At 31.4% G+C, this 70,044-nt stretch overlaps 3 protein-coding genes across 3 annotated transcripts; 2 read left to right on the top strand and 1 right to left on the bottom strand.

The window, feature by feature from the left end:
• Nucleotides 1–28,086: 28,086 nt before the first annotated feature.
• LOC105192886 (heart- and neural crest derivatives-expressed protein 2) lies at nucleotides 28,087–36,398 on the top strand. Its single transcript, XM_011157174.3, has 3 exons — nucleotides 28,087–28,814; nucleotides 32,778–33,451; nucleotides 35,651–36,398. Exons 1-3 carry the CDS (start codon nucleotides 28,733–28,735, stop codon nucleotides 35,783–35,785), a joined length of 891 nt encoding a protein of 296 aa, XP_011155476.1. The 5' UTR covers nucleotides 28,087–28,732; the 3' UTR covers nucleotides 35,786–36,398.
• An 11,924-nt stretch (nucleotides 36,399–48,322) lies between these two features.
• LOC120356867 lies at nucleotides 48,323–50,031 on the bottom strand. Its single transcript, XM_039457083.1, has 3 exons — nucleotides 49,769–50,031; nucleotides 49,327–49,616; nucleotides 48,323–48,346 (listed from the first exon to the last, which is right to left on the bottom strand). The coding sequence occupies exons 1-3, from the start codon at nucleotides 50,028–50,030 to the stop codon at nucleotides 48,323–48,325; spliced, it is 576 nt and encodes a 191-aa protein (XP_039313017.1). The 5' UTR covers nucleotide 50,031.
• A 12,287-nt stretch (nucleotides 50,032–62,318) lies between these two features.
• Nucleotides 62,319–63,821, top strand: LOC105192905. The gene has a single exon (XM_011157196.1). The coding sequence runs from the start codon at nucleotides 62,319–62,321 to the stop codon at nucleotides 63,819–63,821; it is 1,503 nt and encodes a 500-aa protein (XP_011155498.1).
• The last annotated feature ends 6,223 nt before the right edge of the window (nucleotides 63,822–70,044 follow it).

Genomic DNA, 70,044 nt, shown 5'->3' with positions numbered 1-70,044 from the left:
AGGAAGAGCCGGGCCTCATCAGGAAAGCGATGTCTCACTTTCCGTGTTATCTTTTCCCACTTGTTTTTCGCCTTCTCGGCATCTCGATTTGCACTTGCGCAGTTTGCATTTGTGCCGTCAGAAGAAAAATATATGTGTACAAATAAAAATTTATTATGACTGGTATGGTTAATATGTGTGTAGGTGGTGTGAATACGCATACACACACACACACACACACACACACACACACACACACACACTTTTTTTACACTTTCATGCACTTCCATTCAAGAACACACATGCTCGCGCGAAGCCTTATCTTTTTCCATGTCCTTGCCATGGGCTCTCGTTATTGCAAAATTTCAATAACATTCTTTAAATAATCATAACTCTGCGAAAAAAATTGTAGGAACCTCAATCACACTATATTGTTCTTGGAAAGCTTTTTTGAACGAGCCTCCCAGCAGAACAGGGAGTCATCACGACGTTAAAATGATGTCAAAGTGATTGCAAAATGATATTAAAAGTCACTTTTCGATCAATTACAATTTACTTTGATGTCATTTTGACATTATTCTGATCACTCGTCTTCATATATATCATTTAAGATTTTCTGTTATTCTTTTCCTCTATCTCTAAGGATGTCAAGATGTTTTAAATAATAGATTTAATGATCCTTTTATAAATTTTAATTTTATATCCCGAAGTATTCAGAAGCAATTTAATAAGTGTACTTTTGGCTAGTACTATTTATTGCTTTTATGCCCTAATGAACTTTGTAAACACATTTTATAAATTATATCTTAAAATGTCATGTCTTATTTATAAGCATTATTTATAAATTATTTACGCGTTATACATCCTACATATGAGTGGTTGTATATTTCCTCCCTATATGATGTACCATATGGCAAACATGTAAGAGTCTTTTAATCTTTTTTTTCAGTTTTAAGAAAATAATTATAAATATTTTGTATTTCTAATTTTTTTATATGTATAGTAGTAGACAGTATGATGATTTTATATATTGTAAAGTTTATTTTCCTCAAATATAGTAAATATATTGTATGTAATACGACTTGATAAAGTAGGATGTTAAGTGAAGGCTATTTTTGGACCCGAACCAACACCTAAGTTATTTATTAGAAACTGTTTATGGAATCCTATAAGCAGAAAAAAATATTTATTTGTCGCCCAGGCCCAAGGAAAGTTACAAAAAATCAGAATTTATGATTGCTGAAGTAGTCATATGAATGTTTTTTAAGCATTATACTATTAAAATAAAATTAATTGCGCATTTATGTGCTCAAAAAGTTAGTAATAAATGTAGAGAGCATGGGATTTTGGTATTTGCATAATATACAGGATGTCCGAAAATTCTCAGATCCTTTAAATAATACTAGCTTGCGAAAATAGACATTTTTATTGCGAATATAATAAGACGACGTGATTTTTATAGATTTTTGCGTGCTGAACACAAATCCGTTGGCTATCACGTTACGATTTTGAGAAAAATGATATCAAATAGATAAAAAACAACAATTTTAAAGGTCTTCTTGGTATTATAACAGGAGTGCCCAATCTTTTTACATTTATGAGCTACTTTTTTTTAGTAGAGCAACTTCACGATTTACTTATGTATGTCTAAGGTGTAAGAGAAAAAGTATACACAACTATATAAAATATGATTTAATAGTTTATTAAACATATTAATAGGGATAGGTGTTAAAATTATGAACAAATTAATAAGAAAAAGATTAATGTAAAAATTATAAATTTTATAATAGAATTCAAATAAAATAAAAATCAAAATATGAACGTATAATCACATTTAAAAAAAGGAAAAAATAATGCAAATATTAATAAGATCTTTGATATTGCGTTGACTTGGCAATTTTTTGAAAATTAGGATTATAAGAAGACAAAGATAATTTTAAACATTGAGCAAGATGTTCATTAGTTAAAGAATTTCTGATTTTTGATTTTACGATATTCATATCTGAAAATGCTGATTATATTCTATTCTAATAGTTCTTGCAGTGCTATAATTTTTTAAAATTATTTAATTGCAATTAACTAAAATAATGATTTGAAATAGACGTAATTAAAGAAGAAAGAAAGATCTACCAAAAGAACGTTGCAATCGACCGGTAGATCGCGATCGACTGGTTGAGCATCTTTGTATTATAGCATCTGCAGCAAAATGTTTTTCTAAATTCCGTTTAGACTAAGTGAAAGTATAAGCTTTCAGCTTTAAAATTTATTTTGTTTCATTTCGCTGAATCTATCTACTAGCTATAGTTACTAGCTATAGTTGGAAAAAGAAAAATTATAAATTGTGCGCGCGTATTACAAATATGATTGCTCGGTACGATATATGTCTCTTCAAAGAGTTATTTCAAACGTATTTTTGAATAAACATGAAATTTTGACTAAACATGAAAACATTAATAAAATTTGGCTATCACATCACATAAATATAAACAATAGAACATTATAATTATTCTTGTTTTGCTTGATACTATTGTTTTTGTGATATTATTTACTTTTTAATAAACAAAGTTTAAAGACTCATTTCAATAAATCTTGACAACGTCCAATTTCAAATTTTTTTTTCAACAACTGCACGCATGATTTAACAATAAATTTTCTACTATGTAGATTTTGTTCCAAGAGTAATAAGTTTATGATGGTACTAACCACATGCGTTTATTAATGTAGCCTCGCTATCTCATATTAGGAACCTATCCCAAAATAAGTGACTATGCCCGATTCTTGAAGTAATTTAGAGACAAAAATTCTAATACAAAAATGTCGAGACTATAATACTTTCCAAATAGAAAATGATTGAAGTTATAAATTGTAGCGACTAAATTTTGCGTGGCATGACAACATAGTCCGGGAGGTAATGACACACTTTATAACCGATATTGACAAAGCTGATTTTCATTTATACAATTGCTTTCGAGTTACAAATGAATAAAATGACCGTTAGACCACGCACCGGCGGGGGGGGGAGGCTCGTAGTGTCTCAACAATGTAAAACAAAGTGTAAGAAGTTGATATCGACAAAGCTAAAATTCTTGTACTTATTATTGACAACATGAAATGTTGACAGACCCGTCAGCCACGGCAGCTGCGGAACGTCGTGCGTCAGTCACTCACACTAATATATGAAAAAAATAAATCAACTGATATCGACAAACCTGAAAATTTTTTCAGTAATAGTTTATACAATAATCTATACATTAATCTATAAACACTGAAGCAAAAATTTGAAGCCTCTTTTGCTTCAATATTGTATAATTTAGTGAATAAAAATCGTACAACGCTCAACAAAAACGTAAATTAAAGGTAAAGATTCACGCTTTCGAATGCTGTAAACTGCATTTGTGTGCGATTTTTAATTCACGTCAAATTAACTTGCAAAATACATAATAAATTTTGCCCCATTTTTATTTTTATCCGTATAGCTCCGTAAAAAATCAATATACGTTTTCAAAGTCGATATTAAAATTGTATGTAGAAACATTAAGCTGTAAAATGGATTTTAAAACATTTGATTTATCACTTTTGTTGAGATTTATCATGTTACACATTTTTTTAGAGAGTAACTGTGATCTTTTAATTTTACTGTTGAACGCTCACTTAATCTTTGCTGAAGTCGATATTTGAAAACTTCGTAAAAAAAAAAGTATAAAACGATCTTCCAGGGCTCATTTTAAAGGGCAAAACCTTTCGATTATTTAAGTTGATTTTTCTCGAAGATTCTTTTACACTAGGAAGTGAAGGAAGAAATTCAAGAAAATGAGGCCATTTTTGTTTTAGTGTTGCCTAACTCAGAGAAAAAAAGTCGCACAACCCTCATAAAAAATGCGGATTAAAGGTAAAGATTCACGCTTTTGAATGCTGTAAACCGCAGTTGCATGCAATTTTTATTTCGCATCGTGGAGCTTTGCAAAGTTTGTAAAATATTTTGAGATTTGACGCATCCCCATTTTAATCCGCGTAACTTCGTAAACAATCTGTAAATCGTTTAATGATTTATCAATTTCAAAACTAGAGATTTCAAGTTTTAAAATGTTTTTCTTAAAATTTTTTTACGATCATTTTTGACAAAGTTACAGTCTTTTGAATTACGCCTATTTTTCAGAGTCAAAATAGGTGTTCATATTATTTTGTCCAATCTCTGTATGTTAGATATAAATTTTGTAACTTTAGTCTAGTTCAATGGCCTTGAATGTGCTTCAAATAATGTAATTAAATTTAATGTATAGCATATTGTGTACGAATTCGGTATTTAAAGTTACATTATGTATACTGAGAAAAGTCGAGCCATTTGCACTACAATCATTATGACAGCGATTTTAGAACTTCTTTAGAACAATTTAGTGGATAATGCATAATGCTTACTAGCAACAAATAAATTGTTTTAAGAAGTTACTTTTTAAGTCAAAGAAATTATTGTTAAATATTATTTGTTATAAAATAATTAATTTTTTTTTTAATGAATTATATTTCATAAAACGTTCAAACCTTGTTTTGTAGCACTTATTGGTATATTAGATCTATAAAAAATTATTAATTTATTATTTTTTGTAATTAAAAGTGTCTATTAGTTAGTATGTCACAATCTCTCTCCTATTTTACAAACATATCTTTTTTCCTTTTTCAGTAAATTACGTTCATTTTATATATTTGTTGAATTTCTAGCCTATAAAGTAACTGATAGAATTTTATGGCTATCAAACTGGTGGTAAGACTTATATCGCGTCAATATTTACTGACAATAAGTTATTTTAACAAAATGATATTTTATTACTCACTTCTCTCCTATAATATTTAGAAGTAAACTGTTTCATTTGACATTTTTATAAATTAGCTAATTTCATGTCTTGTATAAGTTGCATAAGTGATCTCTTGAACAATAAGATTGCTGAATTTAAAAGTCATGACACACAAAAAAAGCTTAAGCAAATCAATCAATCCCAATCGAGAATGTAAGGTGTAACATTATATAAGCAGTAGTAAATCCAACATACTGATTTTCTTACTGTTTAAGATGTTTTATTGCTTAAGTTTTTTGAGTCATGGTCTTAACAACCTTATTTTTTTTCTTTTGGGACATATTAAATATTAAAGTTATTATTAGCCTATACAAAATTGTAGACAATTAAATAATAAATTATAGAATCTTTAGCCATTATTATCTTAGAAATTATTTTTACAACGCTGTACAACACTTATTTATTTTGATAAACAGTTACGTATCGAGATGGATAATGTATATACGAATGTTTAATGTAACTTCTCCTTTTGGTTTTACATGTGTACGCTATAAATAAAACGGCTATTTATACGGCTTTTCTCGCCATATAAATATATATTTTGTCACGTTAAGCAAGCATTTAAATATTAGATATAATTAAATATCACTTTTACATAGTAAATATTTATTTAAAAACTTCTAAATTAAAAAATTTTCGTCAAACAAAAAGATTATAGTTAACGCATATGTTCAGTATGAAGAAAATTGTATATTATCTAGTTATTTTCAAAACAAAATTTATCGGTAAACAAGAAAATGCAAAGAAGTTAAAATATCATATACGTTATTTGTTTAAAACAGATCGCGTTAGATTTCTGTTATCCACGTTTAACAATATCACTTCATACTTTATTACAGCCTTACGGTTACTACTAACATCATTTTCCATTCAGTGGTCTTTATCAAAAACTTATGTAAGACATGTAATTAGCTAATTTTAAAAAATGTCAAATATGACAGCTTATTTATTCTATATATTAAATAATTATTGTGCGGTAATATCTGCATTCTATTCTGTAAGATTTTTAAACTGTTAACAAAGTTTCTCTGTTTACTTTTGTTGTAAACTGTTATTATGTCTAAGCATGCAAAATTTAACAACAATTGGTAAACTTAATTGCTTGTAATTTGAAAAATAATAGCCACGACATTTTGTTTATAAATTACTTTAGGAATACGTCTTAAGAGGAAATACGATAATAAAGCACGCAGTATGATAAAAACTAATACAACCAAATTAAAATAACGTACAATAAAATATAAAACAATTGAAATATCAGACACAATGATTATAATTTCAAGTTACATCAAAAAACGTTTCGAAATAAAAACATCGAGTAAAAGAAGACTTATCGTAATTTATTAATGAATAAAAATCTTTTTCTACTGGAAATCATAAAGAAAAATAAGTATAAAAATGAATAAAATTTCGGTTGAAGAAGACTTCGCATATTGGTCAGAGGAAAAATATAAGTGTCGAGTTACATGTAAGGGATACGGGTGATCGACGCCCACTGGTACACTGATCTCGAGTAATACGAAACGAGGGCGTAACTGAGTATTTCTTTATTCATTGTGTCTTCTTCGATTATATTTGTCTTCGTCACTTTTTAAAGCTACAATATAAATTGTAATCATTATTTCGTAAGCTGAGGAGCTGGCGATTCGATTATTGGAACAGTGAATCAAACTTTGTATCTCTTCTACTTTGTAAGTGACGAAATTAGTTGGTCATCATAAAATGATTACACAGATTAGCAAATTAAATTTTAAATTATTAATAGTTAAATTAATGTAATAGCACATTATAGAGCGTATCATAGCTGTTATTAATATTATTAAAAATTTACTAGTCAGTTTCTCTTTAGTCTGCAATCTAAATCAAAATAAAGTATAATAAAATTCAAATCAATTCCGAGTATGGTAAAAGATGCTTTGAAGTAAAATCATAGACTAATAAGTTTAATTATTCCGCTATCGCAATTGCTTGCTCGTTGTCGAACGTACAAAACAAGACAGTACGTTGACAGCACGAAACTTTTTTAAGAGTTAATTCGATTCTCGACGATGCGATGTATCGATGGTATAACGGGTCGTGACAGGAATTGGTTTTTTGCCAGCGCAAGTAATACCAGCCTGGGAAAAGAACAGATAAGCCACTCAAATCCATGAGCGCAGTTTCAACTTGGCTTTATTCCGAAGCATTCATGATCGGTGTTATTTTCGGTTCGTTTTGACGCTAATTACGACACTTGTAGAATGAACCTTTATCGCAGAATCCTCGAGATAAGTGGACTCCGCCAACACTTCAAATCTGAGACGAACGTACGTCTCAGATTCCAAAATTAAAATTACACTCATAAAAGTTCGACGAATTCTATCTATATAGCGAAGACATCCGTTCACTGCAATTTCAAGCAAAACATCCATGATAAATTACGATCGTCTACCGATCTGTTTTCATCGAAACGAAGATTTCGCTTGATACATGCTAAGAAAATTAGTATGTCGTTTTCTACTCCATTTTTTTTTTTTAAAACGTATTTTATTGACTGTTTTGATATTAACAATGATCTTTTATTGTACTGTACCAATATTTCACAAATGGACCATAATATTAGCTTCAAGAAAAAATGTACAGTTTGTAAATTAAATAATTTCTAAAATATTTTGATTCAACAATATCAAAAAAATATTGCCATATTAATTATATCAATTGAAATTACACCGCGTTTTAGACACAATACAATTAAAGATGAAATAGGCCTATATACGATCATACATTGACAGAAATATATGGTGAGATAGACCAAATGTTCAAGTTAAATAGTAATCAAATGAATGTTATAGTTGTAATTACTAAATATATGTGTAGTTGTTTTGACCGAACAATTTGTAATCTTAACTAAATAATTGTTTTCATACAATTTATGACCAAATGTTTCATTAAATGTCACTAAATTTTTGGTACCAGTAACTACAAAATTTATTTGTTCAATATTCAACTTAACGTATGGTAATTATTTCTCTCAGTGTAGCAGATTTTTGGCGCTGAAATAATATGCTCTGTAATTCTATATACGTTTTTGATTCTTTTCAAACTATATGTTGTTACTTTTGATTTCAAACACAGCTCTTAGATTGAATCAGAATAAGCAATATCTCAGAATTAAATTGACAAGTCAATTTTATATTACTGATGCTAACATAACATCTTTATGATAAGATTCCTCCACACCAGAAGAAGTAAAAAATCTGTTGCAAAAAATATTACCTCGGCCAGATCTGAACCTGGATCTTTTTTTAATCTGTAACACGTCTTTAAGAAATTGTATATCCCGATTATATTTACAATTATTAATGTTATTATAAATATTTATTCATAAATTAATAATTAATATATATGAATAAATATTTATAATAACACATTAATAATTGTGATTACGCACCCATACCCGCGCTGAATCTCATTAGTCTTATTTTCAATTTATTGTTTAATTTCGAGAGTCCTGATTTAATTACATATTCATTGTTTAAAAGTTATTATTTAATAATATTATATTATTAAATTTATAAGAAACTATAAACATTTTTCCTTTTTAATTCCAATGTATCTGTAAGCAAAAATTAATCAAATTCCTGTAGCAGTTTGCGGACTACATTAAAAGTTACATACCAAAATAATCAACATGCTCGATAAATTTTGAGAAGCGCATAGCATCTTCTGAAGTAGTCTAGGCATGAATGAAACTTGTGACAGGATATAGTAAAAGTAAAATTCAAAAAGAAAACTAGCTTGCTTTAACGAGCGCAACGGTGCTTATGATAAACAAGGGACACGTGTACGACACGGGCGTGCTTATGTACTTTCCGGCGATATAACGTCACCAGAACATCAAGTTCCAAGATCTGGGACGAAAGCGTCGTGCACGGAATTACCGCGTCATTCTTAATAAAAATTCTCTATCTAAAATTCTCATAAATATTTATCAGTATTAATATTTTCTACTATTAAGCATAATTAATAAAATAATATACATATATATTTGTTTTCAAAATATATTTTATATAAATCATATTGGCTTGTTAAATGATAATGTTGCTATAAACATTTTGACAGTCTAGCAATCAAGTTAAATTCATTCAATAAAATTTTTTAAATAATTTAACATAATTATTTTCAGATCTGTATTTCAGTAAAATTATTCTTTCCATGTGTGTAATGTGTAAGATCTATGAAAAATCATTAATTTGTGATTTTTTTATAATTAAAAGTGCCTTTTATAACATTAGTTGTTTGTATAATGATATTGGTATTTCATGACGTTTTCGCTATTTTACAAATGCATTCTTTTTTTCTTCTTTAGTATAATATATTGTGAGTCATGTTCGTTTTATACTCGATAAACTTCTACGTATCGGGTGATTAGTAAAACTCTATGGCTAACAAACTAGTAATGATAAGAATTGTGTTGCATTAATATTTATTAAGTTATGTTAAAAAACAAAATGGTATTCCATCACCTCCTTTTTTTTAGTTATTGGAAAACCACTAATTTATAGAAAAAATAAAATCTATATTCCAATTAACATTGATTGTATTATATAAAATAATTTTCATAATTAGTGAGTAATTTACTTAATAAGAAAATTGTTTTTTAATTAACAAAATACAATTCTTTATTTTATAAGAAAATAAATAATAGTTACATTACATGCAAACACATGGTTTACAAAAATTAAAGAAAATTTCTATTTAGTATATTTTTTTCTCAATGTAGCAAAGAATTTATGTCCGAAAGCAATCATAATTGAAGTTAAATCATTAAAACGTTTAACAAGAGTGACTTTTTATACTTAAAATGAATAATAATTAATCATTGGCTAATTTAATATTATCAATATTTTTCTATAAGAGTATCATCAAATTTATTTACAATTAGAATAATAAATGCAGTATTACCGGTTGAAAGCAGTTCTTAGTGCTCAATAATTTTTTCTAGGTGAATTTTATAAATATTTACAAGATTCCCCCAAACTGCACGCGTCGCAATTTTGCCGGACTTAAAACACAGCTTTGAAGAAGAATCTGAATGTAATATCATGAAATTAAATTGCTAATCAATTTAATTATTGACGTTTGTACGTATCTCTACTATCCCCCTTAATCCCGAAAAACTGTAAAGAAATTATTGCAAAAAATATATGTTTATAAAATTCACCTAGAAAAAAATTATTGATCATTAAGAACTGCTTGCGACCGGTAATACTATATTTATTATTTCAATTTGTTATTACACTTTCCGGTCATTATTTGTATTGTCCACTTATACTTAATTATAAATGTTAAACTGTGTGCTTTAATGTATCGACTAATTTGTTTTTCTCCGGGTTCGAGTTTCCTCCAATTTCATCAAAAACCTCAAAGCTCCAAGAAAACACCAAGATTAGGAATGAAGTAGCCACCCAGTTTGTGAATGGACCTTCGTAATCGCTTCCTCCCCACAGGAACTTTGTTCCCGCCACAGAATACCGAATCTTGCTAATAGTATCCGCGGTCGCGCAGCAAGCCGCAATCAATATTTAATTATATATGATATTCCGGGACGAGATCACACACGCATGCCTTTCCATTTCTCAGAGAAGGTTAAAAGTCGGAAAAAGTGTATCAGGTAAGTGGACGAGCAATCGTTGTTTATACAGTTTCTGTCAGAAAATTAGAGGCATCGGACCGCCGATAGCGGACCACACACGAGCTCAAGCGCGTGGCACACGCAATTTCGCAGATGGCACATATTTAGGTTTGTAAATTAAGCGACTGCCGGTTATTAATTTCACTCCTCACTGAACGACAAACCAGTTTCGTTTTGATGAATGGCTACGTCGCGAAAAGTACGTTTCAAATCAAGCAGCTTAAGGGCCTCTTTCACCAATCTTGGTTAAAGCTAAGTGAGAGGTTAGTGTCTATTGGAATTGACCAATTGCATTTGTTATTTCACGCAACAGACAACGCGATTGGTCAATTCCAATGGACTAACCGATCGATTAGATTGGTGAAAGAGTTCCTAAGGTGAAAGAGGCCCTTGACTAGAGTAACAGTTTAATTTATTTGCATCTCGTTTGCAATGCAGATATAATACATATCTGTATTGTATAACTTTTGAAATCATCAGGAATAAATTTGAATTATTTAATAAACGCTCTTCGTATCTTAAGACTGATTTTTGTCTTTGTTTGGCGTATTACGTTTTATTATGTACGAGACAAAGACAAATAGAGAAAGACATACATACTTTTGGGATTTAAAAAACGATTTTGAAGTCAGACCTCAGCGTATGATTCATCGAATGACAGTGAATAGTTTGTACACTTATATTAATCCATGATATATCAATTGTTTTTCAGTACACTATTCTGATTAGAGAGTATCTCTTCTTAATTGGTCAAAGAGTACCTCCCTCTTAAAATTGGAATCACTGGATTACAGTCATAAGTATAGCACTGCAAGTCAATAAGATTTCATTGATTCAGATTTAGAGAGCACATTTTGTTTCTCGTAGAAACAATATTTTTCCTTTTGTTTTGCTTATGTTTTAAAAAGCTGCGAAACTGATTACAGAATTGGATTTTGCAATTTTGTTCTTAAAAATATTATAATTAATGAAATTATTTGCTCCTTGCTGCAATGACGGTGCAGGTACATTCGTGTTTAATATTTTATCTCTTTTTTGTCTAATATTTTATCATGAGCTTTTAATTTGGCTTACAAAACTGTGCAATCCGCTACAGAATTAGATTTTGCAATTTGGGTCTTAAAATATTATAATAATTAAGATTAATGCACTTTGACTACACTATAATAAGGATCGATTAAGATATCAGAATAAATTATTATTTTGCTTGTTTATTAAAAAGAAAAAATCGTTTTGTTGCAAGAGATTCTTTTGATTATCGTAATGTTAGCGAGATTCTTTTTTAGTATTTTAGCCGTAATTTGGTTGAACAGTCCTTACAAAAAAAAAAAAAAAAAAAAAAAAAAAAAAATCGTTCACCGTTTTTCATATGAATCTGGTTTTTAGTACGTTTTATCATTTTTATACTCTCAAGCACGCGCAGTTTGTTGCGAAGAAATATGACGAGTATATACGAATATAATGAGTATTGTTAAGTGGATTATCCGTTTTACTCGGTTTTCAACTGATGAGTGATAACACATTAATACGTTTTTTTTTACTCACAAAGAAAAGAATCAAGTAAATTGTCCGTTTTGATTACCCGTTTTTTTGTTGATAATTGGCAATACGTTTCCTCTTTTATTTACAAGAGGAAGACCAAAGAGGATATCCGCTGATTTCGTCGAAATTTATTTAAATATATTTTAGTATTTACTCTCTGTTAATTCATGGGTAAGTGCACTGAAGAAAAAGACTGGTAATAACTACCAAATGTATAGTGAAATAGTGTCAATTAAATATTTAGTCAATGTGACAAAAAATAATTTTACTTTTCTGAATATTTAGTAACTTATACCAGGTTTGATAACACTTACTAAATATTTAGAAAAATAAAATTATTTTTGGTTATATTGACAAAATATTTAATTGATACTATTTTACTATACGTTTAGTAGTTATAACCAGACTTTTTTTTAGTGTAGTACGACGAAATATTGAAATATTCATGCGAAAATATTGAAAATTTTTAGTGCGATATTTTTTGTCCTTTTTGATATTTTTTGTCCTTTTATTATATAATAATAATTATAATCTCTACTGAATCGGTGCGGTTTCAAAATGTACAATATATGTGAATGCTCGTGAGTGTTAAACGATTTTATATTTATGCTGAATATAATACGTTTTTACATCACAAATTTAGACACATGGCGCTTTTATCAAAAATACTCATAAATATGCGTTATTACTACTCGTATGCAATCCGCTTTAACTATTATAATAATCTTGAAAAGCTCTACACATAATATAATATTTATTACTTTAGTATACAAATTAGACAAGAAGGAGACTTGGTTTACATCGAAGCTAAAAACATTTATCTATCTATTCATTTAACGTTTTACGCTACCTATATCTAACTACACTTAAACCTAACCTATTCTATGACTTAATATTTGTATATTGCCTTTACATTTTTACATTTACATTTACTATTCCTTATTACATCTTGTCTTTATCCTATACTTTTCATTCGCTATAACTTAACCTTTCTATTTATATCTACTTTTACTTTTCTTTGCATGACTTTACAATCTTCTTACTTTATCCCCTCCTTGGATTCACAGCCTTTTTACAGCCTCCATTTTGTTATACAATTGAAAATCTCTACATCAATATTTTTGAAATGGTTAATTTAAAATCTGCACTCATAATTGGAAAATTTGAAATGACAGAACCAACATGTAGGTCAAAATGACTACCAAGAGAAATATTAAAGTCTGATTTTAATTAAACTTTACACATTTTTAAAATTTCAACTTCTTACTAAAAATTCCTATATACTAAAATTCAACAAAATGTGTTTAATAGAAAAATTTGTACAACAAAGAATTAATTATTATTATTATTATACGCTGTATTACTGGCTAGGGGACATACACATACATTATAATCTTACTCTTTAAAACTCCAACAAATGTGATATATAATATATAATAAAGAGACATATAGTAATATTAGATTATTTTGAGGTAATTTGAGAAATGTGATGTAAACATTAATTATCATACATTACTTGAGGCGGTGTGCAATAATTGGTAAAATCATTAACGCTTACGCTTGCACAGTTTCCGCCAGATAATTTATCCTTAGGTTTTAGATTACCCTCGCGCAGTGATGAAGATCACTATTTTCGGTTTTCCAAGTTGGAAGAGTTACGTTCTCGCGCGTGCTCTGTCTTTGTCGTTTCTATAGAAGCTCCATTAATACTCGGTAACGCAATAAACTATATTTAGGGGGCGGCATGGCGTACACGTAGTATGATTTGATATCTCGTGAAACGCCACATGGCCCCACTGAATTTCTCTTTTCCTCTCGCTCGCTCCTCCCCCCTCGCTCTCTCACTCTCTTGTTTTCGATCAGCCCCCGTTGCGTCGTTACTGCTGTCTCTTTTCCGCCTTGTCTCCCTTTTCCATCAAAAACTTTGCCATCCGCCGCCGTCTGACCCATTCGCTGATCGAGAGATTATTTTTCTAATACATTTCTGACCTTTTGCAATCGAGAAAATCTCGCTCGAAAATCGGGCTTACAAGCATCGTGTCATATGCAGGTGACAAAATAGAATATAATAATTTCTATTGAAATCAACATCACTTGTTACGTGTCGGCTTCGTTTGAACAAAAGTCGAGAAAGTTTTTGAGCAATTATGAAATTCATGCAAGACGAATGTAGATTTTAACAGACTTCCATACTGAAAAAAAATTGTTAACTTGACTGAATGTTTGAACTTGATAAAATTTATTCAGTTCAAATACTTCAAGTATTTATAATATTTGAAGTAATTATAATATGTAAGTTATAAATATACATCTAAATACTTTAGCTATAGATATTAAAAAATTGAAAAGTCAAGCTAATAACTTTCTTTTTAGTGTAATAATCAAGATATTAAATGTTTAATAACTAAATTATGATTTTTCATAGATCATTCTTGTTTTGCAAAAAAATTTTTTGCTGTAATGTTATGAATAATTAGCTATAATATTTATGATTTTAATTATTAACAGATCACAAGAAACAAAATTTAACTGTTTGTGTTATCTTTTCAATAAAAAAAAGAAATAAATTGCAACCAATTAAAGTTTGTTGGAATTTGTTAAATCTAAGCAAGTGCATTTATTATAATGAATAAGTTGAGAAAAATTTATTTTTAGATCTTACTTTTAAATAATATTTAATTATAAATTAACATATATTGAGAAAAAAATTAACTCTTGCACTCTTTCAACTTTATTAAATTTCTTTAGTTTAAGTATTTTATGTACTTTATATAAATCTTTAAACTAAAAAAACGTAATCAAGTTAATAATTTTGTGTGAGCGTGCGTTCAATTTTACCGTAAAATCTGAAATGATAGATAATGTGATATTGATATAACTATTGTAATTACTGAATAAATAATAACGTCAGAATTTGTTATCTCAATTTCTTAAACATAAAATGCTTATTGTTTTCTTATGAAGCAGATTAAATAATAGATAATAATAAGCAGTATACGCTTATGGCGTATTTAAGTAATTTATAAATAAATTCTTGCTAAATTAATTTTTTCCTGTCTTTCTTCCGATGTACGAAGAATTTCGGTAATTTCGACACATAAGGTGCGACGTTAAGAAAGAAAAAGAGAGATAAACGGAAAGAGGAACCACATGTCATCGATGGAAAAATAAATAAATTCTTGTAGCTGTGCAACGATACAGTGCAGAACACCGTGGCTTACCTCCCTGTTTACGCTATACTGCTCTTTTCCGAAAGAAATGGCCTACTTAACGACGGAAATAATAATTAGTGAATGTGTCGACGTTCAAAGGCCCGGAAATCCCAGCGCCACGAGACTGGCACGCGTCCTTTGTGTATTCTTCTTCTAAACAACATTTTACTCATCCGATATGTACTACGCCGCGTTGTACATATATATTTTGTAAAATAAAAAAAGATAAAGAAAACTCACGAGCGCGTAAATCCATTAAAACTCGAAACCGGATGTGAATCATTGATTCCGATCATCGGTATTAATCATCAACTGTTTCATCTGTACTGCATACAGAAAAATATCAATTCCATTGCTAAAAAAAAATAATTATTAAACTTATTTTTCTTTGTTTAAATATCTTTAACAAGAAATATTTTTTTGACTAACGATTTGAGCGAAAAACTGCAAAATAAATTCAATTATTTGTATAAAGATAAAATCTTTTTGCATTTATTGAATCCTAATTTAGATACTAAATTCTTAATATTTTAATACACTGAGAAAATTTGTTAGCTTGACTAATCTTTTCCACTTGATTAAATTTTTTTTAGTTAAAATATTTCTCTATTTAAATACATATCAAGTTACATTTAAATATTTATACAGAGCAAAGAAGAAAGTTATAGTGGAATATTATTCTGGTTTCTTAAAATGACTCAATAAATATAATTCTTATAAACATTTGTTTGTTAGTGTTATAAAGTTCTACCAATCATCTTATAGGTAGAAGTTTATCAGGTATATAGAACAAACGTAATTTACAATTTGTTGAAGAGAAAAAAAGAAAGTGTTTATGAGAAAGTAAGTAAGGAGAAGGAGCGTAGCATATACTAACTAATGTCACAAAATCATTTATAATTATAAACAATTATAAATTGAGCGTTCGTAGATTTTAGACACTAATAAATGACACAAAAGATTTGAACATTTTGTGAAATATTTTATTCAAAATTTAATTTTTTAAATAATTTTTTTGGCTTAAAACGTAATTGTTTAAAATAATTTCTTTGCTGCTAGTAAGCAGTTGCAACACTACTATTAAATAAAATCGCAAGACTAGTCATAACATTAATAATGCAAATGGCTCATGGCCCTCTTCCGTAATATAATTTTATATACTGAGTAACATACACAAATTATGTCAAACATTAAATTCAATTATATTATTTAAAAGCCATATTCAAGGCCATCAAGTTAGATTAAAATTAAAAAATTAATATTTACCATATCTCTCTTAAGTAGAGAGTATTTGTAAATATCGTTGCTATACCTGCAAAATTAAAATTTAATTTTTATAAAAACGCAATAAACATTTAATGGCCGGTAAATATCCTACAATTATATAAATAGACTAACAAAGTAATTTAAACCGCTTTTCTAATACAAAAGCGAATTATACATTTGAGATATCATCTCACAATTCCTCTCTTCCTTTTATATTTTGAATAAATTTGATATTCATGATAAACATATGATAGATTTTTGCAGGTATATAAACTTACAAACATATAAGAAAGAAAAGAGAGAGCAATCGTGATGTAGGGTGATAAGATATGATACCTCGTATAATTTGAATTTGTTGAATTCTAGAGAAAGCTGTTAAAATTACTTTATTAAACGTTATAGAATGGTTACATATCAATGTTGACTGTGTTTTTCTAAAAGAATTTTAAAGTGTTTTTTACAGATTACTCTTCATGTAATTTTGAGAAGTACTTTAGGTATTAATTTTCTAATTTTAACCTGGTTTGAAACTTTAAATGTGATTTTTAAATTGATGGCTGAAGCTGAAACGTACGAATTAAAAGTATCGAAAAAATGTACATACAATGGATGTACTAAATCATTACTAGTACGCAAACTTTTAAATATCTTGACTTGCTTGTAACATGAGATTAATTTTGAAATTTTCAAAAGTCCAAAAAAAAATCTTAATTTAACAATTATGTGACATAATGTATATATAAATCCGATATTACATATTATATTACACTACTTACAGGAGAAGGTCATAAGCCACTTGCATTATGACCGCTTGCAACTTTACGATGGCATTGTAGAGGTTGTAATACTTATAAATGCAGCAAAGAAATTATTTTAAAGAGAATTATCTTTTGCAAATAAAAGTATCTTTTATAAAATGTTTATAAAACCTGTTTACTTTGTGCCACTTATTAGAGATATTTATCTGTTTGTAAGATATGTATTTTTACTTTTACTTTTGGAACTTTGAAAAAAAGAGAAATAAAAAAATAACAAAATGTCGTCAGTTTAAGGTCAAGTTAGTTTTTCTGCATAAAATTGAATATTTAACAGAACAAATAGAACAAAAAAATAGTAAAATGGAGTAATAATAAAAGTTCATTATCTGTATCTTGAGGAGATGGGCCGGGATAGCGAATATTTGTTTTATCATTACTATTAAATTGATTATCAATTATGCGATATTATTATTCTTGTTCAACTTATAGCTATGTTTCAAGACCGGAAAATTTGCGCAGTTCGATATACTTGAAAAGATGTATGTAAGAATCACACAAGAAATATTAGCACAAAGATCTAGCTGTAATCGAATAATTTGTTATTTGATTGGTTGTATTTTTATGTACCGATCTATATTTTCTTAATAATAATAATAATAATAATAATAATAACATTTTGATACACTTTATATTTTATATTTTAATTGGCAGAAATATTTAATTTTAAAAATAGCTTCAGTATTACGTGATACATACAATTGCGCTATTTTGTCGCAAATTCATTGAAATTTTTAAATTGTATAAATCTTGAAAACTAAATTGATGTTCAAATACTTGAGAGAGAAGAGACCTATGTTTCAAATAAATATCAAAGATACATGTTTTAAACAAAACCTCGGAAAGATTCTTTCGAGAATCGTTGAAAGGAATTCGAGCAGCGTTTGATTGAGTCTCATCTCCCAAAATGAACGTTTGAGTGTTCATCGGCCGCTCCGAAAAAGGGCTCGAGTGCATTCACGAGTCATACCGGGTGTCCTGTGGTTTCCCACAGAGTGCGGTAAAAGCGATTAGAAGCGATTAGAAGGTGTTCTGGATTGCGTCCCACCATTGCAAAAGCCACCGGCGGCGCGGCGTCAACCGCTGCGCCCCGTCGCGTTGTCAGCCGCCTTTATATCCTCATAGGGTCGAGTCGAACAGATACCCAAGGGTAGATCACCCTTGGTTTTTGCGCCTGAAACGTGACATACAAAAGCCTTCAAAATCAATTATGTAATTACTACCGGTGATATATGTATGTATAAGTAGATATATTAACTTATATATAGTTATAAAACTAATAGTCCGAACATGTGAAAGTTTATTTTATGCTACAAATTCATCATGTAATTTTTTTTAGAGAAAATTCGATTAAAACTGAAAATTTTTGCCAGTGATGTATTTCTATCAAAAGTAATTAATTAATTGTTAAAATGTACCTTGAAGAAGTTTTAAAGTGTTTGGATGTAAAAATGCCTTATTAATGAATAAAATATTTTTACATACACCACCCTACTGTTATCTCACCTTTTTCCTTTATAGTAAGTTGCAAATAAATTACGTTGGTTTTATATATGCTATAAATTTCTATTTATAAGGGGATTAGTATTCTATGGCTAACAAACTAGTTGATAAGAGAATTGTGTCGCGTTATTATTTGCAAAGTTATTTAAAAAAAAGAAAAAAACAAAATGATGTATTCCACCGTCCCTTTCCTTCCATTATATATAATTATTTTATACTGAAAAATGCAAATTGACTAACAGAATTTATAATTTTACAATTATAATTTATGTATAACTTATAATTTTTACTACAAAAACAAAAAAATATAATGAATATATTAATTAAATTTTAATTTACTTTATTAGATATAATAATACACAGCAATCACATTACTGTCAAAATAGAGATATAGATTATTTGAATCCCAATTTAAATCCATACAATAGGTAATTCTAAATTTCCTAATAGTCGATCTATTGGGATCTGCAGGCAATTCTCCTGTTTACAAATATCTGTTACATCGCAATTTTTGCAATACTTTATCTGCAATATGATCGAATAAAAAGTCATGGAAAATAAACTTTTTAAAAATTAAAAAATTTTAAATAACATACAAATTTTTCTTTATTTTTTAAAGCTTTAACAAAATTTAATTTGCAACAATTATTAAAATGACATAAGAAGAAGACATAGGTCTAAAGCCAGAGAGGGGAGAAGGGCGTGCGGGCTTGCGCAGGACGAAGTGATCCACCCTACGCGCTACGCCAGATCCCCACGCACTTTTCATCTCCGCTATTACGATTATTACTTAATAGATATCGCGAGGAGAGCCGCCAGATGTAAGAAAGACCTTTATTATCGCATGTTATCCCGTACTCATTCCTTCCTTCAACTATCAAGTCCCGCGCACACCTCACATCATGATGGTACCGGAACTCTTGATTGGTCTAAGCCCGCCCAACATATGGTGAAGGGCGGCCTATTGGCTAAAAGAAATTCACAAGAGAGGAAGAAATTTTGAATATCGTAACATAAATTTAATGACTTTGCTGATTGCATTAATAAAATAAAATCAAATTTTAAGATTGAGGGATCTCTTAAATAATGCTTTAGATTAGATATAAATTTCACTTTTTGGAAAAACCATAATATGAATATATTGACTTAACACAAAGATATTTATAACAAAATTTATACGTTATGAGAAATCCTTTTCTTTTTAATTTTGTAATTATAATTTGAAATGTTAATACAATTTATACAACATATTTTATGTTGTATACAACTCACTGAGAATATATTCTTTAATAAATTTAAAATTGTTATTTTTAAGAAAAAAATTTATAAATCAAAACCTACATATAACTCCTGAGTTATTTAATGAAAGTAAAAAATGCATTTAAACTAATAGATTTAATTTAAAAAACATGTGTCCAATATTATCTTTGAACTCCTGACTGGAATAATATTTTTCGCAATAAATTCGTTATACAGTATTTTAAGATGTTTATTGTTAAAATTGATGATCAATTTAATTTCAGATATTATTTTCATTTCTTTAGTTTGCATTTCAAGTCCAACAATCCGTATCTGCACGTAATTCACAGAACTAAATGTTCTTACAAAAATAATCTACCGCTTTTATATCTTATGTGTTTTTAGCCCGTTCTATTATTTTTATGTCCATTTCTTGTATTTTCAAGCACGCGCAGTCTATTGCGAACATGACAAATATACAATATACAATATATACAGTATGCATAGAAGTATTTTTTAGTAATTTGGTTGTTTTCAATAATTTTCTCGTTTTGCAGCCAATAAGTGACAACACGTTAAATACATTTCGTGTTTATTCATAAGAGGAGGATATCTGCGGATTTTGCTTAACATTCAATATATTTTAGTACTTACCCTCTACTAATTCATGTGTAAATGGTACGACGTAATAGTATTCGCGAGAAAGCATCGAAAATTTCTAGTGCAATGTTTTTTTAATATCTTTTTCGATTATACAGTGCTTGCAGAAAATGAGTATTTTGTACTCGTAGCTGAATATACGTATTTACATCTCAAATTTAGACACAGCACTAGCTTTTACCATTTTAAAATACTCAAGTATACGTTATTACTATTTGGATGTATCCGTTGCAATCCTCTTTAACCACTTATTTTTCCGAAAAAGTTCTTATTTGCGACCTACAACAGGATCAAACTCATTGAGCCAAATGCACATTTTCATTACTCAAATTAATCGTTTTTGCAAGCTAAAAACGATGAAATATTTCTATAAGTGCACGTTAAATTAATATATTATTAAGTACCAAGACCTCCGTTTTGACCAAAGAATTATATTTTTTTTCCTTCTTGTGTTATTCACATTATAACGGTCTAATTTCAAATATGATTGAAAATATTACTTTCTATTTAATTGAACGCGCAAAACTAATTTTAATAAACATTTAATGCTAACGATTAAGATTTACGTAAAAACTCGAAATAAATTTTTAAGGAAAAATTGTTTACAAAAATAATTTGCAAAGAAATAATAAAAATTAAATGACAAAAATTTATTAGTGTTTTGAATTAAAATATTTTTAATAGTTTTTACAATTTTTGATACATTTTTATGCATAAAATAATTATCTTACATATATTTTCAAACAATAATAATAAATGATAATAAGTAAAATATTTTTATTGAGATTGAAAATGTTCATAAGAAATCTCGTAATTTATTTATCCGAAAAGCACAGAATATATATATTTACTGCTACAGTGAAAATGTAAATGGCTTTTGACTTCCGATACTAAATGACTTTGCGATCGGTCCGAACACAGCGTTGGCAGATAATCGTTGCTTCTTCCAGGCGCCTATCTTGCGGTAAAAGTGGAGTTCACAAGGAAGGCGATCATGGTCGCCAGGCATCAAAGAAAAAAAATTAGTCGTCCTATAAGTGCTTCTTTATATATAATCGCGGCACTTTCTTTTGACAGTGAACTACTACTATCGTCTCTGTCAAGAAGCTTTTGCGGCATTCACCGACGGACTGGCAGCCAGCCACTCGACCAATCACTTTCACCGATATCTGCTACGAGAGACCGAAAAAAAAAAAACGAAGGAGTACGGATTATCGACTATAAAGGAATGTCGAAAAAAAGGCAACAGAATTTTTCGGGACAAATAATAACAATCATTTCCCAGTTAATAATCGACAAATAACACGAGTATAGTTCTGGAAAAATAAAATCAAAGAGAAAACAGGTTGCTTCCGTTTTTCCTAAAAAATACAAAAAAAAAACAACTGTTAATGAGGTACTGTTCTTTCATCTTCAATTTTCACGAAAACCGAGGAAGAAAAATTTGAGTAACTTAACTGTGTTAAAATTATAGCGGAAAATACAATAGAAATGCGCTGTTTCTGGTTCGATTTGGAAACAGTAGTTTTAAATCAAATTACTTTCTGCTTCGAATCCTTCTATTTTTGTCGAATTTTTAATAGAATTTTAGATTTTTTCAAGATTTTAATATCTTTTTTAAAATATTGAATAAAAACAAGTAATTAAGTCAAAAATGCAAAATTTATTGAGAAAAAAATTGGTAAAAATTCAAATAATTTGATTTGAAATTAATTATTAAATTCAATTTATTTCAAGTTTGATGACATAATAGTTCATTAAAATATTTCTAGAATCAGATCTGGTCAGCCGATTGCCAATGCTACGACTAAGTTACGGTTTTAATATGCACTGCCAGTACTAAAAATCTATAGTTCACGTTACGTATACGATCAATTTTCAGTACTTGTAGTGAATTTCAAAACGCAGCTATGATCAAAATCTTGTTTCTTTTTCTTCGATGAAAGCGCACATTTATTCACATCGTCCTAGAAATATTCTAGTATACCACCAATTAGAAAATTTTATATTGAATTAGTCAATCGACGATGTGGCAATCATCCAAAAGCAAAAATTCGATTTGGATACGAGTACTTTCAAAATTTGATCATCACTTTTTAGTTATTTTAAATCAATTATCTTTTAATACAACTAGGATTCTATATTTTTGATCAAATTTTTGCACAATGCGATAGCCAAAAATATATTCACTTCTACTCTGTAAATGTTATAACAGAGAACTGTCAAATTATCCCACGCGCGGTTTTTTTTAATGACTTTACATTATAAATAGTAGGCAAATCTGTTAAACTGTATTCATTTAAATTCAAAAGGTTCTATTTGGAACAAGATCCGATTTGTTTCACTCTTCCATACTATTTAAATTTCGCCTCTTCATTGATGTTAAATAAAAATTTTTGAATATTAAAAAATTTATATCAAATAATTAGAAAAAATTAAAATTAGATTTTTATAATATTAGGATGACAAAAGTTTCTTTATATTTATTTTGTTATTTCTCTTTGTTTTATTAAATATTGATTTGATAATCAAGAGAATAAATTTCTAGAGAATAAATTTCTATATTGACAGCAATTTTATAAAATGTTTTGAGATTAATTAATATTTATTTTCTCATCAATTCCTCATTTAATAAAGAAAGTTTGACAAATCTAATTTACGACTAGATAACTAGAAATAATTGTTCGACTATTACACATTGGCGTCTGGTTTCTCTCGGAAATAAAACCAGACACGCTTGCTCTTATCGTAGATAATGTATTCTGCTTTTTAAATCGTTCGTTATAAATTAGTCCAATCTCATACATATATAAATAGCTATATGTGAAACATATTACTCCTTGTAATGTTTCTTGCAAAGAATAAAATATGTTGCTTTAACAATAAGTGTTCGTTATTAGATCTAGCTATTTTGTATAAATATGAAAAATTACAAATATTGTTTTTTAAACTTTTTTATTCTCTCTTTGCAATTTAAAATGCAAAAATAAAAAAAATGTAATAAATGTACCTTGTTATGCATTTTACTAAAAAAATTTTTCTTTTAATATTATTATCGTTAATTTGCTTTTACGGATTAATGTTAAAAAATTATTATAAATACAATAAAAACTTACAAAACTAGAAATATTAAAGTCTTTGAAATATTTTAGGTAAATTTATTGAAAAAAAAGAAACAATATTTTTATTATAGATGATAATCTTGCAATGCAAATTATTCTCCACTTATTTAAACTAAAAATAATATGTAAAAAAGTCTCAAATTGTTAAGATATTTTTACGAATTTATCGTATAATATACATAAAAATACAAATATTTTTTTTACAATTAATTAATATTAGTTAACAGAAAATGTTTCGAGCACAAGACGAGTAATCTCTTAACTTTTTTGAAGCTTTTAGGACACTAAATCGTATTAGATCCTGTGTACCAAATTGCTCTATAATTATAAAAAAATATCTATATATGTATTTAATAAGCTTTGCAGCAGATTTTTATAAAAAAATAAAGACGGCTACAATCACTTTATCACAAAAATTTGTTGCATTGTATATAAATCACAACTTTATTTTAATAAGCCTGTATTAATTAAAAAAAATTTTTTAATAATTAACATAATTAACATAACAATTGTATATCATTATTATATTATACCAAAGGATACAAAAAATAACACTTTTTGTAATTTTTAGCTTGTATTTCTCGAAATTGTAATGTGAAAAAACAATTTGGTAAATAAGATCATAATAAGCGTTCAAAAAATCATAGGAAACGATTATTCTTGTTCTTATGCTTTTTTTGTGTTGAGCAATATAATTTAGAAATTAATTAATTAATTGTTGCAATCTAGTATACAAATTAGCTTGTCATTAAAAAGTGAGAAGGAAACAAGTGCTGACTTATTTATGCGAACAGGTTGTAAGGGGTGGAGAAAAGTCCCGCGAGACTTCATTGCACTACCGTTTTCCCGGCGAAGTCTTTTTGACTCCGGCGTCGGATGTTCCCGGTTGTTTCGTTTTTAACTTGAGGAAACGGAGGGAAGAGGTTTTTTTTTCTCAAAGGGTCGATATATACACCAACGTTATTACATGTCGCTCCATCATCTGGAAAAGGGAGTGTGTCATCGTAAAAGTAGGTTGACCCACCGTTTCCTTTTTTTTTCTTTGCGTATTACACGAAGACCCAAGGTAATTATTAAACAGCATTTAACGCCTGTCATAATTTATACCATCGGAAACAAATGAGACGAAAACACAAGATAACGTAAATATTAATTAAAATTTTGGAAAATATACACAGAGAATTTTCTCTTAAAAAATTATAATAATTTTGAAATAATACAAACTGAGAAAAATTTACACTATTAATCCCTCAATACATATGGTCAAAATTAACAATTTCCGCGATGATAGCTACTCACAAAGCTAGTGCAGCAAGAGGACCAATCAGTATCGCGGAAAATAATAACTTCGATATATTTGATATATTTTTTAGACGCCTTTTTTAGAAAGAAAAATGTATAATTTAATAAATTTATAATTTAAATTAAATTAAAGTGTAATTTAATTTGCTATAATTTTAATAAATTTTATAATATTTTAAATTTGTAGTAAAATTTTTCAAAGTGTTCATGTTTACATTTACTATGATTTTAAGGATAAATTCTAAAAAAAATTCTTTTCATGAGATAAACGCAGAACAGTGTAAAACAATCTTTTTTTAAATAGATTAAAAATAGAATTTTTATATTATAATATTCTGTAAGAATACAGAACTAACATGTATAAGACTCCAAAGTGATTAAACAGTAAAAAATACTATCAGTAAATTTCATTAAAATCTATAATAGGAAAGAAACTTGGCAGTCATCACATTTTTCTCAAAGAATATTTACAAATGTTGGCAAATTTATGTTAAATTTAATACATATTGCAACAACACGTATGTTCTAAACTGTTGGTTCAAAGTTTTGCATTAAGACGTTACATACGCCTAAACACACAAAAAAGTAATCTTTATTCATAAACTATTTTTTAAGAAAGTATTAAGGTAACTAAAACGGGGTTCAAGTTTTTATATAAAATTTTCTTAAAAAAAAAAATGCTAAATTTCTATTCACAAATATTTAAAATTGTGGCAGATATTGCCATTGACGTTAGTCATGTAAGCTGTTGAGGTTTACGGTATCCACTGCATAGTATAAAATATATATAGTTTATTTAAAATATATAAACAAAAACGCAATATAGGTTCTTAAAATAGATAAATAAATCTAGTCTTTGTCATAGGCGATTTTTAAAATTTGCATTTATTGCAAAATAACGCTTATTTGAACATAATAAATACAAATATTTGTTAAAAAATTAATTACATTTTTAGCTATCAAAACAAAACAAGTTCTAAAAAATTTTTATGATAAAGACTGTGTATTTTCATGTTAAATGTGACAATTGCCCGGTAAAATATTTTTCATATATAATTATATATAAGTATATATATTTATAGACAATTATATATAATCGTACATAATTATGTATAATTATATGTATATAATTTTATATAAAAATTGTGCATATTTATATATAATTATACATAATTATAAATGTTTTATAATTATACATAATTATAAATATTTTATAATTATATATAATTATAAATATATATGGATATATTGGATACATAATTATATATGAAAAATTTTTTATTGGGTCACTGTCTTTCCGATTAAAATATACTCTCATTGACTGTGTATTATTGATGTATTATCACTGAAAGGCAGTGCATGAATCACTGCTTGATACACTTAAGTACTGCATTTAAATCAGACTGACTTTCAATGAATAATACAGATTCTAATTTAGAGATTACATTTTATTTATCTTAAAATTTACGTTTCAAAAGCATATTATTTTAACGTTCATTGTTCATTTATAACTGATAAATAGTGTGACTTTACTAAGAATGTACTAACTAGAGAAGTGTCCAGAAGTGTCAAATTCTAATTTGGAAACCTTATATACATACATATAGATTACGTAAATAGATGAATTTAGAATTATCAATTGCGACCTAAAAATAGTTTTAAGCGGTGAAATCATGTATAAAGCGGTTTTCAGTTTTTTTTCGTTATATCTCAAAAACTATTCAAGATATCAAAATATGTTTTATATAAAAGTTTTACAATAAAATTACCTGTTTTTATTTAGGTCAATAAAATTTTTAAAAATCAATTAAGTTTATAAAAAATTTTTCAAAATTGTTAAATAAAATAGAGGAGATTTTACCTTGAAAAAGATTTCATCATTTTTAAATCTTGCTGATCTTTTTTACGTTCATCTATTTATGTAACCTGTATATATACAAAGTTTCATTAAATTCAGAATTTAACATTTTGCAAAGTTTTGTTTTTGAAAAAAATGTTTATAACAATTTATCACAAAATATTCAAATATCACAATCATATTATGTTAAATTATCATATTCAATTTCGTTATAAATTCAACACAAAAAATATAACAAAAATTAATTTTAATATAAATACAAAAATACAAAAATATCTTCTACTTTATTCTTACGAAAATATTTAATTCGAAAGATATTTATATTATCAAGTGATTGATGAAATGTTTTATTCCTTTTCGAACAAATATAAAACCCAAGAGAAATTTTCTCTTAAAGTTTATCTTTAAAAATTATGAGACAATTAATAACTAAATAATTTTAGTAAAATTTAGTTAAATACTAAAATACTAAAAGTTATCAAATTTTAATAAAATTTTATTAAAATTATAGTAAAATTTTTTAACGTTATGTTGCTTCACAATCATGACAATTTTAAGAGTAAAATCTAAGAAAAAAATTGAAAAAATATTCTCGCCGTTCCTCTGTCATACCACGCGCAACTTCTAATTTGCGTAGCAGCCTCGCACTATATTCCGCCGATATTTCGCAGTTAATATTATTTGAGCACCATGGAGAGCGTTCGCGTTTGCTCGAGTCGATTGGCAAAAAGACGAGAATGTTGGCGATGGCGATACGTCGCGGACCGTGTGGCGGAGGAGGAGAAGGTCTCCTCCGAGGAACGTCATATCCTAAATCATACCCCACTTCGCAGTCCGTCGCCGGCGAGCTCCCTCAATTTACTAATTGAATCCGGGGTTCCTCTCAGGGGCGTAGACTAGACCGAGCCCCGCCTATTTTGACGGGGTCGGATCACGATAGGTCTCTCCACGGGTACACCCACCCGTACTCGCGGTTGCTACCACCGACGGCGAGGCAACCGGGGACTGCGACGTATCGTGGAAACAAGGGGGGCAACAGATCGGTACCGCGCCGAACTCCGCTTTCTCAGTGTCCCTTTGACTGCACATCCGAAGCTGCATCGCGCTATTCGACAACGAGACCGAGAATATAACAACTTCAGTTTACATCGTATGACAGTCTACGTCAGCTCGTGAAAGCTCGCGAAATTCAAAAGCGAATTGAAGAGACGTTCCACGAATAGAGAGAAGAAAAGTAGAAAAAAAATTGATAATTAAAGATAAAAAATAATTAGAAGTATATATCGACGATAATTTTCATTTTTTGGGACGATACCCAAGTGGAAATCAAAGAGACTATTGAAAAACAACATAATCTGTGTAAATACAAAATAATTCGGTCCGCGATAAATTTCATTTTGTTTAAGTGCAAGTTGGAGAGATTCGTATACTTGAGAAAATAATGAAAAATATAATAAACAGAAAAAATAAAACACAATAGTTTGAGGTCAAATTTTGTTCCTTTGATGAAAGTCGAAAAAGTCAGCTTTCATGATTGACAAATATAACAAGATACAGTCATCGATAGAATAAAACTGTTAAACCGTAAAATAAAATAAAATAATTCATTGATAACGATAGTTTAAGTTGAGAATTTGCGGTGAAAGTTTTGTGAAATTACCACGAGGTGTGATAAAGTAATAGAATCTAACAGTGATAACATCAGGCAAAATGCTTGGCGGATACGAGGCGCAGACGGAGTACTATCCGCAGTGGCATCAACCATATAATTATGTCACTCAACTTCCCTACGGTGAGTACATACATGCACTCATCCTAATTAACAAGATCAATTACGCCCAAAATTAATTTAAATACCAAAGCAAAGCAGATTTTTGATTGTTTTCAAAACTAATGCAAGTAGCGATTTTAAATTTAAATTTTACTCTTAAGTGGAAAAAGTTTAATAGATGTATCAAAATTTTTCTTTATAATGAATAATTAAACATAGGGAAGAGTTGCCGAATGCATACCTCTTAAGTTATTTTTTAAATTATATGTCCCATATTTGAATTGTACACAAAAAGACGTCTGAAATTGCAGGTTAATATTTCAAATACCGATTACAATGTTCAAACTTTTAACAATAACAAATTAATTTATTATAAATCTTTTTGCAACGTGTAGGTCGCCTAAATCACACCTAGGCCTCCTCAATCGTATTGTTTTTAAAAATATTGAATTTTATAAATTAAAATTAAAAATATCAGGCATTACTGAGTGATATTTATTTTATTAATTTATTGATAAAAAGATTAAATATTTAATCATTAATAAATAACGTTAAATAATTATGTTTGACGTTTGTAAGTCTGGATTTAACTTATTATTTCTTAATAAATAATAATAATAAAAAGGATGTTGAAATAAAATTGGCTTAAATTTATTTTTTTTATAATTGAAATATTTTTATTCATATCAATTATTATATAATTGATATGAATGTAACTATTATTATTTCAGTCTTACATTAATATCAGTCTTACATTAATATCATCTATTGTAATAAAATTTGTGGTGATACGTATTAAAAAAGAAATTTAATAGATTCTACGGAAATATCGATTTAATCTTTATAATAATTGCAAATATGTATTTACAAAAAATGTAAAGTATTATACAATAAATTTTTTTTACAAAGATGTAAAGATTTATTATAAAATTGCATGATTGATCAAAAATTAATATCAGTTATACATGATTTTTTAAAGTGTTATCATCATGTACAAGACAAGATGTTACCTATTAAATTTTTATTGATATTACTCATTTCTTATTATTTCATATTTTTGTCATTAAATGTTGCTTATATTAAATAAAAATATAAAATATGAATGCGATTTAGAAGATTAGTACGCACTCTGCAATTTTCCCATAGATAAAAATTTAAAAAGTAGAAATGTAAAAAAGTGTCTTAAAAGAGCAAAATTTTTTAAATTATAGAAATTATTGTTCACCAAGAAAAAAAGTTGTTAACGTGACTGAATGGGGCAGGTCTATAAGAGCTGATTCCGGCTTTTTCAAGTTTTGTTCACACTCATGAAAATCTATATCTTGTGATCAATTATATTCAATTTCAGTGATTCCAGTTCAGAGATATTTAGTGCGATGTTTTTTTTCTAGATTTATTAGCACATATTACTTAAATTTTAACATGTGACAGAGTCGGCATCAAATACAAAAACAATAGAGAAAATTCTGCCATTCTAGAATGATTCAGATCATTTATCAATACAACTGCCATATTTTTTTAAAGGTTTTTCGATATATCAGATATTCGAAAAAAATTATTTTCAAAATAAACATATTAGTACTATGGCACTAAATATTTCTCTTTAAACTGGAATTACTCAAATTAAATTTAATTGACCCCAAAATATGAATTTTCATAAGTTTAGACAAAATTTGCAGAGAGCTAGATTCGGTTCTTGTAGATCTCTCCCCTTTTTTTTTAATTTAATTAAATTTATTCAGTTTAAATAACTTATGTATATACATTACATTTATGTAATAAAGTTAAATATACAAAAACGTATTAAAGTTAAACACATAAATAAGTAATAAAGTTCAATTATTTTAAGTATTTAAGTTAAATACTCAAACTAAGGAAATTTGGTTACGTTAAAAAATTGAGTCAAGTTAATCTAGAAAAATTGTTTTGTTAAACAAATAATTTAAAATGTATCAAAACTATTTAGTTTTGGCATAGATAAATATTTTTTTTATTTTGCACAGAAGCAACTAAACTTTTGTTATATAAAACAAAATTTTTGTTTCGTTGTTAAAAAATGCTTAAACTAAACAGTTTTTATCAAATTCTATTAAATTCTATTCTTTAACATAATAACTTTTTTTCTCAATGTAATTTTGCGTGCCAATTAAATTTAAGCTATGTATCGGATTTGCTGTAATATGTTATCATTTTTCTTAGCTATATCATTTTATGTATTATATTATATTATGGATCGCATTTACTTTACGATTTTTAATAATTGTAACAACGCATCTAATGAGATAATTCTATTTATGTAAGTTTAAGAACGGAAAAGTTCTTTGAAGGTAAAACTCGATTTTCCTGTTTGTGCGCGAAGGTTGACGTTATTTTCGCTTTTCTTATCATTAATTAGTTATTAATTCATGTATCGTTATAACCAATGATGCATAAACTAGTCAATGAAATAGCATAGCACAAACAGAATGGCATTTAATAAAAGAAAAATTTATTATAAAATGTAAAAGAAGTTTATGAATAAACAATGTACAAGAGTTTCTTATGCAAGCAATATATTTTTTGCTTTAAGTATTTACGCAAACGATTTGCTTAATAATTCAACGTCTGTTGCTAGCTTAATGTGTTACATTAGTATTTAACAAATATTGCAAATAATATGATTATTTAAATAAAATTACTTTCATTTGTTTATAACAAATTAACAAGAAATTACAAGAAATACATGTAGACACATGACTACCTTGATACTTAAAACTAACAATAAGTAAAGGTTTTTATTATTGATTTGGGAACGTATTTTATAAAAAGAACATATTAAAGTTACTTAGAAAGTAACGATTGGATGCTATTTTAAAAAAATAATACATAGAACAATACATACTTTTAAAAAAGTGGCATCCAATTGTCTATGTCGCTATATGATCAGTTCAATACGAAATCTGTTGTGATTTTGATTAATCACAACATGATCCACACGCAGGTAGCAAAGTTACGATGAAATTCGTTACCGTTAGTGTAGAAATATAATGTTATTGTAACAGATGGAAAAAGTAACAATGATAACAATGATAACATTTTAAATAACGCGTTATTTTTCAATCTTGTTTTATAGTATTATACCTTAAATTGCGATGCTGTTGTATCATTTTTGGTATGAAACAATTACGGAAATCCAACAAAGTTCTTAACAAAAACAAATTTAATTAAAAAAATTAAAAACAAATACAAATTAAATTTAAACGTACTTCACGTACTTAAACAACTTTAAGAGACATCATATAATATAACATTATTTTAAATGTTATTATACTCTTTAATGTATAGAATACCTGAAAAAGACCCACTTAATTTATTTTTTAAAAACTGTCTTAAATAATTTTTATAAAATTTTATTAAATAAAGTTAAAAAAAAAGAATAAATTATGTGGCTCTCATTTAGTCAAATACATTAGAATATACTTAGAATAAAAGACTTTCACGTTCCTTTTTTTAATATTTTCACTTACAATCTGGTTAAATTCCTATCTAAAATCTCTAAAAATCATAACTTTAAGTAACGAACAATCGAGTAATTATTTTGCAAAAAAGAATTTTTTATATAAGAAAATAGCATATAATTATTGCGCCAACCATTTTTGCAAGAATTATTTGAGACTTTTGAGAATCAATTTTACCAATGTATCTACGCAGAGAGAATTTTCTCTTAAGCTTTATCTTTGAAATCATGATACTCTTAGGATGATACGGACATCTGAAATTCTACTATAAATTTTATTACAAGTGTTAAATTTTATTAAAATTGTATAGTAATATTGTATAATATAATTATAGTAATGTAATACAATACTTATAATAAAATTTTTTTGATGTTTTTCGATTCATGTCATCTTACAATAATCATGGTTTTAAAGGTAAATTCTAAGAGACAATTCTTTCCGTGTATAGATTATACAAAAACGCAGTATGCACTCAATTTTTGCATAGGACCCCATGGCTCGATTCCCGATGCTGATAGTCAATCCACGTATTGGGGAGGCGCGGATTCCGGTATCTCGGGGGGTAGTTCGGGGGCCGGCAGTCCTACCGCGTCAACTCCACCCCTCATCGAAGAGATCGGTGTTCAGGAACCGGGTTACTCGCCTTTGCAGCAATACGTGCATCCTTCAGCACCTGGTCAGCATTACACCACCTTGCCGTATTCCCAGGGACAACAGGAAACGTCGCCCCACCATCACCACCACCCACATCATCATCATCATCATCATCATCATCATCAACCTGGTCACCGACGCGAGCACGAGTTTGCGAGCGCCCAGGTTGGTCAGCAGGTCGTCGGCGGTACTCTTCAGCAGCACCTTCATCAGGGCGTTCGCGAGGTTGGCGTGGGATCTAGACCGCCAAAGAGACGAAATACCGCGAACAAAAAAGAAAGAAGAAGGACGCAAAGCATTAATAATGCTTTTTCTGATCTGAGAGAATGCATTCCTAACGTGCCATCGGATACCAAACTATCAAAGATTAAAACCTTAAGGCTAGCTGCGTCCTACATTGGATATCTGATGGCGGTGTTGGAGAGTGACGAGGGAGAGGAGCCGCAAACTTTCCGCGCGGAGATTCTTTCAAATGGCAGAAGGAATAAAGCGACTCAACCTAATCAGGTAAATAATTTAATTATAATTAATAATACAAAGCAGGGAAAGAGTTCTGGAGCAGAGAAGGAAAGAGATGAAAACGAAAAGATAGAAAATGTAAATGAGAGAGAGAAAGAGAGAGAGAGAATGTGATACACAAGAGATGTGTTGTAAGAATGTGTATAAAATGAAAATATGAAAGAAGAAGATGAAATTGTAGAGACAACTGAAACAGTCTAGGCTAATACTTAATGCTTAATGCGATATGAAATAAGGCATGTGAGTCTGTATGCAATTTGAAAAGCTAGTTAGATTAGGTTAAAAGCGGTAGGTTTAGATAGGAGAGCTTAAACTTTTTTGTAAGTACATTTTTAGTTTTTTTTCTTTGTATTTGATTTATTTTAAAAGGTCAATGCACCAGTCGGTGAATAATTATTACTAAATGTTTAAGAAAGTTGTTAAAATAATAAAAATTCAAAATAATGAATTACAAATTAATTGATATCTTTTAAATTTAATTTTTATACAGGTTTGATTAAAACATTGAAATATTATTTTAGTACTAATTATAAGATCATGCTATGACCAATGGACTTTTCCCGATTTAAATTCTGTTTATACAAATCGTAGTCTTATTAATTTTAAATTTTGTTAAATTTTACTAATGTAAAGTTACAATAAAATTCTTTCAATCCTATGTTATTCTGTGATTATTGTGACTTTGAGAATAAATTGTAAGAAAAAAATTTTTTTATGTAAAAACTGTTACTGATTAAATAATTTCAAGCGTACATAGTCATTATCTTATAATATTTTATAATACTTTATAAAATTGAAATAAAGTTACAATAAAATAGTTCATATAATTTATCTATAATAATGAAATCAATGATGGTTACAGAGAGAAAAAGAAGGAGAAAGATAAAATATTATTTTTTCATCCAAAAAAGCAGAATAAAAATACTTCATTATTAAACAAAAGAAATGGCTTATTGTTAGTAAAATGTTTGCATTTAAAAAAATAAAAATGTCATAAATTGATAACAATTATTTTTTTAATAACAATCGCCCAAATTATTTTTATAAACTTAACAATTTTATACAAAAATATAAAATACAAAATTTTACAACTGATGAAACAATTATTATTAGAAATATATGTTAATGTTAATATATTTTTGCTTACATATTTTCGTTTCTCCTACGTTTTTCCCTCATTTTCGTGAAATTTTTCATCTTTCCGAAAACTAGAGAATTTCGAGAGCTACTCGAGGCCTCATGTAGCAGCTTTTGGTCGTTGGTTAGAAAGTTCTTTAGAATGAATTGTTCCATGTTCTGTAGACGGACTTAAATCTCTCAAAATGCTTTTATAAGCGTTGCTCCAATGTAAACATTCGCCTCTATAATTATGTTCTTACGTCGTCCCAAGAACTCGATCTTTAAAGCCATCATTGTGTCCCGAAATTACAAACGAATTACACCAATATTGTCATATAATTTCATTATTATATAGAAAAATGTAATGACACGATTGTGCAAATAATATAATTTTATTAAAATTTGCGTTTGCTTGACTAAAGTTATATTAATACGATAATACAATAAAATAAAAAAAATCGAGTAAAACCAATAAAATTATAAAGATGCTGTAATTAATGATTCTACTTAACAAACTACTTAATTATTTATTTCATTATTTATTGTTTTTGTATTTTACTGAAAAATTTGTACGGAACATCGAAAAATGGATCCGGGTTTTAGTTTTAGTCTAATAATGAATCTTTAAGTTTACATCGAGAGGTCATTGGCTTTGAAGAACTTAGTAGGAAGTATTATTATAGGGAAACAGAGAAAAGATTCGATTCCATTTTTCGTCTAATTCCGACTTTGGAAACAATTTGATCTGTTCAAACCCTATATTTTGTGGTTTTCTTTATTTTCTGCAATCATCTACCGCCTACGTGGAATTTTCTGTCTTCACTAAAGGTCGCTATAATTCTTGCTCATGGTCGATAAACAATGTCTTCTTTGTCTCTTGGCTCAATTTGTCTGGCAATTATTAAAAGTTTCGTTCCCATATGTACAATTTACGACTAGTATTAAATTGAAGGCAAAATGAAAAAGACGTATATTATATTTTAGAGTTGATGTTACACACATTAGCTATAGAGGCAAGGCTGATTTTTAATAGAGACATGTGTCATCCAGTATTTTATTCCTTCACAGAACGAATCGTGCTTACAGTCCATCTCGAATCTCGGTCACGAGGAACCGACGAAGAGCAAAGGACGGACGGGTTGGCCGCAGCATATGTGGGCCCTTGAATTGAAGCAGGAATCATCAACGGGTCAGATGCAATAAAATACACCGGAGACACTACTGTCAAAACATATCCGCGATATTTTACAAAATATCGTTCAAAACGATCGTTCCTTTTTGCGCCTGACATTATTTTTCACCGTCGGAAAAAAGTGCGATCCCGCGACTTAACGATCAAAGCATCTTTCAAACATTTTTTAAATGTTTGTCAGTAGAAGAGATTCAAAATTTCAAAAAATTGGAAATTATTGACGAATATGTTGTAATTTTGTTTATAAAATAGTGTTTTATAAAAAAAATCCAAATTTTTTGAAAAAAAATATCGAGAAGTCGCGCGGCTTGGAAAAAGATATAATTATTTGGTGTAAAAAGAGGAGAAATTATTTTGTATATAGTGCGCGTACATAATTGTTGTGTATAGAATTTTGTTCCTTCTGTAGCGATCAGTGTTATTTTGAACCAAAGATGAGTATACCTTATTTTAATGAGTCTTTTTTCATAAGTTAAATAATAATTTTATTAAGTTGTAATTAAGACCACGATTTTGCGTTGAATACGTATCATTGATATTAGAATTAAGACTCTTTGTAAAGTTTTGTATAAAGTATCGTTACATAGAAATGTATAAAATGTCGCTAGTAATAAACAATGTACCATAATAAAACATTCTACTTTTCTAGTTTCCTTTTGCCATTTTTTTACATTCTGATAAGTTATTTTCTTAAATAAAGAAAGATAAATATAAAAGATAATAATATAAGTACGTATAAATTTTTAATCAAATTTTTATGAAAAAAAGGCATTTTAATTTTTTAAATAAATTATATATAAAATAAATAATTATATTTAATTAAAATTACAAATTAAAGTAATTTTATTATTAATAATATATTTACTTATATTAACAATATAAATATTTATAGTATTATTATATTATATATTATAAAATATTACACAGAGAAAAACATTTCATTGAAATTAGTATTCCCATTTATTTGACAGAAAGTTGTTTCATTGAACATATGTTTATGCAAAACATTATTTATTTGAATACAAATGTTGTTTTATTCAAACAACATTTGTTATTTGACGAAAACTAACACTATTATTAGTTGTACTTTTTGATATAAACATTGGTTTGTTTGAATCATTCTAAATAAATTTATTTATTTAAATACAATAAAATTTATCAAGTTCAAAGGAATCGTTTTTTCAAAGTATGAAAATGGTATTTATATGCTATAAAAATATAAAAAGACTCGATATAAATATAAAAAGTATATGTTTTTATATTTTAATTACAGTAATGAGAGTCTCAAATCAAATTTAAGATTAACTATCTCTTTCAAACCTAATTTTATATGTTCGCTTATTGATCTTGTTTTTATTTAATATTTGCATATACGATTCTTTATTTTTTTCTGATTTTTATTATACGCATGTCAAATAATGCGTTGTAAAGAACCTTTCTTTTCAAATCAAAATTTAGAATAATAGTACAAATGTCAGAAATATTCTTTCACATTTTTACATTGTTTATACACATTTTGTATTTTTAGTTTACATATATTTATTATTTACTTTTCAAAAGAAGAAGTCGTGAGAAGTTCTATTTCTCCATCCTTCCTTTCTACTCAGCTGGTCCATTATAGACGGAGAGCTTATTGTACGGAACGCTTGGTTTCAGATTTCGTGGCTACCCTGGCGCCAGTACTTGAACCCGTGTAGCGTATCCGATACTTTACACGTAACCAATATATCCTGAGAAGAAAATATTAGTGTCTATTTGTCCCTGCACCACAATAGACAGCGTTTTCGATACTGCCCACTGCTTAACTCACTCATTTGCTAATCTCCAAATTTATTATTATTATGTTCGGTTACTTCAAGCAAATTAAGAAACATTTTTAGAATTTATCCGAACATTAGGAAAGTATATTATTTCTTGTGCGTAAATTTTAAAATGAATATTTATGATTTAGTTTCTTAAACACCAAAAACTTTCAAATTGAATTACAATAATGTTTCGTAGATCTTATACACAATACAAGTGCCTCAAAACAAAGAGTTGGGGGATGCAGGTTTAAACTCTGATTGAGGTAATATTTTTCGCAATAAATTTTTTACAGTTTTTTGGATAAGGAAAGAGAGTAGTAGAGATGATTGTAATCATCAACATTATTAAATTGATTAATGAATTTCTAATTTTTCTTTTTGTATTTGTAACTTGACAATTATCAATAAATACTTTTTACTTTAAATTAATTAAGTAGTTAGCTATTTAATTATTTTAATGTAAAAATATTTATTGATATTTATTTTTTCTATAATATTAAGTACCCATTATTGAATTAAGTATTTATGAAAATAATTCTACAAAAAAGAAATCACTTATCGAATAATTAAATAGCACCAATAATAATAGATAGCGATTATTTTATTTTTTATTTGGCAAATAAGTAATCATATCATAAGGAATACGTATCTTTTTAATTGTAATTAGCGCAAAAGTGTTTGAATAATATATATGAAATGTGATTTGTGTATTATTTGATTTAATATTATATTAAACATTATAAGCTTTATGTTGTCTAGGAATAGAAATATCTTTTCTTTATTATTAATCATATTTGTATTATTTATTTAAGAAGACAATTATATTTATTATTTAAAACTCAAAAATTTTTAACTTATTCAAGCATTCATTTTAAATTATTGGAGTAATTGTAGTGCAACTTATGAATTTTTCTAAAAAGGTTTAATACATTTCTGAAAAATCATCTTATGAAAATATTTGAATGCATTTCAGTATCTGATTTTTTCAAAATTAAAATTTTTTCATCATTTTTATAATTTCTATCAGTGTCATAAAATATTTTATGAAAGTCTAGAACAATGTTTACAATTTGTCGAAACTTAAGATTTTCAAGAAATTTAAATCTTGAAAATCTTTAATCTGGAATTGTAAGTCTATAATTCTATGTGTGCGTGTGTGTGTGTGTGTGTGTGTGTGTGTATGTGTCTCATATTAAAATGTAACACGAAAACTTTGTCTCAATCTTGCCTCGAATTTGAGATAAGACAAGATCAAAGTTTTGAATTCTTCGACGGCACTTCTACTTTGCATTAACTTGAAACAGTTGAACTTTTTAAGTACTTCTTTTTAAAATAATTTTTTAGAAATGTGTTAGATATTTTTAAGAAAGTTCATAAGTTATAATACACTGCAGTTACGCCAATAACTTAAGAAAATGTTAAATAACAATAAAAGCACTTTAATAAACATATATTCGTTGTTTTGCTGCGCTGAAGTTTGAAAAGAATCTGGAAATATGTGCAATTAAATGCTAAAATTTACCTTAAAAAGTCACAAAATGCTAAAAAAGAAAAATATTTAAGAAATATTAGCTATTATGTATTGGCATATTAACTTTATTGTCTAACCGCAGGCTAAACAAATAAATTCATAAGTAAAAAAATTTTGCCACGATACATACTAATTTATAATTATCTGTTTAGTTGAATATTTTATACTAATTAATGAATCAGCGTAATTAATTTTTAATTCCTGCTACTAGGAACTTTGACCCTTCTGAGCATAAAGAATTGTAATTGTTCTCGATGGCACCATCCATCAGTGTCTGTCTAAACAATGATTCGATGAGCCGGTCGAAGACAACATTGTCGGCTGTGTGTATTGTACGCGAGTGATTGCGAAGTCGAGGATCGATATTATCAAACCATTTGTTTATCATAACGTGGCATATATTATACTCGAGCGTACACGTCCACGGGGACTTCGAGAATAGTTGAGCCCGCTGTTGCTTCGTCATAAACATTTCAGCCGGCTCCTTTGATGCTGATGAAGTCTCGTATTTTGTTATTCTTACAATTCTTTCGTCCAACTATTGAATCGCGGTGAGATACGTGGACGATCATTGACAATATATATTATTATACATATATTATATGTATTACGCGTATCATCGTTATATTTATCAAATTGTATTACACAGTTTATTGCAATTTATTGCAATTGTTCTTTCAAAACTCTATAAAAATATCAAAATTTAAAAAAATTTTTTCAATAAATTATGAAATAAATTTCAAAAATGCGTTTTAAGGAGAATTTCCAGCTTAAAAAAAATCAAATCAATTGATTTGACTGAGGTGTTATTTTTTACACAAATTCTTTACAGTTTTTTTATAGGGAAAAAGAGATCTCGCATTTAAATGCTTGTTAGCATCATTCATTAAATTGATTTTTAATTTAATAACGTGATATTATTAATTCTTATTCAACTTATAACCGTGTTTAAGACCGAAAAATTTATTCGACGCGCAGTTTCGTGAACTTGTAAAGTATATAAAATAAAAAATCACGATAAATATCAGTAGTAATATCTATCTATGACCGTTAAGGCATTTTGTTTATGTAAGGTAAGGTTTGCCGAAATCGCACCATTTTCGACATAAAGGCTAAAAAATTAGGAGGGATATTTTTAATTTTCTTACTTCATAATAAGATACAACATTTCTTCTTTCATACTTATTTTTTTCAGAATTTTATGTATTGTCATAAATTTTTAAATGACGATTTTTAAAAAACCTTAATGCAATTTAAGCAACCGGTTTCTTAATTCGCATCACGGCTTAATATTACTCTTCCTAATGTAAAACGACACTTTTTCTGTTCGATTCTTTCTTCTCGAGCAAAAATGCGTTAGATAGCATAATTTTATTAATATTGGAAATAAATATCGTAAACTAAATATAATTTTCGTCAATGTTATCATTTCGATAACTTTTCAATAATATTGCAATAACATTGCTACATTACGGCAATATTGTCACAATGTATGTTTTATATGATTATTATATTTCATTTTATATATATAATCACAATCAAAGCAATAGTGTGATTTAGGAGACTAAAGCATTTTGTAAAATTTTATTTATTTAATTTGCAAGTAAGAACATAAAGTCATTTGAACTTTGTTAATCTGATTTTAATAATATTGTGATCATTACAAATTATCAAAATTTAGATTATTTATTTTACTTTTTTTGCAATAAAGTTACAAAATGTGTTGAAAATAAATAGCAGCAAAGTTACGATTATTCTATAAATATTCATAACAAAATTTCTATTGTTCTTAACATGTTGAGTTTAATGAAGGATGATGATAATGTTTTGTAGTTTTCAATTGCAAAATAATTTTGCAAAAAGTATACAAGTACTATGCTTGAATTTATACGCGATGTGGTGCGATTTAGAAACCGGTGCGATATCGGTAACCTTATCTTATATGGTGTAAGTCAATTGACTTTTTATTCACATATATATATTTTAATAAAAAAGTTTTTGGCATTGCCATCTTCAAAATAATAAATAATATTGTACATAAAATTTAAACAATCAAATTAAACTATGATTTGTTATTTAAAAATATTTTCTTTATAATTGATAAATATTAATTTGGAAAAAATGGAAAAAAATTGTTTATAATAATTATTTAATACAGTAACAAGCGACATTACTACATTTTTATTAGTATGACGTCATATACGCCACATGACATAAAAAGAGAATTATATATAATTCAAAAACATTTCATACCCTCACACAAAAATTAAACGGTAAAAGTTAATTTTTTTAATTTCAAAATGTTTAATTGCATCCTTCTCATAAATATAATTTAAAAAAAATTTGTTTTTTTTATTTGTGTTTAAATTATTTAAAACTTTCTTTCTCATAAGACCCAAAGCTATTTTAAAAACTTGTTTAATAAAAACTATATGATAAAAAATTTTTTAAATTTAGAAATACCTATATATTAATCATAAATTTATTCTTTCAAAATTTGATTTATGAGAAAAAATATTGGAAAATCTTCTTACTTAAAAAGGATAAAATTACTCATCACTTATCTTGTAAAATTTAAATCAAATCTTAATTTGATAAAATTGAAATATTTGGATCTGAATCAAGTATCCGTATCTATTGTTATAAGAAAGTACCGCAGTAAATATTTCGAGTATCTCTCACATATTCCGCGTGCCAGAGTGTTAACCCTTCAATCTCCGACGTCGGCGTTCCTTGTCAAGTATTTTGTCTTGAAAACAATTCTCTGTACGCTCGATTTCGCAGCGGGAATTACTTGTGAGTTCTACTGCTAAAATTGTTGCGTGATTTCACAGCCGCGTACAAATTTAAATTTTTCATGAAATATTTAAATAATTTTACTTTACAAATTGAAGTTCCAGTAAAGCAAGATTAGGTAGTAATTAGTTAAAAAATTAAAAGATGAATAATAAAATTAAAAAGTTCATACTTTTTTAACTTACAACTTAGTTAATTTTAAATGATTTAATTTTTAACATATAAACTTATTGATTTTTTTTCTTAAGTCTATACTTATTAGTTTTTTTCTTAAAAATTCTATACAAAAAACAAAAAATTGTATAAGAAAAAAATACATTTCTACATAAAAAACAATAAAAATACATTTCCATATAAAAAACAATGTTTCTTTGTTATTTAATATAAACTTATTTTAAAATATTAAAATTATTTGATGATTTTATTGTCCAGAATAATTTAAGTTTAAAAAAATTACAACATTCTAATTTAATATAAATAACGTTTCTCAAAATTAATTTATAATTTAAGTTAATTTAATTTTAATACGCCATTGCATTATTTAATTGAGTCATTTTTTTATTCATGTAAAAATGAATAAGATAATGAAAATGTCAAATATAATTTGAAAATGGGGTTTTGAAGCAGATTTTAATATCTAATAATAATTATTGTGTGAATTTTTACAATTGACCAATTAGTTTTATAAGTCATTAGTTACTTAACTTTAGATTAATTTAAAAAATATTAACTCATCAAACTCTGCAGTAAGATAAAGCTTGTTTTAATTGAAGCAAACAATAATTTTAAGTAGCAGACCGATGAATATAATATTTGAATAATTACAACTTTGATCGTAATGCAATGGATGTTTGGAAGTCGGTTTGTAATTTTCACATTGTGAAAATTCATTTTCACGTGTGAAGAAAACGGTTTCTCCTCCCCTGGTTACCGAGAATAGCAAAGTTCTTACGGTATCATGGGAGTTGTTTATCTCTTTCTCTCTCTCTCTCTTTCTTCGTGCATCAACGACCACGGGAGGTGTTCTGGGCTTCGTCAGGGCAAGAGTTTACAAAGCGTTGCCGATTCACCTACCCCGCCCTCTTTCGCACCTATCCCGACATAGCGCGTGCCTACTCTCGGTTTTCTCCGTCTACAAAAAAGCACAACTGAATTGTATTTTTATTTGTCATAGGAAAAAAAAGTATTATCACATTAAATAATCATATAATCATCAAAAAATTATAAAAATGGTAATTAATAAATGTCCTCATAGAAATGGTAAAAAAGCGACATACCTTTAAAATATATTACAATCGTTTTAATGCTGTATTACAAAACATCGATAAAGTGTATATATTTTAATTTTTAGAGCTTTTAGGTTGCTAAGATGTTATAATGTCTCATAAAAAAATTTTTTTTGATTCATGCAAAGAAGAAATTATGTCTGTTTTAAGTCTGTTAAGTTAATATGTCATGACAAAGCATGAGCATAATATAATATATGCTCTAATGGCAATTTCATTGCTTTAGCTGTTTTGCAAGAAATTATTATTTTTCTGCTAAGATTTAACTTTTTCTTTTAAGAAAATTGGAATGCGTTAAAAAAATTATAAAATAAAATGCTTATGGTATAGTTTAGTACTAATTATGTGCTTTCAAAATATACACTATGAAATTTTTGCACTTATCGTCTTTGACCAAAAAATCTCCTTCGATGTAAATACATATATACAAGAATAAAGTGCTAGTTAATTATAATATAAATAGCAAAATGGCTGCAGGATCAAAAAATACCTTTATTTATGTGCTCTCGAAATTGCATAATGAGATTTTTGTGCTCATTTCCTTTGACCGAGAAATCATTCCTGATATGAACTCGTACAAGAATAAAGTGCCAGTTAAAATAAAGTCAGTGAATTGATTGTAGTCTCGAAATATTCTATTTATGTGTTTTTGGAATATGCATAATGAGTTACACTTTTGTAACTTTCAAATCTCATAACTCGAAAGTACTTAATGACAAATAACTGCATTATAGTATTTTGAAAAACTCTTGACATCAGTTATTAGATATTGGAATAAAAAATAGAGTATTCTATTAAAAAAATCAGTTTGACCTGACCTTGGTGACGCCATTCAAGGCCAAACAGATAGGCAACAGATAAATATATAGATTTTTTGAAACTCTACAACTTTTGTTTGAAAAATTTCTTTCGGAAATACTTATTTTCGAAATATTAAGAAATGCGCGCGCGCGTGTAGAAAATGATAAAAAGAAGGTAAGAATATGTCATATATTTTCGAGTGCTGGATGTATAACAGAATCATATATCAAAAATTTGTTGCAAATGTTCTATGTAATAAATAATAATAAAATATATTATGCTGTATATATTTTACGTTTTTTTCGAGTTTTATAATCGCTAACAAGTGATTCATTCTATCAACTCTTGTATCTTTTCTTACGCTAAAAAAATCACCTAATTTCACCTTAGAGAATAAATATACTTTTTTCAGAAAACTTGAAATAACAATATTTTTTTCTTAAACCTCTCTTTCTATTACCTTTCAAAATCTGTTGGAAAAATCTCTCTAATGGTTTTTCTTTCGAAACTACAAATTTTACAAGAAGACAAGAAGTTTTTTTGCGAGTACGTTTCCATCTCTCCTGAATATTTCAAATATATTTAATTTCTCGAGTCTCGCACCTATTCATTCTTCTTCTTAATATTTTGGAGTATTGATTAAAAAAAATTGTTTAAATTCTATGTATTAGATACCAAAATATACGCAATTGAAAATGGTCCGGTGACGTACACCCATATATGTGTGGCAAAATATCAAATTCATAGTGTGTCAGCTAAGGGTTAAAAATAAAAACAATTTTTACTTTTTAAATGTAATTATATTAAAATGCTTTTATTATCAAAATGTGTTCTTAGTGTATAGGTTTCTAAATTGTGTATTTAAAACTTACATATAAAATTAAATTATTCGTGAGACATTAATCGTAAATTGACATAGTTTCTCAATGTTTTTATACGTATTTTTAGTTGCAATTGCGTACAGCCTTGTAATTTAGCTAATTTGCCAAATATATCCAAATTTCAAGTATTTAATGAGAAATGTATAGCAAGAAGAGAATATTTATATTGTTACATCCGGCTTTAAGGAAAGGAAGGCTATCTCTCAAAAGATGTCTGGGACTTGAGGAAGACAGGGAAGAATGCAACAGAAACTCTTTTATTCTCGTGACCACACTAGTGGGATGTGCGGCACGAGCCGAACGCACTTTTGATAATTCCGAAATTATGCGTCAACGTGTAATGACACGCTTTAACGCCTTTTCAGAATCGTGCGATCGTTGGTCCTAATTTGAGTCAGAGAATTCAATCTCTATAACTCGGGATCGGACCGAGTGCAATCTTTTTAAGTCGGGAGGTTAGTGTGAGTACGAGATGGGTTGATGAAATAAAATTTTACATTAAAGCTTTCCTTTTAACTAACAAAGACTTAACATATATTCTGATACTTGAAATTTACATACATAAGGTTTTTATAAAGTTGTTCAAAAGAATTAGCAAATAAATACATAATCGGTTATTGTTATTTAATAGAAAAAAGAAAACAAGGTAATCATTATTAATTAGAAAAAAAATTAAAATAGGAGTACGTAATCGATTAGGTAATGATTATTCAAAAAATTAAAATTTAAGTACATTGTTTAATATCGGTAAAAAAATCTATGAAGTTAACATTATTTTTGAGGTTTGGAAACATTGAGAATTACAGAATAGTACATGATTAGTTATCAAGAATACAAATAATTAATTATGACTACTTGAAAAAACTAACGTTAGTGTAAATTATCTATTATTATAAGTATAGTGTTTAATTGAGATTAGTTTGTTTAATTAGTTTGTTTGTATAAACAAATTTATTTTTATTTTCTTATTCTTGTCCTATGTAAATTTCACTTTTTACAGAGAGAATGTGTTTTACTTTTGCAAAATTGAATCTAAATCTTAACTGTTATTGCTTTATTTTTATTATAATAAATATTTTTGATGATTAAACATTTATACCTAGTTTATAATGATAAAATAAAGAAAAATAAATTATCCTAATGCTTGTAATATTTTTAATTACATAAGTTGAGTTCAGGGATAGGAAGTAATTCGTTACTTGTAATAAAGTCACAGTTAGAGTTACTTTTTTTGGTAACTCTAACTTAACTTTGTTACGTTTTTCCATTTGTAACTATTTTTTTGTTTCATGAGGAATAGAGAAATCTTCACAGAGCCCACTCTACTCCGGGGGAACTAACCGCCAGGTCATCCAGGCAAGGCCAACTTGACCGGGACTAGTCCAGATGATATCATCTGATCAACTCCATCCGATCAACAACTTTGACGATTCTTACCCAGCAAAGAGGGAAAGACGCCCTGGAGCCCGTACTCCAGGGTGTAGAGGTTTTGATGCAGGTACATCGCTCACGATATTACATATATCGCCTACCTCGTGAAAACCTCTCCATAAATGTGCTTTCACCAGACAGTGGATAGTCCCGGCCAGTGTTGGTATATGAGACAAACCCAACCTCCCTCTATCGGTGTAATAATTTCTCACTTTGACCATGAAATTCCCTCTGAGCGGTAAATTTAAAGTTATTATGTACTCCAATCATTTTTTACCATTAAAATAGTAATTCTTTCTTGTCACTATTAAAATTCATCATATTATTAGGTCTGTTCGCGTTACTTTTACACTTAAGATCTTTAGTTTCTGTTTTTTCAACGTCCAAATATATATTTGTCTCACTTTAGCTGCAAAAATAAACAGACCTAATGAGTTTCTGTAAAAAAAAAAGTCAAAACGCAAAATGATAACAAAAAATTACTGTTTTAGTGATAAAAAAATGCTGTACAACGGCGATATATAGAGATAAGCTATGTCTAAGAAAACATAAGGCACAATAAAACATTTTTACAATTTTATTTAATAGAAAACATATGTACTTTTAAAATAAAAAACTTGGTAGATATACAAAGTATGTATGTACAAAACAAAAGTCTCACTTATAGGATAGGTATAGTCGTGAGCTAAAAGGTTGCAACACATTTTCTTCGATGGTTTTTGGAATGTAAACTTGCTCATCGATAGGCGAACGTAATTGGTTGGATCCACAGGTAAGAACCAATGACGTTCGCCGTTCGATGAGCAAGTCTACATTTCAAAAACAATCGAAGAAAATGTGTTGCAACTTTTTAGCTCACGACTGTACAGTCTCATTTATAGGATAGGTACACCTAACGTGCTTAATTCCGTCCTTGTGGAAATTTTCTAAACTGAGACGTCACTATCTTTCTACATGCTCACAGTTCATAATTAATGTAACGAGCTTATTGGTCATTACGTTAATCATGAACTGCGAGTATGTAGAAAGATCGACTTTTCAGTTTGGAAAATTTTCCTAGAGACAGAATTAAACACGTTGGGTGTACTGAACAAAACATTATTGCACACTATTATTTAAATGAACTATATAGTACAAGAATTAGAAATAATAGTTTATAGAAATAATATTTTATAAATACATATCTTTGGTAAACTTTTTAAAATGCTTTAAATTCGGCTTGAAATTGGTGCAGTTTAGACTTTCAGCACTAAACTTTGACCTTATTACACACACTGAGTTAACATTATCGTTTCCAATCTTACTTTTTTTTGTTTTTATATCAGTAACTACTGAAAACACCCTTTCTGCTTCTGCATTTGAATGAGGCAGCGTTAAAACAATAAGTGCTATTTTTGCAATATGTTTAAACAAATATTTACCTGAAAAATCTTGTACTTTTTGTAATTTAAGCCAAAATTTAATTACAGGAAGTTGAGTTAATTTTTCTTTTTCATCTTGAGTAAAATGGAATGGCAAACTTTTCCATTCATATTTTACAGAATTGATATTAACAAAACTTTTATATATATTACATATATTTTCAAGGTTGATCAAAATATTATTTTTATGCGCTTCTAAAGCAAGAGACGGTATAACAAATTCAAATTCAGAAAACAATGCGCTATTAATAGGCAATCGGTTGATTAATTCTTGAGTACTAGTAACATAAAATGACAAAATATTTAAGCGAACTTTATTTTGATCATTCAGTGTTAATGTGGCTAATAGTAACTCACATTCATGTCCAATAAAAATTTTATTAATCGGCAAATAATTTGTGGAACGCAAAATATTACTAGTTAAATTGAAAAGCCCTTTTTCAATAAAGACGATTTTATGAAATTTTAACAAATTTTTAAAAATAACCTTATGCTTTCTTTCTTTAAAACAGTTATTAAAGAAGTTTTACTTTGAAATAAAGCATTGAATTCATTCATGTAATTCAGTACACATTTTAGAAAAAGGAAATAACATTTTATTTTGGTACTTCGAAGAGATTCTAAAATAGTTTGAGCAGAATTCAGATTGTCTCCGAACACAGCTACACTAAAGTATGCTATCAATACATTTCAATTTAACAAAAGTCTTTTTATACATTGATGTGTAGACAATCATCTTGTGCCGCTGAGTTTCAGAATCTTATAATGTTTTTGTAAAAATAGTATATTACACTACAAAAAAAATAAAATTAATAACGTACTTTCGACCGGCTATGAAGAAAAATCGTATACACTACGCGGGCCAAAAGTTGAAATCTCGGTCCTGCGCGTCATGATGCGCCGAGGCGAAGCCGAGGGCATCATGACGCGCAGGACCGAGATTTCAACTTTTGGCCCGCGTAGTGTATACGATTTTTCTTCATAGCCGGTCGAAAGTACGTTATTAATTTTATTTTTTTTCACTTTAAATGTTGATGAGCATGTTTTTGATGCCTGCCCCCGACATTTGCGGCACGAGCGAAGCGAGTGCTGCTGGTCGGGGGGGCAGGCATAAAATACATTCGAAGAGTCAAGTCCTGTCATATCTTTTAAAAATAAATTAATTCCATTTTATCAAAGATGTCTTAATTTTCTTTAGTTTAACAAATTATATTAATTATAATATAATTTATAAAACAAAACATATTATAACCTAAAAACTCTTATTGCGTTTTTTTTTATCGTTTTCATTTTCATTTGAATTATCACAATTATTAATGAAATTTCCATAAAAAACACAGTTTTCAAACTTAATATTAGAGCAGTTAGAAATAATATCTTCGGTAAATATACAGTTTTGAAAATTCATAATTTGATTATTAAAATTTAAATTTGTAGATAAGCATTCTGATGATAGTTTACCAGTATGAGTATTAGTTTCATAATGTTTTTTCATTTTTAACGGTGGTTCATTTTCTTGTTTTTTAACAAAGAGTGATGGAATTGGTGGTAATGACATAAAATGAGTTGAAGGTAATGGTTTATTAGATTCTGTTAGTACTTTTCTTTTTGTCTGTGTTGTAACCGAGGTTATTGGAGGTTTTGTTGTTGTTAACTGATTTAATTTATCAATTGCTACTAGATCATCTTCACTTATTATAAAATCATCAGAAAAATTATCGGAATTATCATTTTGTTCAGTAGATTTCAAATTTTTATTTGCAGTTATTGTGCCACTAGAATAATTTTTACTAGTCGATGGTTGTGGATTCAAATGATCATTAGATACAGTAGCATTAGTAATACGTTCATAAATTTTTTCTCTATTTTTTAACGAATTTTCGACGTAACCTGTAAATAATTAAATTATTTATAGGTAAGATATTTAAGATAAAAATGTGTAGTATCTGAATAGTTAACAGAGTATTAAATTTTTATGTATTTATACAACTAGTAAATGATAGGAAATATCTATAATTTAATTAAATAAATAAAAAAGTAACCTTGTGCTATTGTAAGTGACTTCCATCCACCTAGTTGTTTAAGCATGGTAGTGCTTGCTCCTGAGTTGGATAAAAGCGTAGCACCCGTTCTACGAAAGCAATGACCGGTGTACTGTTTTGGATTTTCTAAATTAAGGTATGCAGCTATAATTTGAGGTGTCTCCCCAATTTTATTCTTGCCAATAACCTGACGTTGACACTTCCCTTTATGATACTGGATAAAAAATCTATCAGTAAATTGATCTTTAGGCCTCAGTGACATGTACTGACAAGCAAACCTACCCAACTGTTACACTCCGATTTTGATGAGCTTTGAATATGTTGTAGTCTAGGTCAAAATAAGAGACACGTATTTTTTTTATAAGGGCCCATACGCACTTTTAGGGGATGAAACACCTCTTTGAAGAAAAAGACTTTTTTTTTTTCGAAGCGTATATCGTCGAAACTATAAGAGATAGAAAAAAATGTTCTAATTAAAAGTTAAATGGCATGAAAAGTACTATAAAACAGTGATAAAAAAATTTTTTTTAAAAATTTTTTTTGTACTTTTTCTCATCACCTACCAATTTTTTTCAAAATTTTTATTTCTTTTTATAAGCGGAATAAAGTTTATTTTATTACAAATCCAACGATGTATAACAAAGTTATATTCCGACATTCCCATTTGCCAAAAATAATTAAAAACTTCTCTATACTCATGGTACGCGCACCCGTCCGTGTGCTACGGAAGTGTCCCTTTCCAATTTTGACGAGTTTTTAATATGTTGTAATACAAATAAAAATATGGGACACGCATTTTTTATACGCCCATATGACCGTTAAGGGGGTGAAACACGCTGTTGAAAAAAATTGATTGTTTAATTTCTGAGGTAATACTGTCGAAACGGTAAAAGATATAAAAAAAAGTTTCAAATAAAAGTTTTATGGCTTTCTATGTACTTTATAACCGTTCGCTCAGGTTTTTTGAAAATGTCATTTTTCTCAAAATCTTCTTCCCTCCTCTTCTAAATTTTTGAAAAATTTAAAATTTATCTTATGTCAAAACTTATAGCCTATTTAACAACAAATTTAAACATGTATGATAAAGTTGTAGCCCAAAGACACATTTTTCAGAAATCAACTAATTAATATAGAAATAGAATAAATAGAAAACAACATATTAAAAACTCGTCAAAATTGGAAAGGGACACTTCCGTAGCACACGGACGGGTGCGCGTACCATGAGTATAGAGAAGTTTTTAATTATTTTTGGCAAATGGAAATGTCGGAATATAACTTTCTTATACATCGTTGGATTCGTAATAAAATAAACTTTATTCCGCTTATAAAAAGAAATAAAAATTTTGAAAAAAATTGGTAGGTGATGAGGAAAAGTATAAAAAATATTAAAAAAAAAAATTTTTTTATCACTGTTGTATAGTACTTTTCATGCCATTTAACTTTTAATTAGAACATTTTTTTCTATCTCTTATAGTTTCGACGATATACGCTTCGAAAAAAAAAAGTCTTTTTCTTCAAAGAGATGTTTCATCCCCTAAAAGTGCGTATGGGCCCTTATAAAAAAATACGTGTCTCTTATTTTGACCTAGACTACAACATATTCAAAGCTCATCAAAATCGGAGTGTAACAGTTGGGTAGGTTTGCTTGTGAGTAACTTTCTTATAAAAAAGGTCTCCAATAATAAATTGTCGAGGCATGTCATTTTTTGATTCATGAATAGAAACAAGATACTTATTACCGTTGTTTTCTACATCTTGAATTTTAAGTTTCGTAAGTTCATCACATCTAAGAGCTCCACATATGCCAAAGATTAAAATAACCTGCAATTATTATAGTAAATCGATTTACATGTCATGATGAATTAATTAATTATTATTAATTAAAGTATGCATTAAAAAAATGAAACATTAAGCAATAAATAAAAATTAATATAAATACTAACCTTTGAAGCTAAGTGAACATAGTCTGGTGCATTATTAATAAATTTTAAAATTTCATCCCATTTCAAGACCGAGGACTTTTTCGGTTTGTATCCTTTAGAGTTATTTTTGACTAAAGCTTTCAAGTTAAGAAAATTATTTATGTTAACATTGTCTCTTGTATTTAATGTACTTTTTAAAATTGACCAAACACTCCATATAGTTGACGGCTTTAATTTTTTAGATAGTTCCTTAAAATACACAATCAAATTATTTTCTGCAGAGTTTGACAGTAAAGTTTTGTGTTCTATCTGCCACTTTTTATACGTGTCGTAAACAAGATTGTATCAATCGACAGATTTCTTTGGTAACGTATCTGTATTTATTATCAATCGCGCTTCTGCATCGAAATTTCGTATAACATCTTCCTCGTCTACGGATTCATCAGATGACGTATTGTTCATTTTTGCTGGGTTGTTGAATTGACTTTAATAATACTTGAATATTAAATTAACTGACGACAGCACAATATTGATAATGATTTTTAAGGTTAGAGGTAGCAACAGTAATGACAGCGGTTAACAATTTGTTGTAGCGACAGAAGAAATAGTTCCTAGTTACGAGTATAAATGCGCATGAGAAATTCTTTTTCTCCCGGCGTTATAGAGGGCGCGCGTGTACTTCTCACAGGGAGTAAATGTTAAACTTTTGTCCCTGCTATTAGGGACGAAAGTGCGTACTTTCGACCGAGGTATGAAGAAAATAAGTTTGCATCTCTTCTAATTGTTGACAGCGCTTTGAACTTCCACTTAAATATAAATAAATATTTTTCATCAAATCTTCCAAGATGTTTGGCAATTTTTTACATGCTTTGCTGGCAACTAAAGCCGCTGAGTGGCAAATATACTTCAAGAGAATAACATGAGGTACATCATGTTTCGACCGCGTATAAAAAGAATTATTTTTTCCAACCATAACTGCAGCTCCGTCATACGTTAAACCAACAATATTTTTTAGGGGAATACCTTTTTCTTCCATATAATTTTTGAAAGTCTAATATATTTTTTCAGATGAGCCATCAGTTGCATCTATATGCAAAAGTTCCAAAAGTTGCACTTGAACCTGTCGATTTTGCGAATGAATATATTGCACTAAAATGCACAAATTCTTTCGGGTAGATATGTCTGTGCTCTCATCTATCAGTATTGAAAAATTTTCCTAAAATAATGAATAATGAACTAAATAATACATTAATGTTCAAAATAATATACTTTAAAATTAAACTTACAGTTTTTAAAATATTTATTAAATTTTCGGTTTCAACTTTAGCTATAACATTTTTGATAATATACGTGCATTTTTTTCGATGTAACTGTACATCTTTTAAAATTTGGGAATCTGGAAAAGCATTTCTTAACATTGGCACTAGATGTTCTACATTACAGAATGCTATGTTATGATGTGCTATAAAATTTGACAAAAGTATTTCAGCGTTTTTAATCCGTTTTTCTTTTTTCATTTGCTTGATTGTTTCCTTGGTAGCTTTATCAAGAAGTATATCCAATTTTTTAGTTGACTTAGTTAATTTTGATTTTCTTTGATGAATTAAACTTTTTTCATGTTTTTGCAGTTCCGTCTTTCCACACGCTAGAATTTTGTTGCAGCAAATGCATTTGCATAAATTGTTATTTTCTTTCACAAGAGCTACCCAATGCTTAAATTTCTCTTTCTCCAACCAGTTATAACAAAACACTTACTTTTTAGTTTTATGAGCTATTTTTGTTCCAGTTTGTCTTTTTTTGTCCTCTTCAGTATTCATTTTCATATTATTGTTCTGTGTCGAGCTGCTGCACCACACAAATTGGAGGTTATAGATTAAGGTTATGTTTAAAAAATCATTTTCTTATTTAACAATATTTATTTATGTACTTACATATTAAATTAATTCTGTGCACATGGATCTGGGATCATAGACTGCTTTGGTATCACACAAAATAACATTTGAATTTACTTTGTTGCGACTATGTAGAGTGTAGAGTATAGACCGTAAAGGCTAAGATTGCCAGAAAAGAATCGATTTTGCGAAAGATCGATCCTTTCGCCTTCGATTTTTTATGAAATTGGTACAAACGGTAACGATTCGATGACTATGTTCAGCAGAACAAACCGCTTAGTAGTAATTAAATGTGATTAGTTTTTACTTTTAGAACCAACCAATCAACAAACAATACTCAACGGAAAACTTACAACTACTGAGTCTGCCGAACGCGGTCAATTCTAGTATAGAAGTGTTTTGTGTAAAATTATAAAAACAGCATATTTTTAATAATTTATCAGAAAAACTAAAACCAAGTGACTACTATAGAAATTCCCTTCCAAACTGCAATATTAGAAAAAAAATCCCTTTTTCCTTTTACGCCAAAAAGATCCCTCAAAATAGGTAATTTCCCTCCTATATCCTATCACTAGTTCCGGCCAACAATATGTCATTTCTTCGATGACCACATCCTGTCCTTTTTTAAGTGTTCCTCACTATTATAATACGGGCGTCCTTGTAAGAGTTAATTATCTCTGATCCAATCCGTCTGTCTATCTATTTATTCTAGACTAATTCTTAGTTTAATATGTATATACGAGGTGTGTTCAAAAAGTATCGCGAATTTTGAATTTTCGCGGGTTACGTATATTCGAATTTCGATCTTTTTGTGGCGTTATGTTGGTACTCATGTCTCTCACTTATGCCGACAAGCTCGGCCATTTTGAATGTTCACTTAATTGTTGACAGCTGCTTTGCTTGCACGTGTTTTGGATCGTCTTCGATTTTTACCTATTCAAAAAAATGGATCAAAGAACCTGTATCAAATTTTGTGTGAAAAACGAAATTAAGTGCGCGGATGCATTCCGAATGTTGATTGTGGCATACGGAGAAGCTACCTTGGACCGAAGCAACGTTTATCGGTGGTACAAAATGTTCTCAGAAGGCCGAGAAGATGTGAACGACGAAGAGCGTGCCGGACGCCCGAGCACTTCAACAACAGACGAAAAAATTAATGAAGTGGAGAAAATGGTATTGGCCAATCGTCGAATCACCGTTAGAGAAGTTGCTGAGGACCTAAACATATCGATTGGCTCGTGCCATTCGATTTTTATCAATGATTTGGGCATGAGACGGGTCGCCGCGGAATTCGTACCAAAATTGCTCAATTGCGACCAAAAACAGCATCGCATGAACATTGCTAATGAGATGTTGGACTCTGTCCGCGACGACCCAAATTTGCTCCAGAGGGTCATAACTGGTGACGAATCGTGGGTTTATGGTTATGACGTGGAAACCAAAGCTCAATCATCTCAATGGAAGCTGCCGCACGAACCAAGACCGAAAAAAGCGCGCCAAGTTCGGTCGAATGTGAAAGTTTTGCTGACAGTTTTCTTCGATTGCAGGGGCGTGGTGCATCTTGAGTTCTTGCCACAGGGTAGAACGGTCAATAAGTAATATTACCTGCAAGTTATGCGCAATTTGCGCGAAGCAATCCGCCAGAAACGCCCGAATTTGTGGAAGAACAAAAATTGGCTTTTGCACCACGATAACGCCCCTGCTCACACATCGTTGCTTGTGCGCGACTTTTTGGCCAAAAACAACACACTAATGATGCCGCAGCCACCGTATTCCCCAGATCTGGCCCCCTGTGACTTTTTCTTGTTCCCTAAACTGAAGAGGCCCATGAAAGGACGACGTTACGCTACGCTTGACGAGATAAAGACGGCATCGAAGGAGGAGCTGAACAAGATAAAAAAAATGATTTTTTGAAGTGCTTCGAAGATTGGAAAAACCGTTGGCACAAGTGTATAATATCTCATGGGGATTACTTTGAAGAGGACAAAATAGATATTCATGAATAAATAAATAATTTTTGAAAAAACACAAAATTCGCGATACTTTTTGAACACACCTCGTATTAGGTGTTCAACTTTGCTTCCGCCGTATTTTTCGACATTCGAGGCTTTATTGTAAAAAACTGGTTAACATTTACAATTCAAAATATTGTCCATCGCTACTTTCTCCCATATTTCAGTAGCGTACAAATCTTGCGTCAAAAAAACTACTCATTTTTTGAGGCAATGCTTTTAATACAGATCGCTTGTGATTGTTTTAGACGGTTTTAGCAGCTCGTAATACACTACGCTGAGCTGGTCTCACCAAATACAGAGCATGATCTTTGAACTGTGAATATTTGGTTTGGCCGTTAACGTGGAAGCATGGCCGGGAAGTTCCCATGATTTTCTGCACTTGGGATTATCATAATGAACCCATTTTTTGTCCCCAGTCACAATGCAATGCAGAAATTCCTTCCGTCTTTGCCTTTCAAGCAGCTATTCACAAGCAAACAAACGCCGTTGAACATTTTTCGGCTTTAAGTCGTACGGCACTCATTTTCCTTGTTTCTTAATCATTCCTATGGCTTTCAGGCGTTTTGAAATGGCTTGTTAAGTCACTCCTAATGATCCTGCCAATTCTTCTTGCGTTTGACACGAGTCTTCATGAAGTAATGCCTCCAATTCTGCATCTTCTCTCTTACACCGCCATGCCGGTCTTTGATGTCAAAATCACCATTCTTAAAACGTTGAAACCACTCACGACACGTTTTTTCACTAATAGCAGTCTTGCCATAAGTATGTGAGAGCATTCGATGAGCTTCAGCTGCAGATTTCTTCATATTGAAGCAGAAACCAAATGACGAGAATTTAACTTGTAAACTGACATTTTCAATCGAGAATAACTATACGATGCGGACACAAATCGAGTATTTTTTTTTTTGGTTTTGTGTCCTACTATGGACACGCGTATTCAACCAAACCGGAACGGTAATTGTGGTTATACTACGCAAGGGCGACGATGTTGAGTGCCCCAATTTGTTAATTAATTAGCTTGCACTTGCGAGTCTCGATTCTAGATGACTCTTTTTACTTTCTTGATAAACTCATAAATGATCTCAAATTTCTTCCAATCCTCTCTCTTCAGGATATCTTGTATACACTTCACCTTCTCAAGTCGTTTTCTCCAAAGCCTCTTTCTCTGGTTATTGTACTTACGACAGCGCCACACTATATGATTGATGTTTTCCATCTCGTAACCGCATTCACATCTCACACTTTCTATGTAATTCTTCCTGGCCAACGACGCGTTCAGATTGTAGTGATTCGATCTCAGTCTATTAATTAATGTAACATACTGCCTTTCCATATTACACTTGTAAAACCACGGATGTTTCTTATTACCGTCATAGAAATTATTGAAATAAAATATTTCCTTATATCTGGATTCGTTACCTATAATATTTTGAGTATTCTTCCATGCGTCCTCTTTATATATACTAATGAGATCTTTAACAGGTACCTCTAGATTATTATTGTTATCTACCGGTTCCTCGGCGCCCATTTTTGCAAAATATTCCGTAAGTTCATTTCCCGTAAAACCAACATGAGACGAAATCCATACATAAACTACATTTTTAGCATATAAATCTTTGAAACAAGTGTGTAATCTAACAATTTCTAAAATATACTTATTTCTATATACATTAATACTGTTATTATTAATAGCCTGCAATGTCAATAAACTATCAGAAAAAATAACGACATTATCAAAGGAATTTATCTTATTAAATGCTATTTTCAAAGCTGCCGATAGCCGTAGCTTCCGCTGTAAATATGGAACATTCTTTAGGCAAACTAAAATAATGCCCCTTTTCTTGTTCTTCTAAAATCACACTGACTCCTGTAGAAATAGAATGTTGATCTGTATACATTATGAGCGTCCTATCATTTAAATTGTATTTACTTTTTACTTCATTTATTAGTGTTAAGTACTATATTGTAAGAGTCGCTGCGATGACTCAATCATATTTCCCGCGCGGAGAAATGTCCTAGTGGCTTGGCCTCGTTTCTAGCGGCATCAGTTATTTCCGATTGGCTCAGTTCGGCACGACTCGAGCGAACCCGGCATTGCGCAATCGCGCTTCGGTAGAACCCACCTAAGGCGGCGACCAAGCAAGACGGCGTCTTTCTTCTCTCATTTTTTCGTTAACGTACAGTCGCCAGGCACGATTACTTAGTATAACAGTTTAGTCTCTTAAGTTCAAGTTGTGATATGCCTCTCGTTTCGATTCGAAGTGCATTGTATCCGGACCACTGTCGGCTGAGAAATAAATCTATATAAAAACAGAGAAAGCCAGTTTCTAGCTCAGTCTCCCTCGTAACGCTATCTTACCGCGAGATCGACGGGGTTATTAACAAGATTTGGTCCTTCGAGCCGGATTTCTTCAGGAAATCCGCATCTCAGTGCAGCGGTGAACGATGGACCCTTCGGTTCAGTGCAACGAAGCGTGATCAGTGAACGCTCAGCGGCCATCGATAGACGATCGTCGACGACGCAACGGTCTCGTGAGCGGACACGTGGTGCCCGATCAAGCAGGCACGTTGCGGACAAGAATCGTCGCTTGGTCAAGCAGGGGTACGTCGCCTCGCCAGGATCGTGCCCGGCCAAATAATCACGTGGCGCCCAACCAAGCAGGCGCACCATGCCGCCGAGGATTGTGTTTGGCCAAGCAAACATGTGGCGCCGAACCAAGTAAGCGCGCGGCATTGTCGAGGAATGTGTTTGTCCAAGCGGACACGCGACGTCTGACCAAGCAGGCGCACCACGCTGCCGAGGATCGTGTCTGGCCAAGTGGACACGTGGCGCCGAATTAAGTAAGCGCGCGGCATCGTCTAGGAGCGCATCCGGCCAATCGGACGCGTGGCCCCTGATCAAGCAGGCGCGCTGCAATTTTGAGGAAGCGGTTCAGCCAAGCGGACACGCTATAGCAGCAAGGCCGCACGACGCGGTACTCAAAAGCAGGGCTTTCGATCACAGCAAGGAGGGTATTGCGGAAAGGACCACACAACATCAAGCTGCCCAGCCGCCATTACGCGATCATTGCTTCTTCGAGGGGGGCCCCTCAGCTACAACGGCCCGTACCACTCGACACCGTGTGTGCGCGCCATTGAGATAAGCTTTCGGTGGTAATAGCTAACCAGTTGTCGCGAACCGATAGCCTTTTGTCCTCTTCAAAATGCCTGACGATAACGATCCACTAAAAAAACAGCGCACCATTATCAAGGCGTCGTGTACGCGAATTAAAACTTACGTAGACGCGATACGCTTAGTTAACCCATCAATACTGGCTCAGCTCAAAGAGCGCAAAATCAAGTTAGATAAATGCTGGGCGGATTACGACAATGTACAAACAAAATTGGATTGTCTGACGACGCCGAGGCTCGCGATCGAGCCACGTTCGAGGACGAATATTATTCGTTGGCGGCAAAAATGCGGGAAATTATAAGACCAATTACTCCCCTTGCGAGCACCATAAGCGTACCGTCAAGTACCAGCTCTTCGTCGTCGGCTAGTCGCGAGTTCTTGCACTTTTTAACACACGTGCGTTTACCGAAGCTGAATTTACCCGTGTTCTCGGGCAAGTACAATGAGTGGTTTCCGTTTCACAACACGTTCATCTCAGTTATACATTCCCACGCGACTTTGAGCAACATACATAAGCTTCAGTACTTACGTGTGTAAAGGGGGGATAAAAATAATAGAAAGAAAGAATATTAATTGATAGTGTCAGGAAATAGGATTAGGTAAATAAAAAGGCAAATGAGAAGGGAGGGCCTGGTGCAAGGAAGAAGACAAATAACCGTAAACTCGTTTATTCTCGGCGGATATACAAAGGGTTATGTGAAACGTGCGATTACCACGGCAGTGATCTAACGAATGCCGAAAAGGGCTGAGATGCCTCATGTTGCATCATGCCCATAGCGTCGCATAACGGTAAAAGTGTGGCGCGATCCCTTTGGCCCTGAGGAAATAGCCGCAACGCGCGCAACGCTGTTGCTAGCCTGAGTCATTTCGACGCTAGCTTAAAGATATCTTACACGTGCCTCACTCACCGGCGATACCAGCAAGGTTATCGATTTGCTTGAAATATCAGATCTCAATTACGAGGTCGCGTGGACGCTCTTTAAAGACCGCTATGATAACAAGCACGTTATAGTTCAGAGTCACATTAAAGCTATCATGGCATTGCCCTCGATGGCTAAAGAAAACTGCGTCAAATTATGCAAAATTGCGGACGGCGCGGTGCGGCATCTTCACGCCCTTCAGGCATTGAAACGCCCTACAGATAAATGGAACGATTTGTTAATACACGTCATAAGCTCTAAGTTAGACTTGGTTACGCTGCGTGAGTGGCAATCTTCGTTGATCGGTAACGAGTTGCCCACTCAAAAACAATTTTTTGAATTCATGACACATCAGTGTCAAGTGCTCGAAGCTACGGGAAAAATACATGATTTATCCGCGAAAACAGCTAGTACGCGTTCTCAGTCCAATGTTAAAAAACAATCTTGTGCCGTAACTGTCAAGTCAACATGTCATTATTGTCAAGGCGAACATTCCGTGTACTATTGTAAAGATTTTCTCGCGCTTTCCACGGTCCAAAGGATATCAGAGACCTGAAATAAAAAATTATGTGCGAATTGTTTGCGTTTGACTACGCACGTGGCGAGTAACTGCACCTCCGGAGGTTACCGAGTTTGTGAATTGAAACATAATACGTTGCTGCACTCGAGCAGCGACTCCTTGAGTTCATCAAACCGCGGTGCGGGCAACGACGAAGCGTCGACGTCAGTTAATCTTTCAACCGTCCCAGTTTCAAGCGTGTTCAGCGGCGGTCAAGTTTTATTGTCCACAGCAGTAGTGTACGTCTACAATAGCCAAGGTTCTCTTACGCCGGGCCGGGCTTTACTAGATTCCGGGTCCCAGGTCAACTTAATCTCTAAAAAGTTCTTAGCAAGTCTTGGCTTAAAGTCGCAGCAAATAAATATATCAATCTTGGAGATAAGCGGAACCGCGGTAACTTCACAGACAGTGCAAATAAAATTGCAATCAAGACTAACGTCGTACAATGCTACTATAGGTTGTATAATCACAGACAGAGTCACGAAAAGGCTTCCCGGTCTCAATCTGAAACGGCACGCGGTCAACATACCACATAACGTGAAATTGGCAGATCCTCAATTTCATGCCTCGTCGGATATAGACATATTGATCGGTGCTGAAATATTCTAGGACCTCCTTTGCATCGGTCAAATCAAACCGCTTGGCAAGCAATTCACGTTACAAAAAACGAGATTGGGATGGGTATTGGCCGGTCGGATTGGCAATCCGTCGCCAAATTCACCGATAGTAAGTTTATTGCATGCAACAATAACAAACGTTCAGCTTCACGATCAATTGGCACGCCTCTGGCAAATTGACAATAAATTCAACGCCCCCGAGGGTTACACAATAGAGGAGAGGCAATGCGAACAACATTTTTTAGACAACGTGAGGCAGAATTCATGGCCGATACATTGTCAAGTTTCCCGTTAAGGAGCAGCTATTTCTAGGTTCGGAGATTCCCGCGACATCGCACTCAAGCGATTAAGGGGGATCGAAAAACGCCTCAACCGTGATCCGGAATTAAAGATGCAATATTCTCGTTTCATGGTCAGATATCTCTCGCTTGGCACGCTCATCTCGTGCAGGCCACATGCACCGCATTGATGGGCAATCCGTTGAGGCACCCGTGTCGTTTTACTTGCCACATCACTGCGTCCATAAAGTCTCAGGTCAATCTTCCAAACTGCGTGTTGTTTTCGACGCGTTTTGTAAGACTAGCACAAACGTATCTTTAAACGATACGTTCATGGTAGGGCTCGTAGTCCAACAGGACTTAATGTCAATACTACTCAGATTTCGAATATTTTGTTATGCCATCACTGCTGACATTATCAAGATGTACAGACAGATACTGATGGACCCATCTCAAACCTGCTTCCAACGCATACTATGGAGGGAGAACCCCGACGAGGTCAATACATATGAATTAGCCACAGTTACATACGGTACGGCTTCTGCCTCTTACCTGGCCACCAGGTGCCTCACGCACTTAGCCAATCAATACCCCATCGGTTAGGTGCGACTTCTACGTTGACGACCTGCTCACCAGAGCAGATACAATTCAGGAAGTATGAACGATTCGGGATGAAACCATCAAATTACTGAAGCGGAGGAGTTTCGAGCTCAGCAAATGGGCGTCGAATTGTTCAGAGTTACTCGACGGCGTTGACAATGTCGATGCCGAGTTAATTACTATCAAGAACGACATAGAATCATCAATTCTAGACATCCATTGGAATCAACTTCAAGATTTATTTTACTTTTCCTACAGGATTGACCTTGTTTGCAATTTGGTGTCTAAGCGCACCATCCTGTCAGAAACTGCTAGGTTATTTGACCCCTTGGGTCTTTTGGGCCCCGTCACTATTGCAGCAAGGCTCATTCTTCAGGAGCTCTGGCTAGCGGGCACACATTGGGACGAATTCGTTCCTCAAGAGATTCATACTCGATGGGCGGACTTCAAGTCCCATTTGATGAGTCTAAATGACTTGAGCGTTCCTTGCTGCATTAAGTTCAGTTGCAATCATTGATCGCTTCAAATACACGGTTTTTGCGACGCCAGCCAACGGGCGTACGGAGCCTGTGTGTATGTTCGGACGGAGGTCAGTGCGGGCGTCTATCGCACTGAGTTGTGGTGCTCCAAGTAGGGTAGCGCCTCTTAAAACCGTATCTCTGCTACGACTCAAACTATCTGCTGCATGTTTGTTATTGCGGCTAGTTGCTAAAATCGGCAAGGCCGTGGATCTCTCAAATGCGACTAAGTTTCTCTGGATCGACTCTACCATCACTCTCAATTGGGTAACATCGATTTCTCGTAGGTGGTCGGTATTCGTGGCTAATCGAGTCGGCGAGATCCAGCGATCCACTGACATCAAAATGTGGCGTCACGTCAATTCTCAAAACAATCCTGCCGACATACTATCGCGCAGAATAAGTGCACACAAGCTGCCATCAGCGGCCATATGGTGGCATGGTCTTATCTTTTTACAGTTAAACGAGGATCAGTGGCCGAGTGATAGGTTTCAAGAGCTAGATGACGTTCCGGAACAAAGGGTGATCGTTGCAACAGTATACATTCAAACTGATAACGTCGTCGACAAATTGTTGGAAAGGCATTCCAGCCTGCATATGATATGCCGCATATTGGTTTATTGCTTAAAATTCGCCAAGGCACGACGCCACGAGGTGCCTACCGGGCGCCCATTGCCCTCCGAGACGGCATTTGCGTTAAGTGTCATGTGCAGGACTGTGCAAATGCAAGCATTTCCAAATGACTACAAGGCCCTAAGCCAAGGGAATTCAATCAACTCAAACAGTAGTTTGCTTTTGTTATCTCCATTCATGGATAAGGACGGTTTGATGCGAGTAGGCGGTAGACTTAAGAACTTTGATTTGCAATACAACGCGCATCATCAAATACTACTGCCGCGGCACTATGAACTGACTTGTCGAATAATAAAGAATGAGCACACTCGAGGCATGCACGCGGGTGCACAGACGACTATGGCATGCGTCCGCCAGCGATTCTGGTCATTATCGTTGCGGTCGACAACCCGCAGCGTCATACAAAAATGCATAACATGCTTTAGGGTAAAACCCAGGTTTTTGGAAGCTACGATGGGCTCCTTACCGGCAGTTAGGGTCACCGTATCCAAACCTTTCTCGCACTGCGGCGTCGACTATGCCAGCCCCGTGACCATACGCGAGGGCAAGCGCCGAAATTCAAAGACTAACAAGGCTTACATCGCGATTTTTGTATGCTTTGCCACCAGGGGCGTCCACATTGAGGTTGTAAGCGATCTAACATCGGAAGCCTTCATCGCCGCCTTTAAGAAATTTATCTTGCGCCGAAGCAAGCCCTCGCATATGTACTCGGACAACGGGACCACTTTTGTAGGTGCTCGAAATCAGCTGAAGGAATTCTATAATTATTATTGTGAGCAACAGACTCAATCGGACATAACATGGTTATTGAACGATCAGAAAATTGCGTGGAATTTCATTCCACCAAACGCTCCCCATTTCGGCAGACTGTGGGAGGCGGCAGTAAAGTCCGTTAAGACCCATGGCTCGTATCGTGGGTGGCGCTAACTTAACATATAAAGAGTTACAAACGTTGTTATCGGAAATAGAAGCAATTCTGAACTCACGTCCTATTACACCCTTGAGCGCGGACCCGAAATGATTTATCTTACTTTAGTCCCGGTCACTTTCTGGTTGGCTCGCCTCTGAATATCTTTTCTCCACTAGATGTAAGCAATATCAATGAAAATTGGCTCACTCGAAGGCAACGAGTTGAACAATTACGGCAGCATTTTTGGCGTAGGTGGAGCTGCGAGTACCTACATTCGTTGCAGGAGCGTACCAAATGGAAATGCGATAAAGGCGTCCAATTGCTTTCCAATCAAGTGGTGCTTGTTAAGCAGCCAAATCTACCCTCATTGCAGTAGACGATGGGCCGCGTCCTGGAAATCCACCCTGGCTCCGACGGTGTAGCTCGAACGGCCACCATCAAAACGGCTAAAGCCACGTTTGTAACGCCGTTATCAAAACTGGCAATACTGCCATTAGAGGACGAGCAGCATTGTAAGGCGTTGTTAATTACAAGTTAAGACCTAATTTTAGGTAAATGCGCGTATCCTGCAACTTTTTTCTTTTTTTTCTCTTTTTTTGTTGCGTCTTCTTTGTCTGCTCAATGATCAGTTATATTCAAATTTATTCATGCGTTTAAATTCAGTTTGCGTTATATTAAAATGTTAAATCGCGTCAAGTTGCGTTCTCCAAGCGTCCCCCCTCTTACTGTCGCGTTCAAATTGCATTAACCGTTGTTCGTGTATGTATTTCTTTATTTGCTGTTTATTTGAAAGTCAGTGCTTTCAAGGAGGCCGGCGTTGTTAAGTACTATATTGTAAGAGTCGCTGCAATGACTCAATCATATTTCCCGCGCGGAGAAATGCCCTAGTGGCTCGGCCTTGTTTCTAGTGGCATCAGTTATTTCTGATCGGCTCAGTTCGGCACGACTCGAGCAAACCCGGCATCGCGCGATTGCGTTTCGGTAGAACCCACCTAAGGCGGCGACTAAACAAGACGGCGTCTTCCTTCTCTTATTTTTTCGTTAACGTACAGTCGCCAGGCACGATTACTTAGTATAACAGTTTAGTCTCTTAAGTTCAAGTTGTGATACGCCTCTCGTTTCGACTCAAAGTGCATTGTATCCGGACCACTGCCGGCTGAGAAATAAATCTATATAAAAACAGAGAAAGCCAGCTTTTCGCTTAGTCTCCCTCGCGACGCTATCTTACCGCGAGATCGACGGGGTTATCAACAATTAGACTTAAATCTTCCTGTACGTATCCTTTGATTTGTTTAATATCACAATTCTTTTTCTTACGATTAAGGCCCTGCAACCTTCTTTCAATATCATAATCTGTATCAATTCTATTAGTGATCATGTTATATTTTAAGTTCCATATTTCAAATGTATTTTCCTTATTGCCCAATTTATCTTCATATCTTAGATCATAATTCCATGCTTCGCATAGCACGCTCTTATTAAACAACGGATTCCTATATTTAGCAAACATTTCTTTGTGACTTAACTTATTTAAACTATTTTTAAGTGTATCCTCACCGTATTTATAAATCTTACAACAAAAGTTCTTGGCTAAGGTCAACGTTCTATCTCTTATCAAAACTACTTTCGATTCTGCGATAATAACGTTATTAGGGGTGCTATTCCTATACCCGAGGGCCATACGGATTCCTAAGAATTGAGCTCTCTCTAAACCGAGCTGTAATGATTTTAAATTGGGACTATAAACAAACAGGCCATAATCTAGAACCGACCTAACCATACTTTTATATAACATTAAAGCCGTGTTTACCTCAACACCTCTAGATATGCCGCTGAGGTACTTCATGATATTATTAGCTTTATTTACATACTATACCTCTAATGTCTGATACATGTTTATTAAATCTTAATTTGTTGTCAAGCCATATTCCCAGGAATCTAACCCTTTGGTCGTTGTACACTTTACTATTCTTAACTCTAATATATAATTTTTTATCACAAAAACCTGATTTAGAGAATTCTACGATTTTTGTTTTTTGAGGTGCCAAATCTAGATTCAATGTAACCAAATTTTTGTGATCTTATGTACCGCCACTTCTAAAATGATTTTATTTTTGAGTCTGTCCCCGCCTTGAACATACGCTGTAACATCATTTGCAAATTGCACAATTTGAACCAAGTTGTTTATTCCCTGAATGAATTCTATTAATATATGCATATAAAGTGCATATAAAATTAGACTAAGTACAGCCCCCTGTGATAATCCCCTGTACACCTTTCAGATATTTACTTCTTGGTTATTTATCACGAAGCTAGTTTTTCTGGGATTTAGCTATTTGTTAATAAATTTAAGAATGCCAGAAGGGCAATTCTCGTCACTTAGTTTCCTAATCATTATTTTAAAATTTACCTTATTATAGGCCGATTCAACATCTAAAAAGGCAGCCAGGGTGTTGTTACGTCCAGGGTTGAAGAAGGATCGGTAAAATACGTGGGGAGAAGGGAGGGACGTAACAACTTGAGAACGTGAACACAAGGCTCGACAAGCCGCGTCGACAACCCAGGGTATATGGGTCAGTGGGACCACAGCGGGGGCCCAACGACAAATACCTGGGGGCGTTTCGCGTCCCTTGGTCCTGTTTTGAGGCAGCAAATTTAATTGCTTTACCTCGGGATCGGACCTAGTGCTTGGCTTAATAGAGCAAGGGATAGTGAATCAGGTTGAGAAATCAATCAAGTTCCCTTATAGTCAATCATCGGTTTATTAAAAAAAAATAATGAAAGATAAATATAAAAAAAAATTTAATTCTATATAAAAGTAATTTATTACAAATTGGAGTTGTTAAGGAAAACAAATTAGTAATTAATTAGTAAAAGCGAAAAATCCGCAGACTCGTGATACAACGTTGAAGATTAACAATTACGTATATATATATATATATATATATATATATATATATATATATATATATATATATATATCTACATTCATAATATCCTATACTGATGTGACGAACAGAGTATGCGTATGTGTGTATGTGTAATTGTGTCCATATTGTCTAGAAGTATTATTCTTTAATTTCTCTTACAGTAGCGAAATTGAGGCAAAAATGGTTGAGGAATATTATTTTCGGGACTAAGTAATAATTTGGGTACGTGTGGGGGAAGAAAACGGGAATAGTTCCGTCAGGAGAGAGGTGGGGAAGGTAGGCGTGAATGGTTTCCAGATCAAACTGGTCAGGCCCGATTGAAAATGTGCCAGGAGGGAGGGGATTGGAACACAAAGGAAAGACAGACAGGATGGCGTTTAACGACTGGAGGAAGCCAGGAGCGAAAAACAAACGAGGTACAAGTAGTGGAAGCTCGTCTAAATATTCCACGCTGGGAATAGGAGAAGGGGGAGGACGTTCATCCTCAAGATCGTGAGATCCGAGGATCGGAGGCTCTAAGAGAACTTCTTCCTCCTCTTCGAAATCGTGGAACTCGGGGTTCGGAGATCTCCGCAGAAATCTCTCTCCCTCGAAGTCCTGAACCTCGGGGTTTGGAGGTGGAGACAGAGAGATAGGGGAATCGGGGAAGATCCTATACGTGAGTTGACTCGAAATAGAGACGGGGGAGTTTACGTGTTCGGAGGGGGTTGACGGTTCTTCTTTGTCGAGAGGGACTGGAGAGTAAGAGGGTTCAGGGGGAGAATTGGCGGGTGAATTTACATGTTCGGAGGGGGTTAACGGTTCTTCTTCGTCGAGAGGGACTGGAGAGTAAGAGAATTCAGGGGGAGAATTGGCGGTTGTGTTACCGGAAATTATCAAAATATTTTATTGTTTGTTATGTAAGTTTCCTAATTTAAGTAAATTAGCGATAATCGGTATTGCTTCAAAAGAAAGATTGAGTGACGCAGCAAGCTTCCTTCCTCTACGGTTTCCGCGATTTTGACGGTGGCTCCGGCGCAAGACTTATTTTTGTGTATTTTTGGTGGAATATGGTTATTCACTAGAACGAAATAAATAAAAATTTGACCCCCTTTTCTCTCTAATATACAAAAGAGAAAAAAAAAAATAAAAAATTTTAACTGGGGAGAGGGGATGGGAAGGTAGTTGAATTAGAGAGCAGTGTAAGTCTGAATCGAATCGGCGGAGCCCGATTCAAATCCAGAAAGTATAAATTTCTTCGAATCAAAGCAAGCCAAAACTCGATTTAATCCAAAATGGAAATCAAGGCCGAATCGAATCAAACAGAGTTCGATTCAATCCAGAAGAATAAGGATATAAATTTCGTTGAATCAAATCGAGCCAAAACTCGATTTAATCCTAAATGGAAATCAAAATTGAATCGAATCGAACAAAGTTCGATTCAATCCAGAAAAATAAAGATATAAATTTCGTTGAATCAAATCGAGCCAAAACTCGATTTAATCCAAAATGGAAATCAAGGTTGAATCGAATCGAACAGAGTTCAATTCAATCCAGAAAGATAAGAATATAAATTTCTTTGAATCAAATCGAGCCGAAACTCGATTTAATCCAAAATGGAAATCAAGGTTGAATCGAATAGAACAGAGTTCGATTCAATCCAAGAAAAGGTAAAGGTAGTCAGAAATGCTCGGAGGGGAAGTGACAGTTGTAATGTGAATATGTATAGATTACCCGTAAGAGAGAAAAGCCAGTCAGGAAAGATAAACTGATGATTGGAACTTACTACTTGTTGGTTAAACTGTTAGAGTTGACAAATGTGATACTCTCGGGGCCGCAGAACTGGGACCGCACTCAGCGGGAGACGAACAATTCAGCCAAAAAGATTGCGGGTGCGATGGAGAATGGTCGCCAGATTCCAAATATGCCCATTTTCACTATGGCACTTTTCCGACCGAGACTTGTGCTCCGCACAAGTTAAAGGCCGCGGATCCGAGAGTCGCAGAACTCGGGCATGCAAGATGCCACGAAACTGCAATTCGGAGGAGGAATGAAGACTAGACTACTCGCTCCGCTAGAAGACGCACCTATTTATACTATTTTTCATCTATGTTTCCCTTTGTCCCATCGAGGGCCGTGTGCACCACTTTATTCATTAATACACGTGCAATATTTGCTTTTACGACTTTTTTATATTCCTCGGTAATTGTTATCCGAGAAAGCGACAGGTTTTACAATTGAACTCTCGGAAGCATTAAACGTCAAAAATTCTTTGATTTATTGCTATGCGGGTGTCGGACATTCAGAACTCAAAGGGATGCACACGTGCGTCTTCCAGCTCCCTGATTTTACTATCTTTGGTGTTTCCGGCGTCGAGCCACGGTGTCACCCCAGATCTCCATAATTGGTGAATTTATAACTACTTAATTTGTAACATCTGATTATTACCATGAGAGTCACTGTATTCTTGGAAACGGGGTAAGATCACCGCCGCTCGGTCCCGTTAATTAGAATATCCGCTGGTTGCAAAGGAAAGAATCGTTACTCCGCAGGAGTAACAGTGTAATCACCAGATAAATTGGCACTTTTAATATCTGCAATCATCTTCGTAAGATTCTCCATGCACGATCTTCCTCTTCGAAACCCATTTTGCATAGGATCCAATTTGTTGTTACTCTCGAGCCACCATATAAGTCTTTCGTTTACTGACCTTTCCATTAATTTACACATACAAGACGATAATTCAATCGGTCTCACTTTGTCTTTACCGAATTTATCAATAAAGATAATCTGGTATTTATTTCAGTTTAAAGAAAAATAATCCTTGTTCCATATAGTATTGTAAAGATCTAGATAGAAGTTCTTTTCCGCTTATTGGCAGATTTTTCAACATTAAGTAATCGACATTATCCTGCTCAGGGCTGAATCTTTTCTGATTATATGCATAGCTCGGGAAAGCTCAACCATAAAAAATTCACCGTTTATGTTGCTTGTGGACCGTTCTTCCGTCTTATTGTTTTCCTGTCTTATTTCTTTGATTCACGGTGGTGCCAAATCTGATATTGTTCTTCTAATTTCAGCCTCTCTACCTTTATGCCAGGTATTCCAGTTTATTTTGTTTTGAACATTTTTCATAGTTCTTATTGTATTCCACACATACAAAAGACTTGTAAACCTATTAATTCCGTTACAGAATGTTATAAAGTCTTTCTTTTTCTTTTTATTTATAACTTTTCTAGCAATAACCTGACATCTTTTATATTCTACAAAATCTTCTATTCTACTAGTGCGTGTCCATATTTTTAGTTTGCTTTTTCTATCCTTTCTTACC

This window comes from Solenopsis invicta, chromosome 14 (genome assembly GCF_016802725.1).
Source record: "Solenopsis invicta isolate M01_SB chromosome 14, UNIL_Sinv_3.0, whole genome shotgun sequence".
In the NCBI taxonomy this organism is placed as follows: domain Eukaryota; kingdom Metazoa; phylum Arthropoda; class Insecta; order Hymenoptera; family Formicidae; genus Solenopsis; species Solenopsis invicta.
This window is presented reverse-complemented; position numbering and strand designations above follow the sequence as displayed.

Bases quoted from the DNA above. Each gene is read 5' to 3' on its own strand.
- LOC105192886 (XM_011157174.3), top strand. From the start codon at position 28,733: ATGCTTGGCGGATACGAGGCGCAGACGGAGTACTATCCGCAGTGGCAT. The intron at 28,815-32,777 runs GTGAGTACATAC...ATTTTTGCATAG, and splicing joins TGTCACTCAACTTCCCTACG to GACCCCATGGCTCGATTCCC. The intron at 33,452-35,650 runs GTAAATAATTTA...ATTCCTTCACAG, and splicing joins AAGCGACTCAACCTAATCAG to AACGAATCGTGCTTACAGTC.
- LOC120356867 (XM_039457083.1), bottom strand. From the start codon at position 50,030: ATGTCACTGAGGCCTAAAGATCAATTTACTGATAGATTTTTTATCCAG. The intron at 49,617-49,768 runs GTTACTTTTTTA...AATTATTTACAG, and splicing joins GTCACTTACAATAGCACAAG to GTTACGTCGAAAATTCGTTA. The intron at 48,347-49,326 runs GTACTAACAGAA...AAACTATTTTAG, and splicing joins CAACACAGACAAAAAGAAAA to AATCTCTTCGAAGTACCAAA.
- LOC105192905 (XM_011157196.1), top strand. From the start codon at position 62,319: ATGTTCGGACGGAGGTCAGTGCGGGCGTCTATCGCACTGAGTTGTGGT.